General features: G+C 39.2%; 1 protein-coding gene and 1 long non-coding RNA gene across 2 annotated transcripts; both read left to right on the top strand.

The window, feature by feature from the left end:
- The first annotated feature begins 26,782 nt into the window (after nucleotides 1-26,782).
- Nucleotides 26,783-46,401, top strand: LOC142518726 (ATP-dependent Clp protease proteolytic subunit-related protein 4, chloroplastic-like). The gene is made up of 7 exons (XM_075621538.1): nucleotides 26,783-27,073; nucleotides 44,265-44,468; nucleotides 44,807-44,862; nucleotides 45,017-45,143; nucleotides 45,330-45,407; nucleotides 45,725-45,838; nucleotides 45,917-46,401. The coding sequence occupies exons 1-7, from the start codon at nucleotides 26,855-26,857 to the stop codon at nucleotides 45,986-45,988; spliced, it is 870 nt and encodes a 289-aa protein (XP_075477653.1). The 5' UTR covers nucleotides 26,783-26,854; the 3' UTR covers nucleotides 45,989-46,401.
- LOC142518727 (uncharacterized) lies at nucleotides 28,290-41,527 on the top strand. The gene is made up of 3 exons (XR_012813631.1): nucleotides 28,290-28,427; nucleotides 28,469-28,600; nucleotides 41,513-41,527. It is a non-coding gene; the product is annotated as an uncharacterized LOC142518727 (long non-coding RNA).
- Nucleotides 46,402-72,089: the final 25,688 nt, after the last annotated feature.

The raw sequence follows: 72,089 nt of genomic DNA, 5'->3' as shown, positions 1-72,089 counted from the left end.
GGTTGAAACCGTGATTTCTTGGCCAAGACCGACGTCAGTGCCCGAAATTCGCAGTTTCACGGGTTTAGCGGGATATTACCGTCGTTTTATTAAAGATTTCTCAAGCATAGCTAAACCAATTTCTCAGCTGACTCAGAAGAATGCTCCATTTGTTTGGTCTGAAGAATGCGAGACCAGTTTTCTGGAGTTGAAAAAGAGATTGACTAGTGCTCCGGTGTTGACTATTCCATCCGGTACTGGTGATTTTGTGGTTTATTGCGACGCTTCTCACAGAGGGGTGGGATGTGTTCTGATGCAGCGAGGGCATGTTATTGCTTATGCCTCAAGACAACTTAAACCACATGAGACCCGTTATCCGATTCACGATTTGGAATTGGCAGCCATTGTCTTTGCATTAAAGATATGGCGACACTATCTTTACGGTGAGAAATTCGAGATATATTCTGATCATAAAAGTTTGAAATATCTGTTTTCACAGTCTGAGTTGAATATGAGGCAACGAAGATGGCTTGATTTACTTAAAGACTTTGATTGTGAAATCAAATACTATCCAGGAAAGTCTAATGCAGCAGCTGATGCACTAAGTCGAAAGATACGTTCTTTATCCTTGTCGACGATCGGTGTTTCAAATTTGATAGAAGACTGCTGTTTGTCTGGATTAGCATTTGAAACAGATTATAGACCTATGAGACTGTATACGGTGCAAGTGGAACCCGAGCTGATTTTAAGGATTAAGGCAGCTCAGAAAGTTGATCAGAATGTACAGAAATCAGTATCGATGATCAGAACAGGACATCGATCGAAATATCAGGTACGTGATAATGTATTGTATGTAAATAATCGGTTGGTTGTGCCGAATGTTTCAGAGTTAAGACGACAAATATTGTCAGAAGCGCACAACAGTCGATTTAGTATTCATCCTGGTGGCAGGAAGATGTATAATGATTTGAAAATACAGTTCTGGTGGAAACAAATGAAGACTGATATTGCAGAATTTGTGTCCAAATGTCTGAATTGCTAGCAGGTGAAAGCAGAGAGAAAGAAACCAGGAGGTTTATTACAGAGTTTGTCCATTCCTGAATGAAAATGGGATCACATTTCCATGGATTTTGTGACGCAGCTACCGCGTTCCTCCCGAGGTTGTGATGCGATTTGGGTCGTGATTGACAGATTGACCAAATCTGCATGTTTTATTCCGTACAAGATGACGTACAGATTTGACCAGATGGCAGAGATCTATGTCAGAGAAGTGGTCAGATTGCACGGAGTGCCGAAGTCAATTGTATCAGACCGTGATCCTCGATTTACTTCGCACTTCTGGCAGAGTTTGCAGCAGGCTCTCGGTACGAAGTTACATCTGAGTACCGCATATCATCCACAGACTGACGGACAGTCAGAGCGAACTATCCAGACACTGGAGGATATGCTGAGAGCAGTAGTGCTTGATTTTAGCACTAATTGGCAAAATGCATTACCACTTTGTGAGTTTTCGTACAACAACAGCTATCAGACAAGTATTGAGATGGCACCATTCGAAGCGTTGTATGGAAAGAAGTGTCGATCCCCTCTTTATTGGGATGATATCTCTGAGGTTCCTGAGATCGGACCTGGCATGATCAGAGATATGACTGAAAAAGTGAAGCTAATTCAAAAGAGAATGAAGGCAGCCAAGACAGACAAGCCAATTATGCAAATGTCCGACGACGACCATTGGTATTTGAGGCTGGTGACTGAGTATTTTTGAAAATTTCACCGTTCAGGGGACTTGTCAGATTTGGCAAGAAAGGGAAACTATCTCCATGATATATTGGGCCGTACGAGATTTTGAGAAGATAGGAGCTCGTGCCTATCGACTAGCTTTAATTGCCTTCAATATATGGGATACAGGACGATTTTCATGTATCGTTATTAAGGAAATACCTTCCTGATGCTTCACATGCTATTCAGCCAGACGAGACCGAACTGGATGAGACGTTGAGCTATGTTGAAAAACCGATTCAGATTATTGATCGTAAAGAAAAACAGCTCAAACCGAAGACCATTCCACTTGTGAAAGTTCAATGGACTCGTCATGGCACTGAAGAAGCAACCTGGGAAACTGAATCAGATATGAGACAAGAATTCCCTGAGTTGTTTCGATAATGTAAACTTTTTAGACCGTTTCTGTATATACTCCCTATTGATATAATTGAATGCATGTGATTTCGAGGACGAAATCCTATCTTAGGGGGGGAGAAATGTAATGCCCGAGATTTTATACCGTGTTAAATTACGATTATTGATTTTTAATCGAGATAATTATGAAAGGGCTAACCGAGACACGGAATGAGATCGCGTGTGAAAATTTATGTGCGAGGACAGTAGCATCGGCGCACATGCGCGACCGGATGCGCGCACATGCGCCAAACAGGCAGAAGACCTCGCGCATATGCGCGGAAGATGTCGCGCATATGCGCGAAGCCTATGCGAGGAACTCCAGAGAGTCTCGCGCATATGCGCGGTGATGAGTCGCGCATATGCGCGAGGCGATGTGCAGGATACGCGCGGAGACCGAGTGTCTCGCGCATATGCGCCGATTGGGGTCGCGCATATGCGTGAGACGTGCGCTATAAACATTGAGCCACTCGTCCTTGTGCATGTTACGTGTATATATATATATATATACATTCAACTCTTTCCTCAGAAGAAAGAAGAAACGAAAGTTTGGGGGGGAATTGCTCGTTGACTTCAGAATTTGATTTGCGATCAATCCGTCTGTCCAAATTTGAATCCGAGTACGGCACCGTGTTCCTAGCAACGACAGCTACAACAGGACAATAGTTTAGTTACGTTTTGTTAAGATTTGAAATTATTCTATGTCCAGAATCCGATACGATTCATATATAGTGTTCATGACATAGTAGACATCATAGAATCGAAGTCAGATTAAGAAACAGATTGATTATGGAATTGTTAGGAATTTCAGAGTTAAATTGATTGAGATGTGATGTCAGATTTGTACGGTGGTTGATTATAAATTATTGGAATTAGTAGATACTGGTGTGGTATCACCGGTATCGCAGAATTATACTGTTGTACCATCAAAATTTAATAAGACAGAGATGTCTTGATTTGAATAGAATATTGATACAGTATATTGATATTGTCATTGTCAGATTGAACATTGACAGACTTTGAGTCGAGACTTCGATTGTATCAGAGCGACAGCAAGAAATGTATAAATAAATGTTGATTCGGGATTGCACAACTCGAGTTAGGTTTGACTTGAGTTTCCCAAAATCACATACTTTACGTTATTGTATTGATATTTGCAGATTATCATATTGATATGTTTAGTTTATTGAATTATAGCAGAGCCAGAGTTTGAGTCTAGGGCAGATCAGCCTAGCTAGGGCAGAACCGCCGAGTCTTTGTCAGAACCGCGTAGACTCTAGACTTACGATGTACCGATGAGCTTAGATGTAGATCGACGTCTATTGTAGACATTCGATACAGCATACCAAAGTCTAAATTAGATCGGGATCCCTAGATTAGAAATAAGTTGAGATAAGATAATAAGTCATTGACTTAAATACAGATTCGTATTGGTGCATGTAGTCAGATTGGATACATGTTTTAATGATTGTTTTTGCTTTTGTATATGTTTTATATGATTGCATTGATACATTGTTTATACTGGGATATTTATATCTCACCGGAGTTATCCGGCTGTTGTCTTGTCTGTATGTGTGCATGGCAACAAGTGGGACAGGTTCAGGGTTACAGAGGTGAAGAAAGATCGAGTTAGAGTGGAGACTACGGACTTGGACTAGAGTTAGGGTTTAAACACTTGTTATATAGTTGTTAAACCTTAGTTGAGACTGATTGTATATAGTGCAAGATTTGTACTTTTAATACTGACGTGTATGTTAAGATGTATGCCATTACGTTCCGCATTTAAAAAAAAAAAATTTAGACCCTGTTTATTATAATTTATTAAATTAGTCCCAATGACGATTAATATGATGATTAGCGTCCGGGTCCCCACATAACGTGCGACACAATAAACATGTGACAATTTAAAATAATGTTGAAAAGTCTTGTCCTTTTTATTGCTTTAAAAGTACTAGAAAATTTTTTTTTATTAAATAGTTGTTTTTAATTAATTAAAATATGGGTGAGGCTTTTTATTATTTTTGAAAATAAGAGGTTTTGAGGTGATTTTATACGCCGGGACGTAAATTTTATCGGTGTTGGTTTTTCAAATAAAATATGAGCTTTTTGGCAACACGACTAATAAATTCACAAACTCATTTTTAACAAAACTATTTTAAAATTTTAATTAAATCCTAATTAATACTATTGGGCCTAATTGGTAGGCTTATTAGGCCTAAGCCTTGATTAGTAAATTAATTAGTATATAATATATTAAAACATACCCTTAACCTCACACAATCACACGCCACTTTCTGAATTTTCTTCCCAAACTTCCTCCAAATACACGAAACCATGCACACACATATCAATTGAAGAAAAAATCGTAAGCTTCAAGGGTTGGCAAGCCTTGGTCCTCCGCGTCATCGTTCTTCATCGTCAACGTTTATTCGTGCGTTTAAAACGCAAAGGCACGCCTTAATCTCCTTTTTCTCATCTTTCACACCATATTATTTGTTTGATACATGATTGCATGAAAAACATGATACAACTTTTATATTTTCGTTTTTATGGCTTTACATGCACAAAACTAGTGTTTTCATCTTTTAAAACTCCTCATAATGATGCACAAAGGGGCTGCCATGGTAGGGGTACTTGAAGAGATGTTTTTCCACGTGTTTAAGGGTCCCTAAGTGTATGTTTAAGGGCTGAAAAAAAATAGAGAAGAAATAAAAACGAAAATAGACTCCTTAAGGGAAAGGACTCTTCGACTAGGAGTCTTTGAGGGTCACGGCTGCTAGCTGCGGTTAGAGAGGGTCCAGTAGACTTAAGTGGGCTGCATAGGAGGGATGGGTAGAGGCTGACATGGTGGGTAAGGGCTGGAGGCGAAGCTAACCTAGGTTCGAATCATATTAGGACTAGGACTCTTGTGCAGAAAAATTCAGTAGCTTCCTAGGCTTGTTCAAAGGACTTAATGGGTTGGAATTTGGTTGTATATGGTTTAGTTAGGTGTTATTAAGCTTTGGTCCAAGTTTGGTAAGTTTTTGTTAAGTTTCGAGTTCATACGAGTCAAAACCGGGAAGTACGTCTAAGTTTAAAAACGAAACGATGAATTTAACGAAAAGCCTAGTTTTAAGCTTCATAAAATTATGGAAAATTATATTTAAGCTTGAATAATTATTAAAAGTCTAAGTTTTTAATTTGGAAATTTTATATTAAGGTTTGGTTTAACTCTGGATTAAAATGCAGTAATACGTCTTATTTAAAGATTAATTTAAAAGTTCTCGATTTATGCTAAATAAAAATATGATAAAAATTCATGTAAGTTAAATAATTATTTGGAACATGTTAGAGTCAATGAATTCAAGAAAATGTCAAAAACGAAAAATTTTACGTCTAGGGGTAAAACGGTCTTTTGACACCTAAAATTAGTAAACGTCATGGCAGTGCCCTAAATGCTGTTTTTATGATATTACGATTATTTTTAAATGTTTATAATGTATCCATGATTAAATTATGATTTTTAAAATGTCTATTTGATTTTTATGATTTATGAAAGACATTTAAAATACATGTTGCATGCTTGGTTTCAAAATGAAAAATGCAAATATTATTCACGATTTTTCTAAAGTAATGTGAATGAAAAATATTGAAGGAAGTGAAGTGGTTGTGACTAATTCGTTAATGATGGTGACGTCGTGAGGGTGATGGTCCCAGTGGGAGCCCGACGATCGTGTTTCCATTATTGCGAATATGAGATTATGAGGATATGAGGTTTGAGGTAAGAATGGGAATGTCGTGAGGGGAGAAGGCCCAATAGGGAGCTCATTTATGGGAGAAGGCCCCAGAGGGAGCCCCGACGATCGTATTTCTATCGATCATGATAGACCAAGGCTCAGCTGACCGGTGAGAGTGTCGCTGATGTCCCCGCCGCCCAGTACTGTGGTTATATGTAGATGGATCCATCGATTTTCATGTCATGTTGAGGAAAGTCACAATTAACGATCTGAATTCAACAAAAGGAAAAGGAAAATGTTCATGATCATGTTAAAAGCTTTTATGTCATGTCATGTTGAGGAAAAAAAAGGAAATGTTAAGGTTTATGTTATGCATGTCATGAAAATGTTTATACTTAAAGTTGACGCATCATTATGAAAATGTTTCTATTTAAAGTTCAGGCATCATAAAAGATTTACGAAAATTTTCATGTTTGAAGTTTATGCATCTTCATGAAAACGATATTTTAAGTACAAATATTTTCACTGTTATATGTTGACTGTATTACGTATTACTTGCTATAAAGATGATGGTGTGTTGAGTCTTTAGACTCACTAGGTGTGATGGATGCAGGTGAAGTTGAGGGTGAGCTTGATGGATGATTTGACTGGACTGAAGGCGCACACAACCCGAGGACCAGCGCTTCTACTTTTTCCGCAGTATGGTTATTTAGTATGGGCTATACTTTTCAAATTTATTGCTTTTTAGGTTTTGTAACATGCGACGATTTCATTTTTATGATCTTTTCACTTGATTTTTAAAATGCTAGTTGGATGATGTTTTATTTTAAAGGGTAAAATATTTAATAAAAATATTTTCATGAGGTTTATGTATATGGCCGAAAAATGAGTGTTTTTTAAAAAAAAAATTTCTAGTACTTTTAAAGCAATAAAAAAGGCAGACGTTTCAGTTGGTATCAGAGCAATGGTTCTGTAAAGGGTTGTGCCACCATCAGCGTCGGAAAGATCAGTCGTCAAGCCTCAATTTGTATGTTTACATGCATTATATGATTTTATGATATTACCTGCATAAATACATGAATTAAATGTTTACGTCACATGTTTAGTAGCTTCACGATAATATATGTTCTATATGCTCTGAATTTTTATACGTGTTACGATATGAAATAAGAAATTATTTGATTTTAACGCATGTTGGTTTTGTGGTGGGATTGGACGATGTTGATTTTTGGGTTTTAGAATTGACGTTCTACTTTTTGGGCTATAAGTTAATCGAGAATATTATGAATGCTTTGGGACACGTAGATTCTCTAAGAAAATATTTATGATTCATGGTTACTAGTCGAATTAATTTTTGGGAATTAGACGTAAGTATTAATTATTCGAGGATTACAACGACTTTGGGAGTAAGAAAATGTATAAATTGGGATTTTAAGTTTTGATGAAAGGTAAGATTGATTATGAGAATTGATTTTTGGGTAAATAAGTTTAAAATTATCGAAATTATGTTATGGGAAACTCGTAGCAGGAAATTAAGAATGCCAAGAACTTATGGGTTAATCGTAAGATTTTCGAAATTAAGAACCAATTAGGATGATTTTTGAGGTAATTAAGAATTTATTTTGCAAATATTAAGGAATTTGGGAACAAGTTTAGCAATAAGCGAGAATTGAATGGGTTAAATGATAAAAATTTTCGATGATTTAGATTTTTAATAATATTTGGACCTTGGGATATCTTGGTTATAGTATTATAAGGAATGTTGTTCATGGGTTTTTAAGGATGAAACAATATTAGGCTTGAAAAAATCTAAGCGTTAGCGGATGCGTTTGGGATTTAAGGTTGAAATATGACAAGTTGATGAATATTTTGGGTATAAAATAAAGAAAATAATATACGATAAGTATGGTCGTCCATCTTTTGATATTGGAAATTTTAAGAAAAATTGAAATTCGAGGTTATAATAGTAACAACACTAAGTCATTTGGGTCTTTTTAAGTTGCGATTTGAAAATAAGGATTTAGAAGGAAAATTTAATTGGGATTAAGGAGACGTAAGGACATTCTAGAACTTAAGTTTGATCAGGGTAGCGCAGCGGAAGCGTGGATTTTTGGGATACTAGAACTAAGACTAAACTTCAGGTTATTAAGGATAAGCGAATTTCGAGGACGAAATTCAATTTAAGGGGGGGAGATTGTAACGCCCCGAAAATTTAAAGGTCCACGCAAACCACATGCATGCAATTATTAAATTTTCTTGTATTTTAATTAAATGTTTTAATTGCCTTAATTAATTATGTTGTGCATAATTGCATGTTCAAAATATATTTTTCTACATTGTTGCATTAAAATGTATTTTTAAAAAGGTTATTCGAGTTGCGATCGAGGAACGGAGACCAAGGGCTGAAAAGTATAAAATGTTTTTTTATTAAATAGTTGTTTTTAATTAATTAAAATATGGGTGAGGCTTGTTATTATTTTTGAAAATAAGAGGTTTTGAGGTGATTTTATACGCCGGGACGTAAATTTTATCGATGTTGGTTTTTCAAATAAAATACGAGCTTTTTGGCAACCCGATTAATAAATTCACAAACTCATTTTTAACAAAACTATTTTAAAATTTTAATTAAATCCTAATTAATACTATTGGGCCTAATTGGTAGGCTTATTAGGCCTAAGCCTTGATTAGTAAATTAATTAGTATATAATATATTAAAACCTACCCTTAACCTCACACAATCACACGCCACTTTCTGAATTTTCTTCCCAAACTTCCTCCAAATACACGAAACCATGCACACACATATCAATTGAAGAAAAAATCGTAAGCTTCAAGGGTTGGCAAGCCTTGGTCCTCCGCGTCATCGTTCTTCATCGTCAACGTTTATTCGTTCGTTTAAAACGCAAAGGCACGCCTTAATCTCCTTTTTCTCATCTTTCACACTATATTATTTGTTTGATACATGATTGCATGAAAAACATGATACAACTTTTATATTTTCTTTTTTATGGCTATACATGCACAAAACTAGTGTTTTCATCTTTTAAAACTCCTCATAATGATGCACAAAGGGGCTGCCATGGTAGGGGTACTTGAAGAGATGTTTTTCCACATGTTTAAGGGTCCCTAGGTGTATGTTTAAGGGCTGAAAAAAAATAGGGAAGAAATAAAAACGAAAATAGACTCCTTAAGGGAAAGGACTCTTCGACTAGGAGTCTTTGAGGGTCACGGCTGCTAGCTGCGGTTAGAGAGGGTCCAGTAGACTTAATTGGGCTGCATAGGAGGGATGGGTAGAGGCTGGACATGGTGGGTAAGGGCTGGAGGCGAAGCTAGCCTAGGTTCGAATCATATTAGGACTAGGACTCTTGTGCAGAAAAATTCAGTAGCTTCCTAGGCTTGTTCAAAGGACTTAATGGTTTGGAATTTGGTTGTATATGGTTTAGTTAGGTGTTATTAAGCTTTGGTTTAAGTTTGGTAAGTTTTTGTTAAGTTTCAAGTTCATACGAGTCAAAACCGGGAAGTACGTCTAAGTTTAAAAACGAAACGATGAATTTAACGAAAAGCCTAGTTTTAAGCTTCATAAAATTATGGAAAATTATATTTAAGCTTGAATAATTATTAAAAGTCTAAGTTTTTAATTAGGATATTTTATATTAAGGTTTGGTTTAATTCGGGATTAAAACGCAGTAATACGTCTTATTTAAAGATTAATTTAAAAGTCCTCGATTTACGCAAAATAAAAATATGATAAAAATTCATGTAGGTTAAATAATTATTTGGGACATGTTAGAGTCAATGAATTCAAGAAAATGTCAAAAACGAAAAATTTTACGTCTAGGGGTAAAACGGTCTTTTTTGACACCTCAAATTAGTAAACATCATGGCAGTGCCCTAAATGATGTTTTTATGATATTATGATTATTTTTAAATGTTTATGATGTATCCATGATTAAATTATGATTTTTAAAATGTCTATTTGATTTTTATGATTTATAGAAGACATTTAAAATACATGTTGCATGCTTGATTTCAAAATGAAAAATGCAAATATTATTCACGATTTTTCTAAAGTGATGTGAATGAAAAATGTTGAAGGAAGTGAAGTGGTTGTGACTAATTCGTTAATGATGGCGACGTCGTGAGGGTGATGGTCCCAGTGGGAGCCCGACGATCGTGTTTCCATTATTGCGAATATGAGGTTATGAGGATATGAGGTTTGAGGTAAGAATGGGAATGTCGGGAGGGGAGAAGGCCCCAGAGGGAGCTCATTTATGGGAGAAGGCCCCAGAGGGAGCCCCGACGATCGTATTTCTATTCGATCATGATAGGCCAAGGCTCAGTTGACCGGTGAGAGTGTCGCTGATGTCCCCGCCGCCCAGTACTGTGGTTATATGTAGATGGATCCATCGATTTTCATGTCATGTTGAGGAAAGTCACAATTAACGATCTGAATTCAACAAAAGAAAAAGGAAAATGTTCATGATCATGTTAAAAGCTTTTATGTCATGTCATGTTGAGGAAAAAAAAGGAAATGTTAAGATTTATGTTATGCATGTCATGAAAATGTTTATACTTAAAGTTGACGCATCATTATGAAAATGTTTTTATTTAAAGTTCATGCATCATAAAAGATTTACGAAAATTTTCATGTTTGAAGTTTATGCATCTTCATGAAAACGATATTTTAAGTACAAATATTTTCACTGTTATATGTTGACTGTATTACGTATTACTTGCTATAAAGATGATGGTGTGTTGAATCTTTAGACTCACTAGGTGTGATGGATGCAGATGAAGTTGAGGGTGAGCTTGACGGATGATTTGACTGGACTGAAGGCGCACACAACCTGAGGACCAGCGCTTCTACTTTTTCCGCAGTATGGTTTATGACTCATGATTTATGTTAAAGATTTTAAGACTATTTATTTAGGATTTGAGAGATTTTTGAGAGGTTTAGTATGGGCTATACTTTTCAAATTTATTGCTTTTTAGGTTTTGTAACATGCGACGATTTCATTTTTATGACATTTTCACTTGATTTTTAAAATGCTAGTTGGATGATGTTTTATTTAAAGGGTAAAATATTTTATAAAAATATTTTCATGAGGTTTATGTATATGGCCGAAAATTGAGTGTTTAAAAAAAAATTCTAGTACTTTTAAAGCAATAAAAAGGGCAGACGTTTCAAATGTAAATCGTAAATCATGCATGGTTAAAAATTATTTTAAAAATTAAATAAATAATTTTAACCCTTTAATAAATGCAAGGGTTTACGTGTACTTATTTTGAGCTCTACATAAAATAATTCGTTAAAATCAGAGTAAATGAGTTCAACATGCATGAAAATCCTTAAAACTTAAGCGGTCCTAGGGTTAGTCATCCGCCCAGTCCAAGCCATCTCACTGGTCTCCGCCTCTCGTCTACTCAAACTCGTCCTCACATTCAACGATCAAGTCTAGTGAGTCTAAAGACTCAACATGTATAAACTGAGAATAGCAAGTAGTACATAATAAAGTCACATGCGTTTTAAAGTAGCACATACATATTTGAACTTTGAACATACTTACATAAACATAGACTTACCATGAATTCATAAACATTTTCATAAACGTGCTTTCATCGTACATATTTAAACATGCATAATCATCATCATTTTGCGTAGAGATATGTTTCCAAGCAAGTGACCCATACATATTGCGCCTGATCAGACTAAACCATAGTATTGGGCTGGCAGGGATGTCCACTGCCACATACATAAGATCCCCGGTCATGCTTTATCGGGTAGATTGGTCTCTGGTCATGCTTTACCGCGTCCCAATCATGATCAAAACCTGGTCATGCTTTACCAGGGTGGAGAGGTCCCCGAACACATTCTCCGGTTTCCAAACCCGTTCATAATTAGTCACAAGACAATTTGCATAGCTCAAAAACATAAACATTTTCTTTTGCGTGTCGAACATACTTATATAGCGTTGAGGGCTTTGTTGGATCCCACTTGGACGACTACTGCACATACTAAAACATTTTTTTAAAAAAAATTCTAGAATGCCTGGCGCTCGGGCTGAAATATCTTATCGCTCGAGCGCCGCCCGTCCAGAAGGCCTGGCGCTCGGGCAGTAAGATCTTACCGCTCGGACGCCGCTCAGTTCCAACGAAGCTTGTAACTCGAAAATCCTCAAGAAGAACACATTTTCGACACAGTTTGAGCAGCCACACGAAAAAAATCATAACTCACTCGACTCTTGTCCGAAAATTACGAATTTACTATCGAATCGAAGATATCCAAAAGTAATACGTTTTATATGTTGAAAATTTTCCAGAAAACTTACCAAAAATTCTTAGGATTTTAAATAACAGCAGACTCAGTTTTGAGATCTAAAATTTTGATCCAAAATCGTTTTAAATATTTTTGCTCAAACGTTTGCATAAAATGCACAGATTTTTATATACAATAAGCATCAAAATGTTTACTATGAAAAAATCGATGCCAAAACGAAAGATTATACATGCCTTTGCGTCTAAACGCTCGAAGATAACGAATATTGACGCGGTGGATTACGGGAGATGACAGGGAGACACTTGCTACACGATTCTTGCTCGAAAAAGGGACATAAATATCCAAAAATTTTCAAGGGGAAGGGTGGCTGCTGAAGGAACTCAAGAACACTAGCTATTCTCCAAAATCTGCAACGTGTGTGTTGTGTGTGTACGTGAGTGTGGTTTAATTTAGGTGAAAATTGTGCTTAATTAGTTAATTAAAGGGCTAAAGACAAGTTTAGTTAAATAATTAGGGATAAAAATAATATTAATCTAATTATTTAATCTTAATCAAAGATTTAACAAAATAGTTAAATACCAAATTTTCAAGATTAAAATCTTCCTATATTCAAATTAATATTTTTGAAAAGTTTAAAATCTTAAAATCACTTAATAAATTAAGTTAAACTTTAAAATGCTTAATTCCATAAATTATTTAAAATATTAATTTTCTTGAATTGAAATAAAATACCACATTTTCATAAATCATCTAAAAGTTGTCGGTCTCTTTTCCCGATCCCGTATGGAATATTCTCTTGAAACATAAAACTCAATAAAACATTTTAACGTGCTTCAAATAAACATTTAATAATTTTAAAAAAATAATGAAAAATCATAAATCATGCATCGTTAAAAATTAATTTAAAATTAAATAAATAATTTAACAATTTAATAAATGCATGGTTTTATGTGTACTGATTTTGGGTTCTAGAATTCCTCCCCCACTTAAATAAATATCTTCCTCAAAATTAAATCTTACGAAACAACTCCGGGTAGCGACTTAACATATCTGCTTCGGCCTCCAAAGTGTCCTCCTCCAATAATTGATTCAGCCACTGGACTTTAACCAACTTGGTCGCTTTGTTCCGAAGCCTCCGCTCCTGTCTATCTTATCTAGAATTCGGACATCTTTTTCATCATATGATAGATCTGGAGCAAGTTGCAATGGCTCGTAACTCAAAACATACAAAAGATTCGCCATATACTTCCTCAGCGTAAAAACATGGAATACATTGTGTACTATGGCCAGATTCGGTGGTAGAGCTACACGATAAGCAAGTGTCCCAACTCTGTCAAGAATTTTGAATGGTCCAATGAATCTCGGACTCAACTTGCCTCTCTTCCCAAACATCATAACACCCTTCACGGGTGCTATCTTCACGAATACGTGATCTCCTACGGCAAATTCGAGATCCCTTCTCCTCTTGTCAACATAACTCTTTTTGCAACTCTGGGCGGTCTTCATCCTGTCTCAGATCTTGACCACCACGTCTGTAGTCTGCTGAACAATCTCTGGGTCAAGTTATGATCTCTCACCTACCTCGTCCCAATGAATCGGCGATCTTCACTTCCTTCCATACAGTGCTTCGTAGGGAGCCATACCTATAGATGATTGAAAACTATTGTTCTAGGTGAACTCCACCAGGGGTAGTTTCGATTCCCAATTCCCATGGAAATCGATCACACAAGCTCACAACAAATTTTCCAATATCTGAATCACTCGCTCAGACTGGCCATCTGGCTGAGGGTAAAATGCCGTACTGAATAGCAACTTCGTCCCCATAGCTAAATGTAAACTCTTCCAAAAGGACGATGTAAATCTCGGGCCCCTGTCAGACACAATAGAAACTGGGATCCCGTGCAATCAGACTATGTCCCGGATATATAGCTCTGCATACGGTGTCATGGAGAAAGTCGTCTTCACCGGTAAGAAGTGTGTCGATTTAGTAAGTCGATCCACTATAACCCAAATGGCATTAGATAATCTGACTGACCTCTGCAATCCAACAACAAAATCCATGGTGATATTCTCCCATTTCTACTTGGGAATAGGGAGTGGCTTAATCATCCATGTTGGCCTCTGATGCTCTTCTTTCACTTGCAGACAAGTGAGACATTCAGATACAAATCAGTGAACGTCCCGTTCCATCCCTGGCCACCAATACAGCATCTGTAACTCCTTGTACATCTTGGTACCCCTTGGATGGATAGAATACGAAGATGTATGTGTCTCTGTCAAAATATCTTCTCTGATCGAAACAACACTAGGTACCCACATCCTTCCTTTGTACCTCACAATACCATCGAACACTGCGTAGAGTACACTACTCTTGGCTTCATCCTTCAGTCTCCTTTTCTGTAACTATTCATCCAAAGGCTAACCTCTATGGATTCGGTCTAGTAAGGATGATAGGACTGTCAGATTAGACAAGTTGGGAGCTTTGCCCTTAGGATAAACTTCTAGGCCAAACCTCTGAATCTCTGACTGAAAAGATCTCTGCGCTGACAGCTGTGCTACGACTGCTACTCTCCTACTCAAAGCATCTGGCACAACATTAGCTTTCTCCGGATGGTAGCAAATTTCATAATCATAGTCTTTTACTAACTCCAACCATCGTCTTTGTCTCATATTCAACTCTTTTTGCGTGAAGAATTACTTGAGACTCTTGTGATCAGTGAATATCTGGCATTAAATATTGTCTCCATATCCTCAACGCAAAGACAACGGCAGCTAACTCGAGGTTATGAGTCGGGTAGTTCTTCTCATGCACTTTCAATTGTCTGGAGGCATATGCTATAACCCGACCATGCTGCATCAATACTGTGCCTAAACCGATCTTAGAGTGTATAACACAAAATTACCTTGCCCTGATGGCATGGATAAAACTGGCGTTGTGATAAAAGCTTGCTTCAAAGTATCGAAGCTTTTCTGACACTCGTCACTCCATACAAATTTAGCATTTTTCTTAGTCAATGAAGTGAGTGATACCGCAATCGAATTTCATGTAGTAGCCTGCCAAGCCTAGGAAACTACGGATCTCTGACGCGTTCTTCGGCTCAACCCATTCTCTTACTGCGGCCACTTTAGCTGGATCCACCTCAATGCCATTGCTAGATATAATATTTCCCAAAATGCTAATTTCTCCAACAAGAATTCACACTTACTGAATTTCGCAAACAACTTGCGACTCTTTAAGACTTGCAAAACTGTACCCAAATGCTGACTGTGTTCCTCATGGCTCTTCGAGTAAATAAGAATGTCGTCAATGAATACTATGACAAACTGATCTAGGAAAGGCTGAAATACTCTATTTATTAGGTCAATAAAAATCGTTGGAGCATTCGTCAGTCCAAATGGCATTACTAAGTACTTGTAGTGCCCATATCTAGTTCTAAAAGTTGTCTTATGAACATCTGCGTCTTGTACCTTAAGTTGATGATACCTAGAACGTAGATCTATCTTAAAGAACACTTTAGCTCCCTGCAACTGAACAAATAAGTCATCGATCCTTGGTAATGGGTATTTGTTCTTGATCGTTACTTTGTTCAATTCTCGGTAATCAATACACAACCTCATGCTCCCATCTTTCTTCTTTACGAAGAGTACTGGTGCACCCCATGGTGAGAAACTAGGGCGGATGAATTCTTTGTCTATGAGCTCCTGAATTTGCTGCTTGAGCTCTAACATCTCTTCTTGAGCCAAACGGTACAGTGCCTTAGAGATTGGCACAGTTCATGGCACAAGGTCAATGGAGACCTCCACCTCTCTCTATGGTAGAACGCCTATGACGTCGTATGGGAAAACGTCAGGAAAATCTCTTACAACTGGTACATCAGATTTCGACAGGGTGGGTGCGTCAGGTGTTGAAATAATACTGGCCAAGAATGCGTGACATCCCTTATACATAAGTCCCTGATCCTGCATGCAAGAGATCATGCGAGGGAAACTTCTCCACCTGTCTGGCTCAAAAAGAAATTGCTCCATGCCCAACGATCTTACCAACACCGATCTTTTTTGAAAATCAATTAGAACTCTGATCTTCATCAGCCAGTCCATCCCCAAGATAATATCAAACTCTGGCATTGGAAACACAATCGGATCGGCGTAAACTAGGTGGCCTTGTAGTTCAAGATCGATATCTCTGACCACGCTAGTAACTGATAACTCCTCCCCAGATGGGACTATCACGGAGTAGTTCACGTCGAGTCCAATGGACTTGACATCCAAATAATAAGCGAACGTTTATGAGATAAAAGTGTGAGTGGCCCCGGAATCTAACAAGGCCTTCGTGGCTACTATCTTTATAAAGATATTTCCTGAAGAACGTTTGCACAACATATAAAACTATACCCCAAATTAATAATCTTAGCGTCATGCATAGTTGGAAATTTATATCCAATGTCTCCAAAACACGAAAACAACATACTAATATCCCCAAGCAAAATTCGAATCATGCATGACCAAAAATAAATATTGTACTGAATTAAATACGTTACCAGTCAGTAGGGCATGTCTGGGTTCGCCTCCTCGGCATGCATGGCAAACACTCTCCCCTGAGTTGGCTGCCTCCACTGTGGGCAGTCCTTCAGTATGTGATCACTGGCTCTACACTTGAAGCATTTGCCCGAGTCCCATGAACATTGTCCCATATTTTGGCAGTTGCATTTCAGGCACACTAGATACTCACCAGGCTTTTGAGAAGCCTTCCCTTGCGGTATAGGACATTTGGCCTTTCCGTTGTCCTTGAAACGGCCTCTTTCCCTACTGTCCCTCGAAAGGCCTCTAGAATTGTTGCTGCTGCTAGGGCGCCTGATAGGGCCTCTTTCCCTGCCTTTCATTCTCAATGTCTTTCTGGTCCTGCTCGGCCGCCAAGGCTCTAGATATAACAATGGCATAAGTGGTAGGACCAGCAACTCTAACATGATGACGCAAGATCGGCCGTAAACAGTCAATAAAATGCCGCAGTTTCTCCCGAACATCATTCGCAATCAGGGACACGAAGTGACACCCAATCTCAAACTTCTTCAAAAAATCTGCTACGCTTTTGTCTCCCTGTCTCCCTGTCGCAACGTCACAAAATCTGCCACGCAATTGTCTCAGTGAAGTACTTAGAGTAGAAGACCTCCTTAAAACCATCTCAAGACAGAGTCTGCAAATCCACTGACAGGGACTCGCTCTCCCACCATAATCTAGCATCCCTCGTCAACAGAAAAGTGGCACATCTGACCCTGTCTGCATTCTGTAGCTCCATAAAATCGAATATCACTTCGATGGACTTAATTCATCCCTCAGCTATCATCGGGTCAGTAATCCCCGAGAACTCCTTCGGATCCATTCTCCTGAATCTCTCATACACTGCCTCTGGCCTGGGCCTCGCCCCCATATCTACTCCAGCATTTTTCCCCGCAAACTATGCGAAGAATTGAGCCGTCCCTTCAGGCATATGTGCCTGCATATCTGGCGGTGGGCGAAGGGGAGTAGCCCTCCCTCCATCCTGAGCCTCTCTATCCTCTTCTCCTGCTCCACGTGCAATCATACGTCTAGGAGGCATACTGTTCCAAAATTTACCCAATATGTAAACCATCATGCAAGGGCATAATATACATATCATAAGGTGCACTTAAATCAAGTTTAAACATGTACATGTTGAACTCATGACTTTGAGGCTTACTGCATGAAAGAATTTTAAAACTTTAAAACTTACATACTTGAGGTGTGACTTCGTGAGATTCTCACAACTGGCAGTAGGCATAACTCTTTATGAGAACACCGCTCTGATACCAACTGTAACATACCGTACTTTTGAACATACTTAAAATTTGCGGAAAATAATAATTTTTCTTAAATAAGTAATTCTCCTCCAAAATGCCATAAAAAATAAAATTCTTGAACAAATATTTGAAGTGTAAACGAACTTGCAACAAGTACTTGTTTAAAATGACATAAAGTAATTCGTTTAAATCAGAGTAAATGAGTTCAACATGCATGAAAATCCTTAAAACTTAAGCGGTCCTCAGGTTAGTCATATGCCCAATTCGAGCCATCTCACTGGTCTCCGCCTCTCGTCTTCTCAAACTCGTCCTCACCTGCATCGATCAAGTCTAGTGAGTCTAAAGATTCAATATGTATAAATTAAGAATAGCAAGAAGTACATAATAAAGCCACATGCATTTTAAATTAGCACATACATATTTAAACATTGAACATACTTACATAAACATAGATGTGCCATCAATTCATAAACATTTTCATAAACGTGCTAGCATCGCACATAATTAAACATGCATAATCATCATCATTTTGCGTAGAGTTATGTTTCAAAGCAAGTGACCTATACATATTGCTCCTGATCAGACTAAACCACAGTACTGGACTGGCAGGTATGTCCACTACCACATACATAAGATTCCCGGTCATTATTTACCGGGTGGATTGGTCCCTGGTCATTCTTTAACGCTTCCCAATCCTGATCAAAACCCGGTTATGCTTTACCGGGGTGGAAAGGTCCCCAAACACGTTCTCCGGCTTCCAAACCCGTTCATAATTAGTCACAATGCAATTGACATACCTCAAAAACATAAACATTTTCTTTTGCACATCGAATATACTTATATAGCATTGAGGGCTTCGTTGGATTCCACTTGGACGACTACTGCACATGCTAAAAAACAAGGAGTTTTCATCGCCCGTTCGTCCTTCTTCGCACCCCATGCCAACTATCGTATATTCGAGCGTTCTAAAACGCAAAGGCACGTTTCTAAATTCCTTTAACGCATCATTCAAATTTTATTATGCTTGTTTTATTTATTTTTGCATGAAAAATATTGAAGCATGAACCGTTTAACGGTAGAACAAATATTTTTAAGGTTTTGACGATTTTAAGCTTGTTCGAAAAGCGTTATGATTTTCAAGGGATTGGCTGCCAACATAGGATGTTTAATGGGTGGAACATGGAAAATTTAAGGTGGAAACGAGGGCTGGAGTTGAGCTTGGCTGGGAATAATAACATAGGGTTTTCTTGGCTTCACGATTGGAAGATGGCACGACTAGGAAGGATGGTGCACCGGGGCTCGGCCAGGGCTGGTCAGGGGCTCGATGTGGGTCGTGGTTCAGGGTTAGGAAGAGTCATAACAGGGCTAGGACTCATGGAAGGCATCTAGGGAAGAGTTGACAAGGGGTAGGACTCTTCCCCATGAATACGGTTGGTGAGCTGCGGCTGGGTTGGGGCTGGCTAGGCTGGTCCAGTAGGGTCTAGGGTATGTGGCTAGGGGTCATTGTAGGGCCTAGTGCAGCTGTGGTCCATGGTGGCTCGAAGGGAGAAGGACCGCGACAAGGAGGAGTCTTGCGCGTAAGCCTCATGCGTGGACTGGGGCTGGGGTGCTGGTCCAAGAGGGTTCGACGAGGGTTTAGGAGGGCTAGGGTCTTGTTTGGGCCAAGGTGGCTTAGCCATGGCTCGTGGAAATTGGGCCGTGGCTCAAGGGGAGTGCTAGGGTTCGGTTGAAGGGTTAGGAGAAGAAAGGGTTCGAACCAAGGTCCATGGGGGTCAATTTATGGCTCACGAGGGTAGTTTAGGTATGAAAATGCTATGATTAAAGTTTGAGATTAAAATATTTAAGTTAGAATTAATTTAGAATTAAAAAGCTTCACAGTTTAGTAAATCAAAAATTAAATCAAAAAGCCCGAGTTTGCTTCAAACAAAAATATTAGAAGTCGAATTTAAGCTTAAATAATTATTTGGAATAGTCTCGAGCCAATAAAAGTGAATAGAAAAAAGTCAAAATCGGGAATTTTAGGGTCCAAGGGTATAACAGTCGTTTTACACCTGAGTAGTACAAAAAAGGTTGGCAGTATCCCGAAGAATCATAACGCATGCTAAATGATATTATAAAACTTTTATGATGAAAATATGAGATTTTATGATTTATGATAAAACTGTGCAATTTTTACTATTAAAATGCTATTTTTCGAATGTGGAAAGGACACAATATTTTATGAATAAAAAGAAAAGGAAAAATATTTTGAAGGATGTGAATTGAGTGTGACAAAAAAGATATGATATATGATTTATTAGAATATCGTGAGGGAAAAGACACCAGATGGAGCCCGTTTATGGGAGAAGGCCCTCAGCTTAGACGAGGCCACCCTAGGAACATGACCAGCCCGAGGACTCACCCCTGGACCAACCCTAGACCAACCCTCAGCCCCCAAACGTGCGCGCCACTCGAACTCCCAAAAGCGTACATGGCCGCGCCCCATTCGAAAAACCATCAACCCTAACACGAGCCGCCTCCTTCCTAGCCGAGACCAGCTGGTTAAGGGCCTTTCCTAGCCTCGGTTGTACCCTCCTGGAACGCCCCTCAGCATGGTGCAGCCCCCACACAGCCGAGCCTCCTCTATTAATCCACAAACACGCATCGAACCCCAACTGATTTGAACAAAAGGCTTCGGCCTTCACCCAAAATCGAGCATACCTAGGCTCCCCTTATCTAGTCACCTTAAACACAACACTCTCACCATAAAAAAAAAAACCAGAAGTCGGCAGCCCCTTGCAAAAAGGATCATAAAAACGTTAGTAGAAAGCATGAGAATGCATAAAACGTGCCAAATCGTTACAAAAACAAAGCTATGCAATAGATCACGAGTTTTATATGCACATACATATTCATCAGCATATAACTTGAGTGATGAGTAAAGGAATGATACAAAGCATGCCTTAGCGTTTATAAGATCGAAAGCTTAAAGATACGAGCGTAGGATGAACACCGGAGAAGCGAAGAATGTTTTCTCGAAAGAACCAAGCTATGACCGAACTTTGCAGCAACATTTGGACCTTGGTTTGATCAAAGCACGAATTTCACCATACAGCACCTCAGGATTCCTGGTAAGAAATCATGGTGAAATAGAAAGGAACAAACAGATTAGTTATTAATTATCAAGAAATTAATAAGATTCTGGAGTTTGATGGGTATTTTATACCTAGTAGAGAACATCTAATCAGTTGCATACGCAACGCAAAGATATTCTTGAAATTCGATTGTAAGTCTGGGTTTTACCAGATTCGGATGCACGAAGAAAGCAAGAAATTCACAGCTTTCTCTACACCACAGAGACACTATATTTGGGAAGTATTACCAATGATATTGGCTAATTCACCCCAAATATTTCAAAGAAAAATGGATAATCTATTTAAAGATTATTTAAGTTTATGTTTGTCTATATTGATGATGTGTTAATTGCATCTAAAAATATGGAGGAACATATTAAACATTTAGAGATTTTCTTTGATGTTTGCAAAAAAGAAGGACTGGTTCTATCAGAAAAGAAGGCAGTCATTGCCACAAGAAAGATTGAATTCCTCCAAATAAAATTCGATGAGTCAGGAATAATTTTGCAGGATCATATAGTAGAAAAAGTGAAAAATGTTCCAAATGAATTAAAAGAAAAGAAACAACTTCAAAGGTTTCTATGAGTTGTTAATTTTACTGGGATGTTTATTAAAATCCTAGCAAAACACAGAAAAGTGTTTAGTCCATTACTGAAAAAAGATGCAAAATTTATATGTACAGAAGAACACACACAGGGACTTAGCCAATTAAAAGAGATTTGTAAAAATATTCCAAAAATGGCTATTCCTCAGGATGAAGATGATCTGGTGTTGTATACAGATGCCAATGATCATTGGTGGGCGGCAGTTTTAATCAAACTCACACCAGAAGGAGAACAGTCATGCCGATATTGCAATGGACTATTCTCAGATGTAGAAGCCATAAGATGTCATATCAACGAAAATGAATTCTATACAGTAAAAAGAGATTTTGAAAAATGCCATTATTTTTACTCGCAAAAAAATTTACTTTAAAAAATGATAATACACATGTGAAAGCTTTCTTAAGGAATAAAATTGAGTCTAAACCTGAGAAGGCCAGATTATTAAGATGGCAAGCACTATGTCAGAATTATATTTTTGATATTGTGGTATAATTAAATCTCATGAAATATTCTTACAGATATTTTAACAAGATATGGACAGCGGTGATATTCGATGTCAGCATCAAGATGCAGAGGCATTTGAGGGAACACCTTGAAATGCTTCAAAACGAGTTGAACAAGCTGGTCTTAAACGCAGAAGTTGCGGGAAGACTACAACAAGCCGATAAGATAATTGTCTCTGATCGAATCACATGATTTTTACAGACTTATACTCAGTTATGGTCTGTAATGCAAAGGCATATCCTCCAAGGCATTGAGAAGCCACTGGTTTCCCAAATGGAGAGTTTCGAGTACTGAACTCTATACCTAGAGCAGGGGATTCAAATACCCCCAGCACAAGTCTTAAGTCGGGACCATCTCCAGATGAGTCGGCCGAAACAAAAATTGAGACTCCAGATCCTTATCTCGAGTCCTCAAGTCAACCCTTCACCTCGGGGATTGAAGAGGGAAATATCAACCTTAGACCTAATACTGACAAGGGTAAATCTAAGGTTGATGCTAATGAAGCTACAATTTCTCTATTACAGGTGTACCAACAAAATTGGGAGAAATTGAAACCCGAAGTAGGCATTAACCCAGCTACTATCAGGGTTGATGTTGCAGGAAAATATCCTAGGGTATGGATGAAACCAAATTCATATCCAAATGAGGTCAAATCTTGGTATGAATTCGGGGTTCTTGCCTCAGTTTATAACACATCACCAAGCTTTCCAGAAATTTCAGGTCTACCAAAATGGATCCAGGATGCTGTTCATGAAACTTGGCAAATAATGATTATTTGTCCAGAGAAGATATTCTGGAGTTATACTTTTTCAGTACAGCACCAGAACCAGCAGGAAAAGGCTCTCACGAAGCCTTTCATTTTATCAAGTTAAGGAGGCCAAATACAAATGTTCAAAAATTTATCAAGGATCCTCCGTCAGAAGAAACATCTATAGTTGTTTCAATTACTGAAGAAGATATTTCCTCCAGAAAAGTATGGGGTTTATGGGTCTATCTAATTGAGATGGACAAAGTCAAGTTTTCGTTTAAATTTTATCATAATTCGGTAACAGATCATTCTTGTTAAATACTATGACAGAAAAAACCACAAGTTTTGCAGAAGATCTATTTGAAAAGAAAAGAAATCTTTTGTGGAATAGAAAGTTGCCGAGGAGTAAAGAAACTCGTCGGAAATTCTGCAATATGGCTCATATAGGAAGATGGTCAGAACAAATCTGAGCAGAATGCCCGAATCAAAAAGAGCCAGAATTCGGCAAGGGTTCCGGACCTCGGTCACACAGGAAGCATCTTGCAGAAACATGACCAAGTGGTGAAGGACCACAATCATGTTTTCCTCGGGGACATCAAAAGTTTAAGATTACTCGACAAAAATAAGTGGACATGTGAATACCATCACATTTTCTTGGGGATTACAAAAGCTAAAAGATTCTCCGACAGGAGCTAGTGGGCATCTGATAAACCTACTAAATGACCAAGAAAAGTTGGACCCAAAACAACTATAAATAAAGAATAAATGAGAACAAGAAAATCACAAGATTCAAACAAAAATTTAGAACCAAAGAAAAATGTATGATACATATTTTAATTTTTCTAAAAGACGGATTAAAGCAATAAGAAAGTAGTTGATGAATTTTAAAGATCTCTACAATTTGTTAAAAGAAGAAAAGAACGATTTCTCAGCTGATGTAATACAAATGCATATCTACTGGTTATGCTACAAGATAAGATCTGAAGAACGAGCTATTTCTAGATAATGATCTAGAAAAGAGACAAATCAAGAAAAGGTGGAGGGACCGTTCAACCACCCACTCAAGAGATAATGCCAAACACAGCTGGATGACAATAAAGAAAAGCTATGGCAAGAATTTGAAGTCCGAAAATCAAATCCGAAGGGCTTCTATAAATAAGAAGGCAGAAGAAAGATGAAGGCATCACTCAACCTCTTCGTTTTTCTTCAAAACAATTTGTAATATTCTTTTTCAAGTTTATGAGTGTTGTAAGTTCAACTACTATTAGTAGCTCAACAAGTTTCTCCTCCTCTATAGGTGGTTACTATGTAATAATAGTTTGTATGTTTGAATAAAAGAACCAAGGCTTTTGCCCCTCTCATGTATTAGTTTCAAATTAAACTATTTTACTATACACCCTGAGGTAGGAAACGAAATAGGGTTGTGCTAGGTGCTGTTGAAGGAATCTACGTCAGGAACCATCTGTTGCGACTGCGTGGTTAGGCTGTGAGGATCAGTCTGTAAAACCCGGTGGATATAACCCGACGGCATTTAGGTCAAAGAGATAAATTGAAGGATCGTTTGCGGAGCATCTTGAGGTGTTTCAAACAAAATATTCTCCAAGAGTTGCAATAGCTCGTGTTCTAAGAATGTATACACCGATAAATTAGATCGAGTTTATAATTAAAACCAAGCGAAAAACACTCGAAATAATCATTCGTTAAGAAACATTGATATAGTTTATATATCCTGTGTAATTGAATAACTGAAAAGGATAGATTAATTTTTGCATTCATTAGTTCAGTTATGGTGACAACTGAACTGACGAATACTCTAACTGATCCAAACAGTTTAAAAACAACAGTTAATCAGATAAATACACAAGATATGTTTATGGATGTTTGGAGACTTCAACTGCTCCTACGTCACTCCTTCTACCTCATCGGGGAGGATGCACTTGAAGACTTTGATTTATACAACTACTTGTACAAACCCATTCAGCTTATAGGACTTACCTACTGCCTAACTAAACTCCTAGACTAGACTGAACCTTCCAGCCAATACTTCTTTAACGTCTATGTGAGAAAGACTACATACACAAGTTTTACGTCATTGTGCAAGACAGTATTTGAGTGGTGGTGTGTGTGTTTGTGAGAAATGATCTCTGAAAACTACCCGAAGTTGTTCTCACACACTGAGGGAAAAAGGCTTATTATCTAAGCTGATATATATTTGAAGTGTTCCCTCAACTGGGCTGATTGCTTCTCTCTTGCAAGCTAATATGCAATGTGCGTGCCTTTTGTTCTTCACACACTTGTGAACTCTTTTTCTCATTCTCATCATGTTTATTGGTCTTCACTGATCTTCTATTTATTGACGGGAAGATTATTCGTACAGTAAGACTCAGTGATTGTATCCGTTGCAGTTTGAATTTGTTCCCCCAAATAGATATCTGGAACATTTGGCTTTAAGCGCTGCTGCAACGTCTCTTATTGTACCTGATCGTACAAAAGCTTTTGTACCTTTGTGCACAACTGGAATAAGATTGTCGTATCTGCAAACTGGTTCGCTCCTAACTGATGTTCTGAACTGGTCTTGAATTGGTGAGGTGAAATCAGTTGACTCGTCAGCTGAACTGATTTCACTGATTCAGTTGAACTGGTCAGTTGGACTTTTCATCAGTTGAACACTTCATCAGCTGGCCGGGCTTCTGAAGGTCTTCTGTTGAACCACTTATCAACTGGACAATCAGTTGAACTACTCTTGATACTTTAGTTGAACTTGTTCAGTTCGATCAATCGGTTGACACTTTCAGTTTGCGTCTCGATAGCTTCAGTTTAAGCTTGGTAACTGATCAGTTTGAAGCCTGATCAGTTTCAGTTTCTGGCACTAGGTAAACTCATTAGAAACAAACAAAACAAGTTTTGTTAACATCAAAATCAAGATTGCGAACATGAAATGTTCCAACAAAAATAGTTCAATTTATTATACGGAAGCATGATAGGCATATATATATAAAGTCATTTGAGAATGATATATAGGCTGGAAACCTTGCGTATCTGCATGTCTTGGGGCTATATGCCTTCAAGAACATGCTCGATAGGTATAAAAATACCAAGTACCAAAATAAAAAAAAAAGATGTTTTTGAAAATTTTAGAAAATCGGAGGTTTAAAACAAAGAAATAAAAAGATGAAGAACAAGGAGAAAGTTGAGAAGCATATATATAAAGTCATTTGAGAATGATATATAGGCTGGAAACTTTGCGTAGCTGCATGTCTTGGGGCTATATGCCTTCAAGAACATGCTCAGGTATAAAAATACCACGTACCAAAATAAAAAAAAAGATGTTTTTGAAAATTTTAGAAAATTGGAGGGTTAAAACATAGAAATAAAAAGATGAAGAACAAGGAGAAAGTTGAGAAGCATATATATATAAAGTCATTTGAGAATGATATATGAGCTGAAAACATTGCGTAGCTGCATGTCTTGGGGCTATATGCCTTCAAGAACATGCTCGATATGTATAAAAATACTACGTACCAAAAAAAAAAAGATGTTTTTGAAAATTTCAGAAAATTGGAGGGTTAAAACAAAGAAATAAAAAGACAAAAACAAGGAGAAAGTTGAGAACGAAAATAAAGGGTGAATGCAAGTTTGTCCATTTAAAATCAGCCGACTATTACGTATGATTAGAAGTTTCGATCTTCGTACATATATTAACATCTATATTTCCAAAATAATTTTTCACTAAATAATTTAAAATTAGCTGACTATTATGCATGATTAGACGCATCGATCTTGGTACATATATCAACATCTATATTTCCAAAACCCAACAACCCGAATTCATTTTCCAACCCCATATTATCAAGAAATGGATCCACAGTCCAACAACCCGATCCCATTTCATCCTAAAACCTTTCGGCCTCTTCGGCGGGATCCATGGCTTCTCACGTTTTGCCCACAGCCGGAATCACCCTTAGCATGAGCCCACTTCTAGCATCTTCATACTCTTCTTTTAAACCTTCTCTTTGCACCAATTTTATATCTCCAATCGTGGGTGGCTGGGTCTCGGGTGACTTTTCGGGTAAAAAAATCTATTCCGCTTCACTCAAACCTTTTTCCTCAATCTCTTGTGGCAAAAGGGGTGTCGTCACAATGGTATGTATGGTTTTGCTATGGAGAGTTGTGCTTGTATTTTGATTGGTGAAATGGGGCTTTGTTGGATGATTTTAAAGAAATGATCTTTTTGGACACTTCGTTGATTAGTTATGAGAAAGATGTTCTGTTGCTTGTGAAATGATGATGTATGTGCTGTGATTGACGCTGTGATTTCTACTTACTACTTGTTTTGAGGCAGTGAAACTGTGAAAATGTTATTATCCTGATGATTGTTTCCATAAGAGGACATCTCATTGTGTCATTAAGATTCATTTTTTACACTAAATTATGGTGGTATATTTTTTACTTTCGTGTAATGTATAATTGGCCACCATTGGTGTTTGAGTTTATGGCAAATAGAGATGATGAGAAGAGGAAATAAATGTCATGTGGCAGATTTTTATGGCATTATTTGGAATTAAGGACCTTTGTTTTGAGTTCAGGTAAGGAAAAATATTGTGTTCCTTACTGTTGAGAGAGAATTTGTCGCTGTCAGCTGTAGCGCCTTTACCCGAGCCACTACTAAATGCACTAATAAACATGCAACATTAAACTTAATAACAATAATTAAACAGCTGAACCAAATACTTAATCATCTTACAACCCAAACGAAAATAGAACAATAACAACAGTCTCAAACATTAATACAATCATATCGAAAACATAATTCTGAACGAGAAAACAATAAACCATATAAAACCTCCACTGGATCACCATCGAAAACCCAACTGTTCTAGCTATTATCATGGTCGTCCGTACCGTCCAACCTAAGACCTGCCCCGTGGAATGGGGCGTCCAAGATGAAAACAAGGACGTGAGCGACAGTCGCCCAATACGAGAATATACGAGTATACAAACTGATATGATGCTTGCGAAAAGCAATATGCTCGGATATCAAGGACCAAGTCAAGAATCTCATGCTCAGTCTAGAAGCGCCTGAGTGTGTAGTCTCTGATCTGCCCTAGGCATGTTTTGACTCAGACACTCATCATCAAGACGCGGACCTACAATGACTAAGTCATCAGAGCCCGCGGGTCTCGTCAGACATTGTAGCTCTCGATGCCCCATCGTCCACAATACAGAATAGGGCTGAGCGGCCCCAACAAACGAGGTATATCTCGAAAGATATCAGGCTCAACATGATATGTCATGCATAATATGCCAAAGCAGTAAAACATATATCATGCAACGGATGAATATGCAGCATATAAGTGTATATACTACGCTTGGATATCTCAGTCAGTAAATCACGTATCTCACTAAAACAATTTGACAGAAAGCTCTGAACCTAGACAATACCAACATAATGAAATCACTATCAAACCAGATCCTGAATTACTAAACATACTACAAAGTTCTCCCTAATGATCCTTAAATCACTATTTAAGGCTTTAGGATTATACCTGCGTCCGTCGTCAGCCCGCTGATGTTGTCTCGATCTCAGTTCACCAACCCCTCCTCGAGTCGACACTAGCTCCAAAACTTCCCGACACCAAAGTGCCCTAGAAACTGGCTAGAAAACCTAAGGTATATTGCTAGACTCTTTCTGAAGAATGTGGTGTAGGAAACAAAAGAAATCAGCTTTTATTTATAGGCTGCATTCGGACTAGTTTAGAAAATTCGAATCAATCTTATCTGTCACGTGTCAGAATCTCATTTGTCTAGTTGGATTTCTTGGGATAATGTGATCTGAAGTAGATCGAGTTGTCCATTTTATATTCAGTGGATCCCAACAGCTTGATCCCAAATTATTAATTCCTTAATAATACTTAATTAACAACTCTTTAATTATCTCTTAATTTGTACTTCATTCAAAATAAGGATTCAGGTCATTACATCTTCCCATCCTTACAAAGATTTCGTCCTCGAAATCAGAACTGAAGTACAATACAACTGAATCAATATAATTCATGATTACAAAGATACAACTCAAAACAAATGTGGATACTCTGAGCGCATCCGACTCACTAACTTCTAAGTCGCTTCTGCAGTACCTTGGCTTTGGCATTGCACTAGAACAAGTGGAATGGTCTTTTTTTGAGCTTTTTCTCTTTCCTACCCAGAATTAAAAGCGGCTGCTCGACATAAGTCAAGTCTTCTTCATGTTGAACATCTGTTGGACCAAGAACGTGGGATTCATCTGCTACATACCGTCGTAACAACGATACATGAAAGACATTATGAATGATGGACAGGTACGGCGGTAAAGCCAATCGATACGCCAAATTTCCAACACATTCCAAGATCTCGAAAGCTCCGATGAATCTTGTGGCTAATTTTCCCTAGAGTCCAAATCTCATCACCCTGCGGAATGGTGAAACTTTAAGGAAAACTTTTTCCCCTGACTGAAACTGTAGAGGTCTACGCTTAGTATTCGTGTAACTCGATTGACAATCTTGTGTAGTTTTAATTCTCTTCTTAATCAATTCCACTTGGTCAATCGCTTGTTGCGCTAATTCAGGTCCTTGTACTTGTCGTTCTCCTACTTCGTCCCAAAACAATGGAGTACGAAAACGTCTACCATATAATGCTTCGAACGGAGCGATACCAATGCTGCTGTGGTAGCTATTGTTAAATGCAAACTTCACAAGTTGCAGATGATCATGCCATGCTGGTCCAAAATCCAGAGCACAAGCACGCAACATGTCCTCGAGTGTCTGAATAATCCTCTCAGACTGACCATCGGTCTCTGGATGATAGGTAGTACTCAGACTCAATGTGGTTCCCAACGCTTTTTGAAAACTTCCCCAGAATCTTGAGGTAAAGCGTGGGTCTCTGTCACTGACTATACTTGTTGGCACACCGTGATATTTAAAAATCTCTTGGATGTATAGTCTTGCCATGCGATGGAAACTCTATTCCCGGCTATACGGAATGAAATGTGTTGACTTAGTCAGTCAGTCCACAACAACCCAAATGGCATCACAAATTTTAGAAGACAACGACAAGTGGTGACAAAATCCATCGTCACATGCTCTCACTTATACTCAGGGATAGGAAGATTCTGAAGTAATCTTCCTGGTCATCGATGTTCAGCTTTCACTTGCTGACAAACCAAACACTTGACTACAAACTGGTAAACACTTTCTTCATACCTTTCCACCAAAATCTGGTCTTCAATTCCGTGTACATTTTCATGCTTCCAGGGTGGATACTCAACTTACTCCTATGGGCTTGAGATAAAATCTCGTCTCTTAATTTAGAATCTTCTGGAACTACGATTCTTCCTGACAGACACAAGGTTCCATCTGTTTGGAACGCAAAGCCAGATGTGTTGTCTCCGTTAGCTAATCTTGCTAACGTTTTTCACTTTCGGATCAGAAAACTGAGCTTCTCTGATTTTGGCATACAATGTCGGTTAAGATAAAATGTTCGTTACTCGAATGTGTTCCATTCCTTTCTTAGACGGAAGTGAAATCCCGGAGAACAACAATCTTGGATTACACTTGATATGAAACTTGTCTGAAGTGCAGATCATCTCATTTTGTGACTAAGAACATCTGCTATAAGATTCACTGATCCTGGATGATACTTGATTTCGCAATTATAATCCTTTAAAAAATCAATCCATCTTCTTTGGCGCATATTCAACCCTGCTTGAGTGAAGATATACTTCAAACTCTTGTGATCTATAAAAATCTCAAATCTCTCTCCATAGAGATAATGTCGCCAGATCTTCAAAGCAAACACAATCGCTGCCAATTCCAGATCATGAACTGGATAATTCTCTTCATTTTTCTTCAACTGTCTGGATGCAAATGCAATCACATGACAATTCTGGGTTAAAACACACCCAAGTCTTTGAACTGATGCATCAGTGTACACAATGTACCCTCCTGATCCAGATGGTAGAGCTAAAACTGATGCAGTTGTCAAACGTTGACGCAGTTCGTTGAAACTATTTTCACAATCATGTGTCCATTCAAACTGCACATTCTTACACGTTAGATGTGTCAATGGTTTGGAAATCTGAGAAAATCCTGAGATGAATCTCCGGTAATAACCTGCCAAACCTAGAAAACTTCTTATCTCTTGAGTTGATTCCGGTCGTGCCCAACTCAACACTGCTTCGATTTTGCTAGGATCCACTGATATCTCATCTTTGCATATAACAGGTCCCAAGAAGACAACTCTGTCGAGCCAAAATTCGTGCTTGTTCAACTTAGCATACAGTTGATGATTCCTTAAGGTTAGCAACACAATCCTTAAATGTTGTGCATGCTCTTTAAGGCTACGAGAGTATACCAGTATGTCATCAATAAAGACAATGACAAACTTGTCAAGATACTCCTGGAATACTCGGTTCATCAAATACATAAATACTGCTGGAGCATTCGTTAAACCAAACGACATCACTAGAAACTCGTAATGTCAATACCTTGTTCGAAATGCAGTCTTAGGGATATCACGTTCATGAACTCGAAGTTGATGATATCCAAACCGTAGATCGATCTTCAAGTACACTGAAGTCCCTTGCAGCTGATCAAACAATCATCGATCCATGGTAACAGATATTTATTCTTGACTGTTACTCGGTTCAACTGTCGATAATCTATGTAAAGTCGCATAGACCCATCCTTCTTTTTAACGAACAACACTGTTCCAAGGAGACACACTGGTTCTAATGTACCCCTTGTCAAGAAGATTTTGTAACTGTTGTTTCAACTCTTTCATCTCCGTTGGTGCCAATCTATAAGGCGCTCTTGAGATAGGTGCGGTTGCTGGTACCAACTCTATCTCCATTTCCATTTCCCTCTCCGAAAGAAATCCAGGAATTTCATCGGGGAAAACATCAGGAAATTCATCGACAACTGGAATTTTCTTCACGTCGATTACATCCTTTGATACGTCAACAACATAAATGAGGTATCCTTATCCTCTTTTCGCTAAAGCCCGTTGTGCCTTTACATCAGACATTACTGGCATTGGAGGTCGAGCTCTCTCATCGAAGAAGAACCAATTCTCGTTTCCTTCTGGACGAAACTGAACGAGACGTCGATAACAATCTACAGTCGCTCTATACTTAGTCAATAGGTCGATTCACATAATACAATCGAAATCTTCCATAGCCAATATCATCAAATTGGTATTTTCCTTCAAACTCTAACAAACAGTCTACTACAAGTCGCTTAGCTAAAACCTTTTGTCCCATCGGTGTAGACACCGACATCAAAACATCCAATGACACGTAGGGTAAATTATGCTTCTTAACAAACATTGATGCTATGAATGAATGCGATGCCTCAGTGTCAATTAATACATATACAAGAATACCACAAAAAAGAAAATTACCTGCAATGACTCTCTCGTTTTGCTGCTTAGCTTGTTCTTGGTCTAGGGCAAACACTTGTCCCTGAACAAGTGGGCGTTGCTTAGATCCTTGTGATATTCCACCACGACGAGAACCTTGAGCTGGAAAACCTTTCTGTTGCACAGTGGCCTCAGACTGTTTTCCACTGTAAAACCCTGTCATAGAACCTCCGCCTCCACTCTGATTCTCTTAGGGCAATCTATCTTCATGTGACCAAAACCACCACAATTTAAACAAGCACCTGTTGATGTGAATCTTTGTACGAACGAATAGCAAACACGATTAAAATCAAATCGCGCCCTCAATTCACTGACGAACAAAGAATCGTTGTTGTCCCGATCTTTTGAATCAAGCGTGTGTGTTGTGATTTTCACCTCTAAACTATGAAAAGTCTAGCAACAAATAATCACGAGATAAACATCCGAGATTATAACGAACCTTCGAAGAACAAGTCGACGACAATCCGCACAAGCACGATCGACAAACGCCACAAAGTTAAAAACTTTGATAAGTTTGATTTTTGAATAACAAAGCGAAGCTTTGAAAAGTTTGAGAGAAAACTCTAAACTTTGATAAAATATCAAATAATAAATCTGAAAAGTTCTCCAAAATTTTGTGCAACATATGTTTATATCAAAAGATAACAAAAAAAATCTAGTTGCCATAATAATTAAAACTCTAACTAGGAAACTAGGATTCTTCCCGAAACTGACTCGCGCTCGGGCGGTAGAATATTACCGCTCGAGCGCCAAGGCTTCTGTACTACTCGCGCTCGGACAGTAAGTATGGCGCTCGGGCGGTAATATTTGACCGCTCGAGCGCCGATGCTGCTGGACTCAACTTCATCTATCACTTGAATAATGTTCTTGTGACTTCCAAACTCACTTCCATGCATCAAAAACCCTCCAGCACTTTGCACCTTGCTTGTAAGACCTTCTTCATTGCTCATAAGTCCGTGCAACGCTTCCTTGAACTTCTTCAATCGTCCCCTCGTGATTGGTCCCTCCGGCAACTCCAAAGGGTCCCATGCTTTCCTTGGCGCCTGACCATCCGTGTTCGCATCATCCTCCCCTTCTTGAAAAGGATTTGTCCTCAAATCCAGCTCGTCACCTACATCAAACAACGACAAGTCACTAACATTAAAAGTAGAACTCACGTTATACTCACCTGGTAGGTCGAGTTTGTAGGCATTGTCATTGATCCTGTCAAGGACTTGAAATGGTCCATCGCCCCTAGGTAATAGCTTTGAACGTCTCTTCTCGGGGAACCTTTCCTTCCTCAAGTGTAACCACACCCAATCTCCCTTCTCAAATACCACCTTCTTTTTTTCCTTGTTGGCTTGCTTGGCATTTTTCTCATTCTTCTTTTCAACATTGGCCTTGACCTTTTCATGCAAACCCCTAACAAATTCAGCTTTCTTTTTGCCATCCATATTTAACCTTTCACTCACAGGTAAAGACATCAAATCCAACGGAGTGAAAGGATTAAAACCATAAACAATCTCAAATGGCGAATAATGTGTAGTTGAATGCATGCAACGATTATACACAAACTCAACAAATGGTAAACAATCTTCCCAATTCTTTAAGTTCTTTTTAAGAATAGCACGCAAAAGTGTTCCTAAAGTTCTATTGACAACTTCAGTTTGTCCATCCGTTTGAGGATGACATGTAGTAGAAAACAACAATTTTGTGCCAAGTTTAGCCCACAACGTCTTCCAAAAGTAACTCAAGAATTTAACATCGCGATCGGAAACAATAGTCCTAGGCATGCCATGCAACCTAACGACTTCTCTAAAGAATAGGTCCGCAATGTGAGATGCATCATCAGTTTTGTGACAAGCAATAAAATGTGCCATCTTAGAAAACCTATCCACAACAACAAATATAGAATCCCTCCCCTTCTTTGTCCTAGGCAACCCCAAAACAAAGTCCATAGAAATATCAACCCAAGGTTCACTAGGGACGGGAAGTGGCGTATACAAGCCATGTGGTTGTGTTTTAGATTTAGCTTGCCTACAAGTAATGCACTTATCACAAACACGCTCAACGTCACGATTCATGTGTGGCCAATAGAAATATTCATGCAATGCACTTAAAGTTTTAGCCACACCAAAATGTCCCATTAAGCCACCCACATGCGCCTCCCTCACAAGTAGCTCACGAATGGATGATTTAGGGATGCACAACCTATATTCTCTAAACAAGAAACCATGATGCAAATAAAATTTATCATGTGGACCATGCATACAAGTTTCAAACAAACTCTTAAAGTCCTCATCTAGCACATACAATTCCTTCACATGCTCAAACCCCAAAACTTTTGACTCCAAGGTAGAGATTAGTACGTACCTTCGTGACAGTGCGTCGGCCACTACATTTTCCTTACCTTGCTTGTACTTGATGATGTAGGGAAATGTCTCTATGAACGCCACCCACTTGGCATGCCGCTTGTTCAGCTTTTGTTGCCCCTTAAGGTGCTTTAGGGATTCATGATCCGTATGAATCACAAACTCCTTAGGCCTCAAGTAGTGCTGCCACGTCTCTAGGGTCCTCACAAGTGCGTAGAACTCCTTATCATACGTGGGATAGTTCAGCGCTGCTCCATTGAGCTTCTCACTAAAGTATGCCACCGGCCGCCCTCCTTGCATCAACACTCCACCAATACCTACACCTGAAGCATCACATTCAATTTCAAAAGTATTAGCAAAATCAGGTAAAACAAGTAAAGGAGCATTAATTATTTTTTGCTTGATAATATTAAAGGACTTCTCTTGCTCCTCGCCCCAATGAAATGGAACGTTCTTCTTGATCACTGCCGTCATTGGTGCGGCCAACGTGCTAAAATCTTTTACAAACCTCCTATAGAAGCTTGCAAGACCATGAAAACTTCGGACTTGACCAACAGTAGTAGGCGTTGGCCAATCTCGAATAGCACTTACCTTGTCTTCATCAACTTGTATCCCTTGTGAGCTTACCACAAAACCAAGAAAGACAAGTTTGTTTGTACAAAAATCACACTTCTTTAAGTTAGCATACAAATTTTCAGCCCTTAATGTGATTAGTACAAATCTCAAGTGATTAACATGCTCATCCAAGTCCTTGCTATACACTAGAATATCATCAAAGTAAACAACAACAAACTTCCCTATGTATGCACGCAAGACATGGTTCATTAACCTCATAAAGGTGCTAGGAGCGTTAGTTAAGCCAAAAGGCATGACCATCCACTCATATAACCCGTATTTGGTTTTAAAAGCAGTTTTCCACTCATCACCTTCTCTCATCCTAATTTGGTGATAACCACTCTTCAAATCAATTTTGCTAAAGATACAAGCACCATGCAATTCATCTAACATATCATCTAGCCTAGGTATGGGATGCCTATACTTAATGGTTATGTTATTGATTGCCCTACAATCTACACACATACGCCATGAGCCATCTTTCTTAGGAACTAATAAAACAGGTACCGCACAAGGTGACATGGACTCACGCACAAAACCCCTATCTAACAACTCACTTACCTGCCGTTGAAGCTCCTTCGTCTCCTCCGGATTGCTCCTCTAAGCTGGACGATTTGGCAATGCACTCCCGGGCACCAAATCAATTTGGTGTTCAATCCCCCTCAAAGGCGGTAGTCCTTGAGGTAGCTCCTCCGGAAATATATCATCAAATTCCTGCAATAGTGAAATAACAATGCTCGGAAGGGAACCGGCTATATCACTTGTGTTAAAGAGGATCTCTTTATAAAGAATCAACACAAGTGGTTCATGTGTGTGCAACAAGTGTTTCAACTCACTTTTTTGGGCCATATATGATTTCTTTTTGGCCTCTTTCCTCTCATTTTCTTTCCTCTCTTTTTCTTTCCTCTCATTTTTCTTTTGTATGGCTATCTCACTCTTTTTATCACTCTTTTTTTCAGCCATCTCATTTTTGTTTTCAAAGGCCATATCACTTTTTAGTTCACTCTTTTTTTCGGCCTCATCTCTCTTCTTTTTTTTTAAATGGTCCTCCAACACTTGCTTTGGGGACAAAGGAAGTAATACAATGGTTTCCTTCTTCAATACAAAGGAGTACTTATTCTTGTATCCATCATGTGCCACCCGCCTATCATATTGCCAAGGTCTACCCAACAAGATATGACATGCATGCATGGGTACCACATCACACAAAACCTCATCCACATACTTCCCAATAGAAAAAGGCACTAGCACTTATTTTGTTACCTTCACTTCCGCACAATCATTCAACCATTGAAGCCTATATGGTCGAGGGTGTTTTAGTGTAGGTAAACCCAATTTCTCCACCATTTCAACACTAGCCACATTAGTACAACTCCCCCCATCTATGATTAAGTTGCAAACCCTTTGATTCACAAAACACCTATTATGGAACAAGTTCTCTCTTTGGTTAGTCTCCTCCTCCTTGACTTGGGCACTCATGATACGCCTAGTCACTAGTGCTTCACCTATAACCGCCTCATATCCCTCATTAGGATCCTCTAACGCAGGCATCTCATCATCGTCACTCTCACTTTGGGACTCATATTCACCATAGTCATTTAAGATCATCACCCTTTTATTAGGACATTCACTAGAAATATGCCCTAACCCTTGACACCTAAAACATTTAACATCTCTAGATCGATTAGAAGGAGTTTCAGATTTACCTTGTACTCCTTGCTTAGGCGCCTCTGGTTTGGTCTCAAATTTGGGCTTGGTCACCACCTTATTCTCCTCACGCTTCACCGCATTTGATCTCCAAGAAGATGATGAACCCTCAGTTTGATTGGTGCGGCCAACTCCACGCCTTTTGAGTTGTTGCTCCACTTTTATGGCCATTTGCACCATCTCGTCTAGATCCAAGTAGTGCCGGAGCTCCACTTGATCTTGAATTTCCCTGTTCAAACCACAAAGAAAACGAGCCATGGTCGCCTCACTATCCTCCTCAATATTTGCCCTAATCATGACTACCTCCATCTCCTTATAGTAGTCCTCGACACTCTTCAACCTTTGCCTCAAAGTTTGTAACCTCTTAAACATCTCCCTATAGTAGTGATTGGGCACAAACCTTTTCCTCGTGACCCTCTTCATCTCATCCCAAGATTCAATAGGTCTCTCATTATACCTCCTTCTAGTGGTCACTAGTTGATCCCACCAAATGAGAGCATAATCTAAGAATTCCACCACCGCCAACCTCACCTTCTTTTGTTCGGAGTAGTGGTGACACTCAAACACAAACTCTACCCTCTTTTCCCACTCTAAATACGCCTCCGGGTTAGATTTCCCATGGAACGATGGAATTTTCATCTTAATGCTACCCATGTTACCATCTTCCCTATCCCCATCATATCCTACCCCGTACGGCTCCTCTTTTTCCTCTACCGTATCCTCTACCTCTTCCATTCCTACCCCAATTTTCATTTTGACTCTCCTCATCTCCACCCAAGTCATACTCCTCATCCTCTCTACTCAAATCCTCAGGTTTAGACTTACTCCCACTAACACCAACCTCAAGCTTATCCAACCTTTCATGTAACGACTCCATTTGGGTCGACATCATCCTACTAAAATGCCCAAATAACGCCTCCATTTGAACCTTAGACAACCCCGGGTTCGAACTATCTCCTACCTCCCTCTCCATCTAATTTCAAACTTGTACCTGCAAGAAAACGTTAGTACAAACAAAATAATCCTCACCCAAATGCTCACGGTCACTCCAAAGAAATTCACTGGTCTTTTCTCACAATTTTTTTTTTTTTTTTGCTCACAACAAATACTCACTAATCACTCCAAAGAAAATTCACTCACACTCAAGTTATGTCACTCAAGTTCGAGAGTCCTCTCAAGGTGCTCAAGCTTTGTATTTGAATTTATCAAACAATCAAGTTTAAGCTTGTGAACAAATGTGATCGACTCACTTGGACTGCGTAGAGAAGTAATTTGAAGATCAATAATAATAATTTTTTTTTTTGACTGTGTGAGGCAAGTGTGTATGACTCACAAAAAGGAATAGAACAAAATATCAAAAAGAAATAATTGTGGATTTTCGGAATTTTGTTTTTTTTTTTTTTGCTGAGTACTACTCGAAAATCCCAAAAAAAAAGACACCAACAAATTTCGAGAATCGCAGATTCACGAAAAAATCTACGAAGAACGATAGACCAAAACAGATCTGAAAACAAACGAAGAAATAATACAGATCTGCAAATTTAACAACAAGATAACTTGCTTGAATTTCAATGAACCTAAGCTCTGATACCAAATGATGTGAATCTTTGTACGAACGAATAGCAAACACGATTAAAATCAAATCGCGTCCTCAATTCACTGACGAACAAAGAATCGTTGTTGTCCCGATCTTTTGAATCAAGCGTGTGTGTTGTGATTTTCACCTCTAAACTATGAAAAGTCTAGCAACAAATAATCACGAGATAAACATCCGAGATTATAACGAACCTTCGAAGAACAAGTCGACGACAATTCGCACAAGCACGATCGACAAACGCCACAAAGTTAAAAACTTTGATAAGTTTGATTTTTGAATAACAAAGCGAAGCTTTGAAAAGTTTGAGAGAAAACTCTAAACTTTGATAAAATATCAAATAATGAATCTGAAAAGTTCTCCAAAATTTTGTGCAACATATGTTTATATCAAAAGATAACAAAAAAAATCTAGTTGCCATAATAATTAAAACTCTAACTAGGAAACTAGGATTCTTCCCGAAACTGACTCGCGCTCGGGCGGTAGAATATTACCGCTCGAGCGCCAAGGCTCCTGTACTACTCGCGCTCGGACAGTAAGTATGGCGCTCGGGCGGTAATATTTGACCGCTCGGGCGCCGATGCTGCTGGACTCAACTTCATCTATCACTTGAATAATGTTCTTGTGACTTCCAAACTCACTTCCATGCATCAAAAACCCTCCAGCACTTTGCACCTCGCTTGTAAGACATTCTTCATTGCTCATAAGTCCGTGCAACACTTCCTTGAACTTCTTCAATCGTCCCCTCGTGATTGGTCCCTCCGGCAACTCCAAAGGGTCCCATGCTTTCCTTGGCGCCTGACCATCCGTGTTCGCATCACCTGTTACTCTTCGACAATTCTCCGTCTGGTGATTGACTCCGTAGTGGCCACATTGCAGCTTTTTCCTACCAAAGCTGTGCACCCCTCTAGAACCGGAAGAAGAAGAAGAAAAAGATACAGACTTCTTGAAAGACCGACCTCTCGGTTCCAACGAACTAGAACTTTTGCTAGCTTGCATAGCCTTCCTCCTAGCAATACTAATCTCGGCTTGACGACAACGATTCACTAATCCTTTGTACGAAGTAGGATCGTCACAGATAGAAACCCGATCAAACCATTAAAAAAGTGAGGATATTTTGCTGCAGAATTCTCACTGATGTGAGGAGCGTACGGAACAGGTCCGTAAAACGCTTTTAGTAATTCTCAATGCTCGAATCTCCTTGCTTGATGGTCAACAGTTCCATCTCCTTCGCCTGACGAAGAGCTGGCGGAAAGTAATGATTGATGAAGGCCTGACAGAAATGTTCCCAAAGAATCGGCCCATGATGCTGAACTAGAATTGCAGAAACAAGTTTCCACCATTTCCAAGCTTTTCTTTGGATCATGAAATCGGCTACCTCCATTTTCTCATCCTCATCATAGTGCAGCACTCGAAAACACTGCTCCATTATATCGACTCAAGCTTCAGCAATATCAGAATTTTCATCTCCGGTCAACGGTGGAGTTCCAATCATCATGAAATCCATAATGTTGACACGGTTTTTACATCTCCTTTTATCATGATCTCGGTGACGCCTTCCGTCACAATCTCTACGACGATGTTCTCGGCCAGCCTCATCGTCGCCATAACGGCCATGTCCCACACTTCCGTGACTGCTTCCATATCTTGACATCTGAAAGGAACCAAAATCAATCTCTAAATCCTCAAAACAGAATTACTAATGTCCCAAAAATCTTTGCATGCTCTGATACCACCATATGTAGCGCCTTTACCCGAACCACTACTAAATAGACTAATACACATGGAACATTAAACTTAATAACAACAATTAAACAGCGGAACCAAATACTTAATCATCTTACAACCCAAATGAAAACAGAATAATAACAGCAGTCTTAAACATTAATACAACCATATCGAAAACATAATTCTGAACGAGAAAACGATTCATTTATTTGCATCAAGCTTTCGAGGGGCTCATTCAAAACTTACTCGAACTATTATTCAAAAGAAAATAAGAGCTTTAGTTTCGTCTCATCGGGATAGGGATAAGCAAAAGAGAAATTTTCGTCGAACCATATAAAACCTCTACTGGATCACCACCGAAAACCCAACTGCTCTAGCCACTATCCTGGTCGTCCGAACCGTCCAACCTATGACCTGTCCCGTGGAATGGGGTGTCCAAGATGAAATCAAAGACGTGAGCGACAATCGCCCAATACGAGAATGTACGAGTATACGAACAGATATGATGAATGCGAAATGCAATATGCTCGGGGATCAAGTCAAGAATCTCATGCTCAGTCTAGAGGCGCCTGAGTGTGTAGTCTCTGATCTGCCCTAGGCATGTTTTGGCTCACACACTCATCATCAAGACGTGGGCCTACAATGTCTAAGTCATCAGATCCCGCGGTTCCCGTCGGACACTGTAGCTCTCGATGCCCTATCGTTCACAATACAGAATAGGGCTGAGCGGCCCCAACAAACGAGGTATATCTCAAAAGATATCAGGCTCAACATGATATGTCATGCATAATATGCCAAAGCAGTAAAACATGTATCATGCAACAGATAAATATGCAACATATAAGTGTGTATACTACGCTTGGATATCTCAGTCAGTACATCACGTACCTCACTAAAACAATCTGACAGAAAGCTCTAAACCTATACAATAACAACATAATGAAATCACTTTCAAACCAGATCCTTTAATGATCCTTAAATCACTATTTAAGGCTTTAGGATTATACCTGCGTCCGTCGTCAGCCCGCTGATGATGTCTCGATCTCAGTTCACCGACCCCTCCTTGAGTCGACATTAGCTCCGAAACTTTCCGACACCAAAGTGCTCTTGAATCTGGCTAGAAAACCTGATAAGGTATATGGTTAGAACTCTCTCTGAAGAATGCGGTGTATGAAACAAAAGCTGATTATGGGCTGCATTCGGAGTAGTTCGAAAAATCCGAATAAATTTTATCCGCCACATGTCAGAATCTCATTTGTCTAGTTGGATTTCTCGGGATAATGTAATTTGAAGTAAATCGGGTTGTCTATTTTAAATTCGGTGGATCCCAACAGCTTGATCCCGAATTATCAATTCCTAAATAATATTTAATTAACAATTTTTTAATTATCTCTTAATTTGTACCTTCATTCAAAATAAGGATTCAGGTCGTTACGTCCAGCACTGCTAAGTAAATACCTAAAAATAACAAAACAAAAAAATTGTAGCACCCTTATCCAAGCCATTACTAAAGAGACTAATTAGCATGGATGATCAAAACTAATAACAACAATTAAACAGCAACAACCAAATTACTTTATCATATTATAACCCAAACGAAACAGAGCAATAGTTTCAGTCTTAATCGTTAATACAATAATTTCAAATTCATAATCTAGCACGAGAATACGAGAAATCAAATTAAACTTCTATTGGATCACCACCGAAAGCCCAACTACTCTATACCACTGCCCTAGCCGTCCGAACCGTCCAACTTAAGAGACCTGCCCTATGGAATGGGGTGTCGAAGATGAAAAAAGATCGTGAACGACAATCGCCCAATACGAGAATGTACAAGTATGCAAACCAATATGATGCATGTGAAATGCATATGCTTGAATATCAAGAATCAAGTCAAGAATCTCATGCTTAGTCCAGAGGTGCCTGAGTGTGTAGTCTCTCTGATCTGTCATAGGCATTTTTTGTCTCTCACACTCATCATCAAGACGTGAACCTAAAATGTCCAGAGTCATCTGAGCCCGCGGCTCCCGTGGACACTGTAGCTCACGATACCCAACCGTCCACAATACAGAACATGACTGAGCCGCCCAAACAAACGAGGTATATCTCAAAAGATATCAGACCCTACCTTATATGTCATGCATAATATGTTAAAACAATAAAACATGTATCATGCAACAGATAACTATGAAGCATATAAGTGTTTATACTACGCTTGGATATCTCAGTCAGTATATTACGTACCTCACTAAAACAATCTTACAGAAAGTCTACTCGTCTAAACTTAGACAATACCAACATACTGAATCACTATCATGCCTGATACAAAATCATTAAACATGCTTCAAAGTTCGTCCTAACGATCTTTAAATCACTATTTAAAGCTTTAGGATTATACTTGTGTTTGTCATCAGCAGGCTGAGGACGTCTCGATTTGCGTGTCCCGGTTCACCAACCTCTCCGAAGCTTCTCGACACTAGCTCCGAAGCTTCTCGACACTAAACTGCCCTAGACACTGGCTAAAAACCTAAGATAGATATAGACTAGAACTCGACCGAGAAGATGAGAGAAAGCAGGGTAGGAAACAAATGAAATCAACTCCTATTTATAGGCTGTATCCGGACTAGTTCAGAAGATCTGAACTCAATCTTATCTAGCACGTGTCATAATCTCATTCGTCAGTTGGATTTCTCGAAATAATACAATTTGAAGTAGATTGGGTGATCTATTTTAAACTCGGTGGATTCCAACATGTTGATCTTCAATTAATCAATGTCTTAATAATGCTTAATTAACAATTATTTAAATATGTCTTAATTAGTATTTTATTAAAATAAGGATTTAGGTCATTACAAGAAAAAACGAAACTATGCATCGCCTTGGAAAAAATGTTATGTGCATGTGTCACCAAAATTGCTCATACTTGTATTTTGAACTCATTATCTTATTTTGTGCTGCTGCTTATGAGATAAGTGTTTACTTTGCATAGACAAGGGAATCTCTGAAGTTTCTTGTGTGATTATATGCTACTTTTTTCAGGATGCGAGTAGTGGCTTCAAAGCATGTTAGATTGTTTTCTTTGGTGTGTCAAAGAAATTATTCCAAAATGCACTCGTCATTTGTTCGTTTTAAAAAATACACAACTCGAACTATATATTATCTATGTAGCACGGACACTCTTAATTTTTTTTTTGAAGTATCGAACACAAATACGATACATGGATACGCGTGTTAGATACGGCAAAATCCGTGTCGTTGACTTTTTGTATGTTTGATCAGTTGGATATGTTTTGAACACGGTTAGGATACGTCATGGACACGGCATAGATACGTTTCATTATAAAAATAATTTGAATTCTTTTAGCTTTATATTTTTAAATCACTGCACTGAAGCTGTACATTGTGTTTATTTACATAAATATGTATGTATATTTCTAGAATATATTTATATATATATATATCTACAATTTTTAATACTAAATATATATATATAATATTTATATATATTTTAATAATCGTAGTATCCTAGCCGTATCGTGTCTTATATTTTCAAAATTTGCAGTATCACCGTATCTATTTCATCTTCGATACGATACCCGAACTCGTATCCATGCAACATAGTATATTATCCATTGTCAATATTGTATAATAAGCATAAGAGGTACTGAAATCAAAATCGTAAATAAGATATTTTAGTTAATTTTGCATAGTAAATACTTAAATCGATTTTATAATTAGTTATTAAATATGTTTTAACCAAATTACATTATTCTAAAAAATAAAATTATTTTCATGCACATTGCTTGTGATTTCCTCTCTATTATTAATAGAGCTAGTGCCAGTCTTGCTTATTATCTCATTTGTGGTTGCCTCCAATTTGTTATAGGTTATTCCCTTCTCTAGGGGAAGTGCTTGGGAGCAAGCTCCACCAGATTTGGCATCGTACTTGTACAAGAATCGGATTGTCTACTTGGGAATGTCTTTGGTTCCATCTGTCACTGAATTGATACTTGCAGAATTCCTTTACCTGCAGTACGAAGATGAGGAAAAACCAATTTACCTTTATATAAATTCGACTGGGACAACCAAGGTTAGACAATGCTTTTTTCTTTTTATTTTCCCTTTTGGGAGAATCATTTAGTTTCTCAACAAAAGGGTAACATCATTTTGATGACTTTACCTAACAAAGTCCCCTATCTTTGCAAATGAACCCTGATACATTGACAATTCAAATCTTATCTGTCTACTATGTTGCATTATTTTTGGATAAATGTTTTCAGAATAATCACCATAGCAGTGCCATCAAGAGATTAATCATGTCACTTGCAGGAGCACATTTCATTGCCATGCATTATTTGCCTAAGAAATTGTCTGCATGTATATGCTAGTATCTATTCATGTTTATACTATAGTTTGTACATTTTTCAGGGTGGGGAGAAGTTGGGCTATGAGACAGAAGCTTTTGCAGTATATGATGTTATGAGGTTATAAATCTTTCCCTTATATTTTAAAATCGCAGACACAATTCTGATCTTGAATTCTTAAAGGTATTCCAAAATTTGAATGAATATGTTAACTTGTCTTGGGTTCGCTACCTCGGTTTCTGTACATGATTTCAAAATTGTAAAATCTCTATAGGTATGTGAAGCCACCGATTTTTACACTGTGTGTTGGCAATGCTTGGGGAGAAGCAGCTTTGCTATTGGCTGCTGGTGCTAAGGGGAATCGTTCTGCCTTACCATCCTCAACAATCATGATAAAACAGGTCGCTTTAAGGCACATTTACTTTTTGTTCGTAAACCCAAATATAGGGATTTCTCATCTGGCTTAGTTTCCAAATAACTGGTCTAGTTTAAGAATGATGCTAAAAAATCATCTTTTCTTTTCTTCTTTTATTTTTCTACGTTATGTTGTTTTGACACTAATACAGGACACCTGTGTAATTTTACAGCCAATTGCCAGATTTCAGGGTCAAGCCACTGATGTAGAGGTCATGAGGAAAGAGATTAGAAATGTGAAGGCGGAGTTGGTAAGCTTTTGACAATCATATTTGGCAATTGTGTCACTCATTTTGGCCCCCTGACAAAACCGAAAAGAAGATTTTGCTTATGTTTCTCTTATACACGTGGGATTCTATACCGTGTGTGAAATTTATTGTCTGAAATATTTTTTTGATTCGGTTGTATGTTGGAAACTGTTTATCACCTTTATTTTTTGAACATTTAGCTATAGACTGGCCAATTTCTCGGATCCACTTTTCTGTCACTGAAACAAGAAACCAACACAGTACCTATATTTGCATTGGAACCTACCTATACTTTTCAATTTCATGTTTGATTTTGAAAGGTTAAGCTCTATGCAAAACACATTGGAAAATCACCGGAGCAGATTGAAGAAGACATAAGGCGTCCAAAATATTTCAGTCCGAGTGAGGCCGTGGAATATGGGATCATAGACAAGGTAGTCCACTCCGAATTGTGGAATATTTTGCTTAGCCCTGAAATATCACAATCTTACACTTCCTCCTATTATTTGTAGGTTCTGTACAATGAAAGGGGTGATGAAGATAGAGGAGTTATGTCCGACCTCAAGAAGGCACAACTTATTTAATGTTGTCGAAGTGCTTTATTCTGTAACAACAATAGGAGTGAGATAGTGATTATCCACACATCGATTACCATGTATACTTGCGATTAACGAGTTGGCATATATGTTTTTGAGAAACCAATGATAGAATTGTGCAGATAAAGAATTCAGTTTCGACTGGCAATTCATCAAGAAAGAATGGAGTATTGCTCTTGCCTAGAAAATGCTTAAACTTCTTTATTCTGTATCCAATTCTTGAAAGTTTCAAGAGGGCTACTAATAAAATCAAGTGTCTATCTAGAGTTGCCACTCTTTTACTTAAGAGTGAGGAAATGATGGATGTATGTTGTTGGAATGTATGGGGAGCAATCACCTCACCTCATGTTGTTCCGTTATATGAAACAAATTATCGAATTTGATGCCATGTTTGTTGTACATTTAAGCATTCTGATTATTATCTGTAGTTCATTGTAGGCTAATAGTCGCGGAATTACATTTATTGCAAGGGATCTTCGTTGTTTACTAATCTAGGTCTGAGAAGTGGTTTTAAAACCAATGGTTTTGATTTCAGAACCAACGTTTCGGTGTTAGAGGAAAGTAGAACTATAACCATCATGGCCAGTTCTATTTTCATTTCCAAGGGTTCTATTTTCGTTAAGGTTATGCGTCATGTAACTTTTGTTAAGTAGTTGTGCGCTTTATTTATTTATCAAAGTTATACTTGCTAAACATTCTGTATATCATTTTATCAGAGGAAAGGAATTAAAATATGACTCGAACATTGTTTATAACAATTTAGATTGTTATGCATAGTTGAAAAATGGATATACGATTTTGGTTTTGGTTTCACATTGTTCTGGTCATGCAATTCGTATCCATTTTTTTTTTATCCTGCGACCATATATACATCTAACGGAGGGACTAGGTGGGTTTATGGTTTTTTAACCCACCTAATCCCATGTTTGGTAGGATTATTATTTAACCAAGTCAATCCCTCCTATAAATGATTAGATTATATTAACTGGATTAAAATAATCACTCTTCACCTCCTAAGATTATTTATCCAACTCTTAATCCATCATATTTTTTCAATTTTACCATTCTCCTGTATCCAAACTCACCACCATTGACCGCCCACTGGCCGCCGCCGTCGCCGCCAACTCCCGGCCGACCTTCGGCTGACTGCCGCCAGCCGAACGCTGCCGACTGCCGGCCGACCATGAGAAATTTTGTCAATTCATCAAAAGATTCTTAATTATCTCATTCTTAACAATCATACCAAACATAATATTATTTTATCATTATATATTATATTTCTACTTTAATCATTCTTTTTATCATTTTTATTTTAATCATTTCATAATTTTATCCTCTAACCAAACGTAGCATAAAGATACTCACAATCGGTTTGGATTAGCTTGGTTTAGTTTATTTTTATCCAAATTCTAAACCAAACAATTCTTTTTAATGTTTGGTTGATTTAAAATCAATCCAAACCGTAATTAACTGAAAATTGGTTCAAATCATGCGGTTTGATTTGGTTTAGTTTAGTTCAGTTTCTAAACACCATTATGTTTAGGGCCACAAAAATTGAAGTCCTTAAAAATCATTTGCAACGACAAACAACATTGATATGCTCCGAGTCCCAGCAAAACAGTACTAAATAAATATATATAGTCTGCTCATCATCTCCCCGGGTCAATGAGAAACCTGGATTGTTTGTCAATGGGCTTACAATTCATAGTTCAAACATGGTTGATAACTATTGAAATACATGTTGGAATTTTCGGTCCACACAGATAATAATTATAGATAAAAAATAATTAGATTGAGGCGTGATGGAGCACTGGACAAAGATTATTTTCGTTTCCTCGTAGGCAATACCTCGATGCAACATCTGTTGGAGTAGGTGCTCAACGAACCAACTTGTGTCTTGAGCTTTATTGACTCTTATGTAAAAAAATATGTAGTTTAATAATATTTTTTAGTTTTATCCAATTATAACATTTACTTTATCTATATACCTATGCAAACTGCATAGATAAAGTGCTTGAATATGCTGTAAGTTCCACGAGGTCTGCGAGTGTAGTGAATTATCATTAAGAAGTGTATTGTATATTCTAAATATGTTCCTAGTCGATTCAGCCACCTAAAACAAGAATAAAGGTTGCTCGAACTTGAGACTAACATATATGATGTAAACACCACGTTTCATTGGTAAGGGCATGAAGATTTTCCAAGGGCATGAAGATTTTCATACATACATAAGAGTGCTCATTTGATGAGGCATTGAACAAACCACCCCCAGACTTTCCAAGTGGTTATCATTTATCGAGTTGATTAGATCGCAGTTATGACTGTACACCGTTAATATTTTGACATGAGACAACATGAAGGCTCTACATACTATCATGCACTATGATGCTTTTATCAACTATATTGAGGGTCATCAGGTGACGAGGTTGGGTGTAGTTTCAAAATACATAGGAACCGATGTATTCTAGTCAGAGATTCACAACTCGCTTATGGGTAAAGATATCATATGTGATATGATGAGTTAATAATGCAATGAATATTTGACCAGAGTAAGACATGAGCTTTAGGGAAGGTGGTTCTCTAGTTTCATATCCGATGTCATTATTATTACTCAAAGATACATTACATTGTTATCGAATTCATTTGGAACTCTCGATCTACCAATGACTGCATATTCGATCAAGATATATGAGTTGAAAAGATTGTACTTGTAGAACCCGTTAAATCAGGCTACGTAAGCCGTGCATAATTTCTAGTATTTAAATTAAAAAAATGACGATTTCTTTATTATTTAAAGCATTTTTAAAGTTGTTAGTCATGATTATTTATTTTAAATCGCATAAGTTTAGTTTTATCTTTTCAGTTAAATAAGGAGGCTGGACTGGAGTGGGAGTTTTGAGATAAAATTTAATATTTAGAAAACATTCCTAGAATTTATTTAAGATAAATAATAAGTTAATTTAATGTAAAAAAATGTTTAAAGAAAGTTTAAGAATTTAATTAATTAATTAGAAGATAAGTAGTAAATGAATTTCTTTAGGTTCAATAATTAATTTAAAAGCCTAAAATGAAATATGTGACCAATTGAGATAAGTTAATCTAGACTTATTTTATTTAAGAAATTGTAACTTAACATGTTAGTGAATTTAATTTAAAAATTAGCCATGCATGCAAGATAATGCCTATCCTAAATTAATTTATTTATTCACTAAAATACTTAATGGGTATATAAAACTTTAAAGATTTAAAATACAAGATTTAAGTAATATTTCACCTCATTTATTTAAAAGATTTTCGGTCACCCCTTTGTAGAAGATTTGAATTTAGTTGACAACTCACAAACTTTGATTCTTTCCATATCCATCCTTGGTAGATAATCCCTTCATTTTTAATAAATAATAATTAATGATTTAAGCAATATTTTCCCTTCATATTTTTGTAAGAATCGGCCACTCCTTGTTGAATTTAAAAATATTTGGCAACTCTCCATCTTTAATTCATTTCCTTATCTTTTCTTGGGAGATAATTCCATCACCTTTTAATCTTCAATAATTAATTAAGAAATTTCCTACCCATATTTGATTGATGAAAATCGATCATCCAACTCTCTCACTCCCTCAATCAAATCTTTTCCCTTATCTCTCAAACAACTAGGATATCAAGATTCATTTTACCATTCAAATTTTCATTTATCTTGTAGACTTCCCTTCATTTCTTCTAGCCTTCTCTCCCTCTCCATTATTTCGAAATTTCAGTCTCCTTCAGCACTGAAAAATCGTGAGAGGCTAGGGTAATAATAAGAAAAGAAAACAAGAAAGAAAACAAGAGAAGCAACTCCGTCTCCTACGCGCCGTGTCGTCGTAATCGATTTGTTTTTGTTTCAAACAAATCTAAGGCATGTTTATACCATTCTTTTACTCTTCAATCAAGTCATATTATTATTTTAAACACTTCATGTGCATAATTTTAAAGGAAAAAACCGAAATATTGTCAAACCATTTTCGAAAAGGTAGTGCAGAATTTCTTGGCTTCACCCTATGCCTCACGGTTTTTGCTGTTTTTGTTGATTTACAGGTTGGCTTGATTTCCAGGGGCTCAAGGCTGCTTTTAGACATGTTAAAGGGTGTGTTAGGAAGGGATTAGTCCATGAGTTTCAGCCCCTTCCCCCTCCAGCCGCGCGTTGGGACAGCAACTCCCATAGTGCAGTTTTTGTGTTTCGATTTCTTGTTTTTCTTGTCTAAGGTGAAGATTCTGATCTTGGCTGCCCTAGGGGCTGTAGCCATGGTTAGAATCCCTCTTTGTCATGTCTAGGACATGACCAAGTCGGCCTTTCATGGCTTTGTTCATGGTCCTATCAGTTTTAAAAACAAACAAGAACAGCCCCCATTGGTTTCGGTTTTCTGATTTTCGTGTGTGTGAGTTTTGTTTCGGTTCAAGGGTGTTGTGTGGATCTTGGTTGGCTTCTAGCCCTTAGCCACGGTTCACACAATACCTCATGATGTCTAGATCATGCCATGGTCAATCAAATGGTCACTGAAATGGTCCATGACAGCCGAACAATCGCAGCAGCCCACGCATGAAGGTGTGCTCTCGGGTGGAATCACTTGGCTTGTTTTGGTTGTGGTTTGGATTGTGGCTGGCCTAGGGCCTTTAGCCATGGTCCAAGCCCACCCTTAGGATGTTGAGAAGAGGTTCTAGTCGGTGGTTCAAGCCCCAATGGCCATTAGCCTCGCAAACAACGCAAAGAAATGCAAGCGCCGCTGCTTTTTTTTTTTTGTGACAACAAGTTGTGCTTCGGTTCAGAGGTGTGTTTCGAAATCAAATAGGAAGCTTATAAAGGAGTTTATGAGCTGATTATATAGGATGGAAGAAATTGAAGTTTGCATGGTTGCTAAATAAGGAAGGAGAGTGAAACTGCCTGTTTTGTGAAGGAGTTCACTAAAACTGGCAGCTGCCAAATATGGTAACTGCCATATATGGTAAGTTCCAAATTTGGTATATGAAAATTTTGATTTTTGAAATTTTCATTTTACATTATTTGAACAAGATTTGTATCCTTGGTACATCGTCGTTCTCGAATCGTCGTTCGGGTTATAATGAGTTCGAAATAATTTTTTTTTTAGTGAATTTAGAATTTACTAAATGATTGTGCTAGTAGTGGTGACTACTAACATGCACAAATTCCCATAAATATTCTAGATGAATCTAGAATTAAATTAACCAAGGAGTAAGTTAATAAATTAAATAATGGTTATTTAATTTAATATACATATATATGTATATATTTTATATGGTGATATAAAATATGTGTATATTATATTATTATATAATGCATTATTTAAAGTTAATAAATACATTATATATTAATTATGTGGGAGTTTAAATATAATGAAATTATTAGAGTTCTTGTGAGAGATGGACTCCTAATGATATTAGGAGTCTCATTCAATAAATACACCATTAGGGCTCATTAATTGATGATGAAATTTTTTTCACACAAAACACATGAAAAATTCCTTCTTTTCTCCCTTGAAACCGACGGCCGACCTCATGAAATTTGGTGGAAAATTTTGGCCACAAAAGCAAATGAGATTTGCTTAATTGTTGATTAAAAATCAATAGTTAATTAATGATTAATAATCAATTAGCACAAGATCCATGATTTAGAATCATGGAAGTCTCGGCCACTTGCAAAGTTTCAAGGAAAATATTCGGCCTTTTGGTTTCTTCCGCCGTTTCGCCGTTTCGTCTCCGGATTTTAGAAATTCGGAGGCTACAGTCTCAACGCACAAATCGCTTGCGATTTCTAGTGCAATCCAAACGAGGAAGATAGTCTTCGATCTTGGACCTGATTAGATGATAAAAAAAAGAGAGTTTTTCGTAGGGATTTATAAGAAGGACTATCTCCGCCTAAAAATCGGAATAGTTTGGAGTCCAAGAGTTAAGAACGCAAAGGTATAATTCATAGAACGCCCTATGAATGTTTTTGAACACACGACGCCCTAGCAAAAAAATTTTTAACTTCCGCTGCGTCTTGGACGCGAGAATACGATGTCCCAATAGTGGTATCAGAGCCGGTAATTCTCAATCGTGTGTTTTAATTAAATTGTGTTGAGTTTATTATTTCTAACCGCGTAAGAATTTTTATGAAAAACGCCTCTAAAAATTATTTTTTGAAAAATCTGTTTTTGAAAAAAAAAAAATTATTTTTTGGGGTATGCCCGGAGCTGTTCCGGGTAGACGCGCGCACAGCGGCCGGGCGTCGTGCGCACAGCGCGCGCGCGGCCTGCCCGCAACGCGTGTACGGCGCTGCACGGCGGGCGTGCAGTCGGGCCGTGGGCGGGCGGCGCAGGCGGGTTCCAGGGAACGTCACGGGCACCGCGCTAGATCGAGGGCTTGAATTGTCGGGCCCAGGGACGATTTTCTGATTTTTAAAAATTTTAGGTTAAATTGATATTTTGTGAAAATACGGACGATTTTACCCCTACAATAATATTGATAAAATCAATTTCTTACAAAATAAATAATTAAAATATGATTTTAATTATTTATGGTGAAATGTGTTTTACAAAAAATTTAATTATTTGAAATTAGATAAATGTGTTTATTTAATTTGATAATTATGGCGGTTAGTGATAATTTACGAGATACACGATTTATTGATAATATGTGATATTAAGGAATTTATATAATATATGATATTATATTTTAAAAGGATGATCGAGAGCCATGACCATTGTGCTAGGTGTATGTTAGGATATTTTACATGTTTCAATTTTGTTTTTTTTTAAAATTAAAAGTGAACCTGGTTTATGGTCCGTTCTCACCCCCTAAATTTGTATCCCAATGTGCCATGAATATTTAATGTAAATATTAGAATTAGTGGGAGATCAAGATTTGAAAACGGTGGGACCGATCCTCGGAAGGTGTTTTGAAGATCGAAGACATGTAAAATATTGGAAACTTATGTAATATTGCATTTGCATCCCTACATTTACCTAGGTTATGGACATGGATCCATATGTGGCTCGTACGGATCAATTTGTAGAACTCGTTAAATCAGATTGCGTATAAGCCATTCATAATTACTATTATTTAAATTACAATGATTTTTATGCATGAGGGTTTAAATTCATTCTTTTTAAATTTGTTGAGTTATGATTATTGATTTTACGCAGAGGTTTAGTTTAACTTTTTAGTTAAATAAGCGAGGCTGGACTGGAGTTGGAGTATTGAGATAAAATTTAATAATAAGAAAATGTTCCTAGATTTAATTTAAGCCAAGGAATAATTTATTTTAATGTAAAAAAATGTTTAAGAATTTATTTAATTAATTGGAGTTAAGTTAGTAAATAAGTTCTTTTATGTCCAATACTTAATTAAAAGCCTAAATTAAAATGTGCAACCAATTGTGATAAATTAATCTAAGCCTATTTTATTCAAGAAAATATTACCCTAACATGTTAGTAAATTTAATTTAAGAATTAGCCATGCATGCAAGAAAATTACTATCCTAAATTAAATTATTAATTCTCTAAAATATATTATGGGTGTTTTAAAAAACTTTAAGGACTTAAAATACAAAATTTAAAACAATATTTCTACCTTATAAATCCTAGTAAATTTCGGCCCTTAGAGTCAATGCATGTATGTTGACAACTCTCCATTTTTAACTATCCTTCCATAACCCTTCATAGTATATTATTTCACTCACATTTAAATCACCAATAATTAGAGATTTTAGCACTATTATGCACCTAATCTAGCCCACCAATCCCCCAATTCTCGAGCAACAAAGAAGGGAAAAGAATCATTCCCTTTGTCATTCCATGTCCTCAATTGAAACTTCCCTCCAAAGCATTTTTGACTCCTTTATTTCCTAGTAGCCTTCCCTTCATTCCATAACATCATTCTCCCTCACTCTCATTCGAAATTAAGAGATGATCAGCTGCTAAAAATCGTTAGTTGCACTAGGAAAAACAAGAGAGAAAACATGAAAGAAAGGAACTCCGTCTCCACCGCGTCGTGTCGTCGTATAGTTTTTTTTCTTTTCAAACAAATTTCCAGGCATGTTTATACTTTTCTTTGCTCTTCAATCAAGTCCTATAGGTATTTGAAAACATCAAATGTCCATGATTTTTATAGCAAAACCGAAATTATGACATTAACTTTCTGAAAAATTATGTACATTATTTTTGGTTCTCATTTGTGCCTCACGGTTTTGATGGTTTTGTGGTTTCAAGAGGTTGGCTTGACTCCAGGCACCCAAGGCTGCATCTAGGCATGTACTAGGGTGGGTTAGGATCATGTTGGTCCATTAGTTTAAGCCCCCCAACTCGCTGGATTCAAGACTTGACAGCAACTCCACCATAGTTGCAAGTTGAGTCTTGAAATTTCTGGTTTTGATTGTTCAAGGAGGTTCGAATCTTGGTTTGCTTTTGGGCCTGTAACCATGGTTAGAACCCTTCCTTAGCATTTCTAAGACGTGACCAAGATGACCTTTCATGGCTTGGTTCATGGTCCCATTGGTTTTTAAAACAAACAAGACAAATGCCCCTTCGGTTTTCAATTTTCTGATTTTTGTTGTGAGTTGGTTTTCGATTTTGAGGAAGCTGGGTGGATCTTGTTTGGCTTCTAGCCCTTAGCCATGGTTCACACAATACCTCATGATGTCTAGATCAAGCCATGATCGATCATATGGCCATTGGAATGAGACAAGACAGCAAGATGAAGAAAGACGTCCCACGCGTGCAGGATGAGTTCTCGGTTGGGGCGTGGGGTTGTCTTGGGTGGTTGCTTGGATTGTGGTTGGCCTAGGGTCCTTAGCCATGGTCCAAGCCACCCCCTAGGACGTTGGGAAGAGGCTCTGGTTGGTGGTTCAAGCCCCAATGGCCAATAGCTTCGTAAACAAAGCGATGCAAGCACAAGTGCCGCGACTGTAATTGGACAGCAGCTTTGCTGCGGTTCAGAGGTATCGTGCGAGTTCTTGGTTGGCTTTTAGCCCATGGCCTTGAACTGGACAGTACCTCATTGAGTTAGGAAGTTCATGTTTTTGGCCGTTCATGATTTGGTTAAGTTTAGAGGTCGTACGAGAATTTACGGTGCAATGTGCCAAAGTGACTCTCGAAGGAGCGTTTCACGATTTTGGCCTCCATTCACTATTTTCGTGTATTACAGCCCTATGGTTATGTTTTTCAGTACTTTAGGAGTATTTTAATCATGGTTAAATGATATTTCAATGTTGGTTCGGGTTGGTACGAAGCCATGGTTGAATACTAAGTTTGTTAGGCGTAATTGTCTCGTTTCTAGTTCGATTAAGAAGTGTTGGTCAAGTTAAAATTATTTGCATGTTTCTCATGTTAGAATTAGGTTGCAGCGAGCCTGAGAACGATCCAACTCATTCGGTAAACAGGGTTATAATTATATTACGTGCCTAAAATATAAAATGTTTATTTTTGAGATATATGTGATGTCTTGTGGCTACCTTACGCTTATGAATTGCTTCACCTGGTGACCTACGACCGGTTTACGATTACGTATAGGTACGGATATCCAGTTCAAGGGCTGTGATGATCTCTACCGCCCAGTATACTGTGGTTTAGTCTAATCAGACGTGTATGTTATGTTATGTTATGTTATGGGCCACCTGCGTAGAACATTATCTCTACAGAAAATTACGATATGATATGTTAGGACAGATCTCTATCGAGCAATCTTTTATGTATGATTTTCAGATATGCACGTAATTATAATTATCGATGACATGATCTTTTTACCTTACGCTTTACGATACGATATTTTTATGTTACGCAAAATTTTATGATATATTTACTTGTTATTCACGATATATGCATGCTGAGTCTTTAGACTCACTAGACTTGATTGTTGTAGGTACTGATGAGGTCGAGACTGAGGGCGAGGACCAGTGAACGAGCTTGGGTCAGCAGTAGTAGGAACCCGGTGACCTCATGTTTCAGTCTATTCACTATTTTATGTTCAAACTCAGTTTTACTTTGACGAATTATTTTTAAGTTGTGGTTGGAAAACAATATTTTCTTCCGCTGTTACATTAAACATTAAATCTTTTTATCAGTTTATTTTATGAATGAGGCATGTTATTTATTTAAAAAGAAAAGTTTTACGTTTACGCGTTTCGTTTAAAGCATGAAATACTTTAACAGCATGTTTTCATGAAATGATTTATGTCAAGATTATGATTATGCAGTATTTTTTTAAATTTAAAGGAATAATGGAATTATGCATGTTGGTTACGTATGGATTATATGTATGGAACAGTATGCCTCCTAGACGCATTCCTGAGCGCATGAGAGATGATGAGCATCGTCATGAGGACGGTGAGGATCATAGACAGGAGAGAGATTTACCTCCGCCCCCTCCACCGGACATGAACGCCCAGATGCTAGCCGGAATGACGCAGTTCTTCGCGCAGTTTGCGGGGAATAATGCTGGGGTAGCCAGGCAGACGGGGCCTGAGGCTACCTATGAGCGGTTCATGAAGATGAGACTTAAGGAGTTCTCAGGGACGACAGATCCTATGATTGCCGAGGGTTGGATTAAGTCCCTCGAGGTTATTTTCGAGTTCATGGAGCTTGGAGACGAGGATAGGGTTCGTTGTGCGACCTATCTGTTTGGAGGAGACGCTCGCTTGTGGTGGGAAGGAGCATCCGTAGCCTTGAATTTGGATACTCTGAGCTGGACGCGCTTTAGAGAGGTATTCTACTCCAAATATTTTACTGACGAGGTGCGTTCCAGGTTGACCAGGGAGTTCATGACCCTGAGGCAAGGAGACATGACTGTTACGGAGTTCATCCGTAAGGTTGAGAGGGGTTGCCATTTTGTACCCCTGATTGCAAATGATGCTGGAGCCAAGTTGAGGCAGTTTATGGATGGTCTGCGGCCGATCTTGCGCCGTGATGTTAAGGTGGCTGGCCCTACTACTTATGATGTCGCTATCTCCAGAGCTCTAGCTGCAGAGCAGGATCTGAATGATATTGAGAGAGACCGTCAGGGCAAGCGACCAGTCCAAGCACCGCACCGCCCTCCCCATCAGCAGCATCAGAGTAAGAGGCCTTTCCACGGCCCATCCAGAAACAAAGGACAGCAGCAGCAGGGACGTGTAGTCCCGAGGGCCACAGATTATCCAGTCTGTGCTAAGTGCATACCTCGTCACGCTGGAGCTTGTATGTATGGCTCAGGAAAGTGCTACAAGTGTGGTAGTCCTGACAACCTACTGAAGAATTGCCCTCAGTGGATTCTGCCTACCCAAGGCAAAGTTTTTTCCCTTCATGCAGCGGAGACGAACCCGGAGACTATGCTCTTGACAGGTATCTTAAAGCTTTAAGTTTATATTTGAAAGTTATTGTTTCGAGGGTTTGGGTTAAGATTTTGAACATAGAATTGATGATAGAATTGCATGTTCTAATCAGTGTTAATTCGGGAATTTAGGTTAGAAGAACTTTGACCTTCGCATATCTATAAGTTAGTTCTTGTAATTATTGGGTTCAGCTTGATGTTCCAACCTTTCAGGGAGAATTTTTATAGCCGGTTCAGCTACGAATGCCTTGATAGATTCAAGGGCTACTCATTCATTCATTTCGGAGACCTTTGCGAATTTTCTCCAGATCAAGACCATTGGGCTAGATGTAGCGTATTCAGTAGTGTTGCCCTCTAGAGAGGAGCTAGCCGCTACTAATGTGATCCGAGACATAGACCTTGAGCTTCATGGTAATCTTGTTTATGCGGATCTTATCGTATTGCCGATGCCAGAGTTTGACATCATTCTGGAGATGGACTGGCTATTAAGGAACAGAGTTTTGATTGACTTCCAGAGGAGATCTGTCCTAGTCCGACCTCTTGGGAGAGAGTAGTTCTTATTCGAACCAGACAGGTACTTTCCTTTACCGCGTATAATACCTTGTGTCCAGGCTAGGAAGCTCATGCGCAAAGGGTGTCGTGCGTTTTTAGCGACTTTTGTATCTATCCCCGAGACACCCAGTCAGTCAGCCTTCGATGTCCCAATTGTTAGGGACTTTGTAGACGTGTTTCCTGATGACGTCTCTGGTATGCCACCTGTGCGGAAAGTGGAGTTTTCTATTGATCTTATGCCATGTACCGCATCGATATCGAAAGCGCCGTACCGATTAGCACCGACAGAGATGGCAGAACTCAAGAAGCAGATTCAGGAACTTCTTGACAAGGAGTTCATTCGCCCGAGTTTTTCACCATGGGGCGGCGCGCCAGTCTTATTCGTGAAGAAGAAGGATGGTTCGATGAGGCTCTGCATTGATTACCGGGAATTGAACAGGGTTACAGTGAAGAACAAATACCCACTTCCGAGGATTGAGGATTTATTTGATCAGCTGCAGGGAGCTTCAGTATTCTCAAAGATTGATCTGCGTTCTGGTTATCACCAGTCGAAGGTGAAGGATGACGATGTTCTCAAGACTGCTTTTAGGACTCGTTATGGCCACTTCGAGTTCCTTGTGATGCCGTTCGGTTTGACGAATGCGCCAGCGATCTTCATGGATCTCATGAATCGTGTATTTCAGCCGTATCTTGATCAGTTTGTGATAGTATTCATAGACGACATTTTCGTCTACTCAAAGAATCAAGAGGATCACAGCAGGCATCTGACCGCAGTTTTGCAGACCTTACAGAAGCACCAACTATTCGCGAAGTTCAGTAAGTGTGAGTTCTGGTTAAAGAAGGTGGCGTTCTTAGGCCACATCGTTTCTAGCAGCGGTATCGAGGTAGACCCAGCGAAAGTTGCAGCAGTCAGAGATTGGGTTGTACAGCAAAATGCATCAGAGATCCAAAGTTTCCTTAGGCTAGCAGGATATTATCGGAAGTTTATTCAGGGATTCTCCTCTATCGCAGTTCCACTCACGTCGTTGACGAAGAATAATGCGAAATTTGTGTGGAGCGATGAGTGTCAGAGGAGCTTCGATACTTTGAAGCAAGCTCTTATCTTAGCACCAGTATTGGCCATGCCGTCAGGGCCCGGAGACTTTGTCTTGTACACCAATGCTTCGAATGTAGGTCGAGGCGCAGTATTGATGCAGCATGGGAATGTGATAGCATATGCTTCTTGTCAGTTGAAAATCCATGAGAAGAATTACCCTACCCACGATCTAGAGTTGGCAGCCGTAGTATTTTCCTTGAAGATTTGGAGGCATTATTTGTTCGGAGAGAAGTGCCAGATCTTTAACCGACCATAAGAGCTTCAAGTACTTCTTTACGCAGAAAGAGCTGAATATGCGTTAGAGGCGTTGGTTGGAGTTAGTTAAGGAATATGACTGTGACATTAGCTCTAGAACCCGTAAATCAGTAGACGTATAAGCCATGCATAATTCTAGATTTTTAAAATTTAGTTGACTTCATCGCATGATTATTTTAAATGCATTTGTTTGAAGTTAATTATTTTATTATTTCATTGCAGTGGTTTGATTTTTATCATTTCAGTTATTTCAGTGAGGCCGGACTGGAGTTGGAGTTTTGTGATAGAATTTAGGATTTGAGAAATATTTCCAGAAGTTAATTTAGCTAGCAAGTAAGTTAATTTAAGTTAATAAGAAGATTTGGGGATTTATTTATGCAACTTGAGGTGAGTAGAAAATAAGCTCATTTGAGTTACTTAATTAAGGATTTATTCAATAAATTACTTAAGGGATTAGTGAGGCTTTTTAGAGTTATTAATCTAGTAAATAAACAACACTCCACATTCATTTTATTAGTAGATTTCGGCCACCCCTTTGTTACTAGAGGATTCAATTGCCAACTCATCAACTTTGACCATTTCTTTGCATGTAATTAGTAGGATAAATCTAGGATTTTTGGGAGCACCATGTAATTAATTAGTGGACATATCGTAGTCTAGAAACAAGAGAGAATTTGGCCACTTACATTCTAGAACCATCCCACATATCATTTGATAGCAACAACCATTCAAAATTCAAAATTTAGGAGACTTAGTCTTGATATGATCCTATTATTGTGCACCCTTCTCCTCACCTTCATAACCATCACTCCCCCTCCACCACCGCCGAAAATAAGACCCCTTTTCAGAGGTAAAAGTCGTGAGGCATAGCTAGAAAAAAAAAAAGAGAGAGAGAAAATCGAGAGCCAAGAAAGTAGAGAAGCAAGCCACTCAGTCTCCTACGCGCCGTCTCGTCTCTTCTTTTCGTTTCTATTTCAAACGATAATCAAGGATTGCTTTCAAACCTCAATCAAGTCATATTATCAATTATTTTTCAGTACATGATCATGTTTTATCATGCAAAAACCGAAATACATCATAGAATTTTCAGAAAATAATGCATGCAGATTTCGGCCCTTTCATGACAAGCTTCACGTTTTTCTGAGTTTTGTTGTTTCAGGTGATTGGTTCGATTCCGGGCTTCCAAGGCGACATCTATACACGTAATAGGATGCATTAGGATCAGATTTTTCCGTTCGTTCAAGCCCCTGGTTGCAGGAAATTCAGAAATGGACAGCAACCTCTCATTTGGTCCATTATGAGTTTCGAAATTCAGTTTTGATGGCAAGGAGGAAGGATCTGATCTTGGCTGCCCCAAGGGCCTATAGCCATGGTTAGATCACTCCCCTAGCATGTCTAAGACGTGATTAAGTTGCCCTTTTGGTGGCTTGGTCCATGGCTTATCGGTTTTAATAAAAACATCACAACAGCCCCATGTCCCTTCGGCCCCTTCAAATTTCAGCATATGCATTTCGGTTTTGGGTTTCTTGGTATGGATCTTGTTTGGCTTATGACCCATAGCCACGGTTCATACCATGCTCTTAGATGTCTAGATCGTGCCATGGTCAATCAAATGGCCACTGGAACGATGCAAGACATCGATCAAAGCAAAACACTACACACGCATGCACGTTGGTTCTCGGTTGGAGTTTCGGTTGAGTTATGGTGTGACGCGGATTGTGGCTGGCCTAGGGTCCTTAGCCATGGTTCAAATCACTCCTTTGGATGTTGGTAAGAGTCTCTAGTCGGTGGTTCACGCCTCCAATGGCCGGTAGTCTTGAAAACAACACAAGTTACGCAATGGTACAGTTGCTGAATTTTACAGCAAGTTGCTGTGTCGGTTTGGTGGCTCGTTCGAGTTCTCGGTTGGCTTTTAGCCTATGACCTTGGACTGGACAGTGACCCTTTGAGTTGGGAAGGTCATGTTTTTGACCGTTTTTGATTCGGATCATTTTTGAGGTCGTACGAGAATTTACGGTGCGATGTGCCAAATTGACTCTCGAAAGAGCGTTTCGTGTTTTGGCCTCCATTCCACCTAGATTTCGACCCTATCATTTTAAAAGCATTATTTTATGATTTTTCAGCGTATTTTAATCATGACTATACGTCGGTTCGGTGTCGGTTCAGGTTGGCTCGGAGTCATGATTAAATGCGAAGTCATTAGGCGTCGTAGTCGCATCTTTTGAACTAAATTGCGTAGTTGGTCAAGTTTAAGCTATTGCATATTTTTCATGGCACAGTTAGGTTGCAGCGAGCCTGGGGACGATCCAATCCAATCCAGTTGGTAAAATTACGGGACATTTTCATTATGCCAGTTAATTATTTTACATGCATTAAATAGAAAATGATTATTTTTGAGATTTATGTGATATGGCTTGTGGTTCATTCACTATGTGGGAGTATTATACGGTCGCCAGTGACCGCTCAATTCAGTTTGGTACCCACCCGTCGCCAGTGACCGGCCAGCTCAGTTTAGTTTCAGACTCCCCGGTAGCCAGTTACCGATCAGTTCAGCTTAGTGCAGTGGCCACAGGCGTAAAACATAATCTCAACAGAAAATTTTACCAGTTATTTCAGTACAGGCTCCAAGGAGCAAACATTTTTTTTTTTACTGTGATTATCAGTTCAGTTATGCACGTTTTATAATTGCTCAGTACAGATTATTTTCAGCATGCCTCAGGACAGGATATGTTATCTCATGCATATTTTAATTCAGATTTTTACTCGTTACCTGCGATATATGCATGCTGAGTCTTTAGGCTCACTAGACTTGATTTTTGTAGGTACTGATGAGGCCAGGGCCGAGGGCAGGGACCAGTGAGCCAGCTTGGGTCAGCAGTAGTGGCACCCGAGGACCTCAGAGCAGCAGTTGTTATTTTATTCCGCAAACATTTTATTAGTCGTTGGATATTTTTAAATTGTGATTTTTGGCAAACTTTATTTTCTTCCGCTGCAATATTTTGAAATATTGAACTTGATTCACTAGTGATTTTATGAATGAGGCCATTTAAGTTCTTTTAAAAAGAAAATTTTTAATTTTCCGCAAATTTTCAAGCAAGAAGTTTTAGGGTTTTTACAATTGGTATCAGAGCGGTGGTTCTGTATAGGGTTTCAATACTACTGACCGCGAGAAGCTCACGAAGCCACATCTTCGGTCTATAAGTTTTTCAAGTTCAGCATTTTGTTCAGCATTTTAGTTAAAGCATGAATTATTTTGACAGCATGCTTTCGTGAAATAGTTTCGACCAGATTTTCAGTAATTCAGTGTTCATTTAAAATAAATTATGGAATTACGCATGTTAGTTACGTATGGGTTATGTTGGAACAGTATGCCCCCTAGACGCATTTTAGAGCGCAACAGAGAGGAGGAGCCTCGCTGAGAAGACAGGGAGGAGCGTAGACCGGAGGGAGACCTACCACCTCCTCCACCACCCCCACCGGACATGAGTGCCCAGATGTTAGCTGGGATGGCACAGTTCTTCGCACAGTTTGCGGGGGACAATGCCGCAGCCGTAGCCACAGCCGCAGCCAGGCCGACAGGGCCCGAGGCTGTTTATGAGCGATTCATGAAGATGCGCCCGAAGGAATTCTCTGGGACATCTGACCCCATGGTTGCCGAGGGATGGATCAAATCCCTCGAGGTTATCTTCGAGTTTATGGAGCTGGGAGACGCAGACCGAGTCCGATGTGCCACCTACCTGTTCACTGGAGACGCCCGCTTATGGTGGGAAGGAGCTTCGGTAGCCTTGACTTTGGCTACACTTTCATGGACCCGCTTTACGGAAGTTTTCTACTCCAAGTATTTTGCTGAGGAGGTTCGCACCAGGCTGACCACCGAGTTCATGAGTCTGAGGCAGGGGGATATGACGGTTACGGAGTTCATCCGTAAGTTCGAGAGGGGCTGTCACTTTGTGCCCCTGATCGCGAATGATGCCAGAGCCAAGCTGATGCACTTCCTGGTGGGTTTACGGCCGATCTTGCGCCGGGATGTTAGGGTATCTTACCCTGCTACTTATGAGATTGCCGTCTCCAAGGCCTTAGCCGCAGAGCAGGATCTGCGGGATATCGAGAGGGATCGCCAGGGCAAGCGCCCAGTCCAGGCACCGCACCGCCCTCCTCCTCATCAGCATCAGCAGCAGAATAAGAGTCCTTTTCATGGACCGCCCAGGAACCGAGGCCAGCAGCAGCAGCAGTAGCAGCAGCGGGGACGCCCAGCCCCGAGGACTCAGGAGCACCCCGTCTGTCCCAGGTGCTCACGTCGCCATCCTGGAGCATGCATGGCTGGCTCAGGAAAGTGTTTTAAGTGCGGCAGTCCAGACCACATGTTGCTGCAGTGCCCTCAGAAGAATCTGCCTACTCAGGGCAGTGTTTTTGCTCTCCATGCCGCGGAAAGCAACCCTGAGACTATGTTGTTGACAGATACCATTAAACTTGAAGTTATTATTTGAATTTTCGTGCTTTGGGCATAAGGATTAAGATTGAACTTAGAACTGTGATAGGATTGCATGCTCTACACAGTAGTATTTTGGAGATTTAAGTTAGAAGAACTTTGACCATTGCATGTCTATAAGTTTAGTTCTTGTAACTACTGATTCAACTTAGAGCTCCGCTCTTTCAGGGAGAATTTTTATATCTGGTTCCGCTACCAAGGCCTTGATAGATTTAGGGGCCACTCACTCGTTTATTTCGGAGGTCTTTGCAAACTTTCTCAAGATCCAGACCATTGGGCTAGATACAGCCTTTTCAGCAGTGTTGCCGTCAGGCGAGGAGACGGCATCTACCAACGTTATCCGAGATATAGACCTTGAGTTGCACGGTAAACTTGTTTATGCGGATCTGATTGTGCTACCGATGCCAGAATTTGACATCATCCTAGGGATGGACTGGCTATTGAAGAACATAGTGTTGATAGACTTCCAGCGGAGATCTGTTCTTGTCCGACCGCCTGGAATGGAGCAGTTCTTATTTGAGCCGGACATGTACTTTCCTTTACCGCGCATTATTCCTTATGTTCAGGCTAGGAAACTCATGCATAGAGGGTGTCGGGCATTTCTAGCGACCTTTTTATCTGTCCCCGAGGAACCCAGCCAGTCAGCCTCAGATGTTCCGATTGTCAGAGATTTCTTAGACGTTTTTCCCGAAGACGTCTCTGGTATGCCACCCGAGAGAGAGGTGGAGTTTTCCATTGAGCTTATGCCAGGTACGGTTCCGATATCCAAAGCGCCGTACCGATTAGCACCGACAGAGATGGCAGAGCTTAAGAAGCAGATTCAGGAACTTCTCGACAAGGAGTTCATTCGCCCGAGCTTTTCTCCATGGGGCGCGCCGGTCTTATTTGTGAAAAAGAAGGATGGCTCGATGAGGCTTTGCATTGACTATCGGGAGTTGAACTGGATTACGGTGAAGAATAAATACCCACTTCCGAGGATTGAGGATCTGTTTGACCAGTTGCAGGGAGCTTCGATTTTCTCCAAGATAGATCTGCGTTCCGGTTATCACCAGTTGAGGGTGAGAGATGCTGATATATCGAAGACTGCTTTTAGGACTCGTTATGGCCACTACGAGTTCTTTGTGATGCCGTTCGGACTGACGAATGCGCCAGCGATCTTCATGGATCTCATGAATCGCGTATTTCAGCCATACCTCGACCAGTTTGTGAGAGTGTTCATAGATGACATTCTCGTCTACTCCAAGAGTCGGGAGGAGCACAGCAGACATCTGACCACAGTGTTGCAGACATTGCAGAAGCACAAATTATTCGCAAAGTTCAGTAAATGCGAATTCTGGTTAGAGAAGGTGGCGTTCTTATGCCACATTGTATCCAGCAGTGGTATTGAGGTTGACCCAGCAAAAGTTGCAGCAGTCAGAGATTGGGTTGTGCCTCAGAATGCATCCGAGATCCGCAGTTTTCTTGGGTTGGCAGGATATTACAGGAAGTTCATTCAGGGATTCTCATCCATTGCCGTTCCACTCACAGCACTGACCAAGAAAAATGTGAAATTTGTGTGGAGCGAGGAGTGTCAGAAGAGCTTCGATACTTTGAAGCAAGCTCTTATCTCAGCACCCGTTTTGGCTGTACCGTCAGGATCTGGTGAGTTTGTCCTTTATACCGATGCTTCGAAGCTTGGTTTAGGTGCAGTTTTGATGCAGCATGGGAGAGTGATAGCGTATGCTTCTCGACAGCTGAAAATCCACGAGAAGAACTACCCCACCCATGATCTGGAGTTAGTTGGCCGCCGTAGTTTTTGCTTTGAAGATTTGGAGGCACTATCTGTATGGAGAGAAGTGTCAGATCTTTACCGACCACAAAAGCCTCAAGTATTTCTTTACGCAGAAGGAGCTGAACATGCGTCAGAGGCGTTGGTTGGAGCTTGTGAAAGACTACGATTGTGACATTAGCTACCACCCGGGTAAAGCTATTGTAGTTGCGGATGCTTTGAGCAGGAAAGTCGCAGTGATGGCTCACTTGACGATTCAGAAACCTCTTCAGATTGAGATGCAGAGGTTTGATCTTGAGACTTACCCTCGAGGTAGAGTTCCTCGTCTATCTACCTTGACCATTCAGTCTTCCCTTTTGGACCGTATTCGCAGTGGTCAGGCCGCAGATGAGCAGTTGGCACAGTGGAAGAAGAGAGATGAAGCCAAGGGCAGTGTTTTGTATTCAGTCAGCGACGGTATTGTGAGATACCGAGACAGGATATGGGTTCCTAGCAGTGATTCTATCCGAGCAGACATCTTATCAGAGGCCCATACGTCCCCGTACTCCATTCACCCTGGGAGTACGAAGATGTACAAAGATCTGCAGCTATTGTATTGTTGGCCAGGGATGAAGAAGGACATCAGGCGTTTTGTATCCGAGTGCCTGACTTGCCAGTTAGTGAAGGCCGAGCATCAGAGACCAGCAGGTTTGCTCAAGCCTCTTCCTATTCCCGAGTGGAAGTAGGAGAACATTACCATGGATTTTGTGACCGGTTTGCCGAAGTCAGTTAGAGGATCGAATGCCATCTGTGTGATTGTAGATCGTCTTACCAAATCAGCGCACTTCTTGCCTATTAAGACGACTTTCACCATGGTTCAGTATGCAGAGCTGTATATCCGAGAGATAGTCCGACTCCATGGTATTCCAGTTTCTATCGTATCTGACAGAGATCCCAGATTTACTTCCTCGTTTTGGAAGAGTTTGCATTCGACTATGGGTACGAAGTTGCTATTTAGCACAGCTTTCCATCCGCAGACAGATGGGCAGTCGGAGCGAGTTATTCAGATTTTGGAGGATCTTATTCTCTCTTGCGTCATCGATTTCTCAGGGAGTTGGGAGACGAACTTGCCACTGGTTGAGTTCACCTATAACAACAGTTTCCAGTCGTCTATAGGTATGGCTCCATATGAAGCACTGTATGGCCGCAAGTGTAGATCTCCTGTTCATTGCGATGAGGTAGGAGAGATAGCAGAGTTGGGTCCAGAGATTGTCCAGCAGGCAGCAGAGGTAGTAGTCAAGATCCGTGATAGGATGAGGACTGCTCAGAGCCGACAGAAGAGTTATGCCGATCGGCGGAGGAGAGAGTTAGAGTTTGCAGTGGGCGATCATGTCTTTGTGAAAGTGGCACCTATGAAGGGTGTCATGAGATTTGGCAAGAAAGGGAAGCTCAGTCCGAGATTCATTGGACCCTTTGAGATCCTTGACAGAGTTGGGACGCTAGCTTATCGTGTTGCTCTTCCGCCGAATCTGGCCGGAGTACACAATGTGTTCCACGTCTCCATGCTGAGGAAGTATATGGCAAATCCTTCGCATGTGCTGAATTTCGAGCCGTTGCAGCTTACTCCGAACTTGTTTTATGAGGAGAGACCAGTGCAGATCCTAGACCGGCAGGAGAAGAAACTTCGGAACAAGTTGGTTAAGCGAGTCAAAGTCAAATGGCTCAACCATTCAGAGGAGGAAGCTACGTGGGAGTCTGAGCCGGAGATGAGAGATCGATACCCCGAGTTATTCGGTAAGTTCTAATTTCGATGACGAAATTTATTTTAAGGAGGGAAGGATTGTAGAACCCGTAAATCAGTAGACGTATAAGCCATGCATAATTCTAGATTTTTAAAATTTAGTTGACTTCATCGCATGATTATTTTAAATGCATTTGTTTGAAGTTAATTATTTTATTATTTCATTGCAGTGGTTTGATTTTTATCATTTCAGTTATTTCAGTGAGGCCGGACTGGAGTTGGAGTTTTGAGATAGAATTTAGGATTTGAGAAATATTTCCAGAAGTTAATTTAGCTAGCAAGTAAGTTAATTTAAGTTAATAAGGAGATTTGGGGATTTATTTATGCAACTTGAGGTGAGTAGAAAATAAGCTCATTTGAGTTACTTAATTAAGGATTTATTCAATAAATTACTTAAGAGATTAGTGAGGCTTTTTAGAGTTATTAATCTAGTAAATAAACAACACTCCACATTCATTTTATTAGTAGATTTCGGCCACCCCTTGGTTACTAGAGGATTCAATTGCCAACTCATCAACTTTGACCATTTCTTTGCATGTAATTAGTAGGATAAATCTAGGATTTTTGGGAGCACCATGTAATTAATTAGTGGACATATCCTAGTCTAGAAACAAGAGAGAATTTGGCCACTTACATTCTAGAACCATCCCACATATCATTTGATAGCAACAACCATTCAAAATTCAAAATTTAGGAGACTTAGTCTTGATATGATCCTATTATTGTGCACCCTTCTCCTCACCTTCATAACCATCACTCCCCCTCCACCACCACCGAAAATAAGACCCCTTTTCAGAGGTAAAAGTTGTGAGGCATAGCTAGAAAAAAAAAAAAAAAAGAGAGAAAATCGAGAGCCAAGAAAGGTAGAGAAGCAAGCCACTCCGTCTCCTCCGCGCCGTCTCGTCTCTTCTTTTCGTTTCAATTTCAAACGATAATCAAGGCATGTCTAGATTGCTTTCAAACCTCAATCAAGTCATATTATCAATTATTTTTCAGTACATGATCATGTTTTATCATGAAAAAACCGAATTACATCATAGAATTTTCAGAAAATAATGCATGCAGATTTCGGCCCTTTCATGACAAGCTTCACGTTTTTCTGAGTTTTGTTGTTTCAGGTGATTGGTTCGATTCCAGGCTCCCAAGACGACATATATACACGTAATAGGATGCATTAGAATCAGATTTGTCCGTTCGTTCAAGCCCCTGGTTGCTGGAAATTCAGAAATGGACAGCAACCTCTCATTTGGTCCATTATGAGTTTCGAAATTCAGTTTTGATGGCAAGGAGGAAGGATCTGATCTTGGCTGCTCCAAGGGCCTATAGCCATGGTTAGATCACTCCCCTAGCATGTCTAAGACGTGACTAAGTCTCCCTTTTGGTGGCTTGGTCCATGGCTCATCGGTTTTAATAAAAACATCACAACAGCCCCATGTCCCTTCGGCCCCTTCAAATTTCAGCATATGCATTTCGGTTTTGGGTTGCTTGGTATGGATCTTGGTTGGCCTATGGCCCATAGCCACGGTTCATTCCATGCTTTTAGATGTCTAGATCGTGCCATGGTCAATAAAATGGCCACTGGAACGACGCAAGACATCGATCAAAGCAAAACACTACACACGCATGCACGTTAGTTCTCGGTTGGAGTTTCGGTTCAGTTATGGTGTGACACGGATTGTGGCTGGCCTAGGGCCCTTAGCCATGGTTCAAATCACTCCTTGGGATGTTGGTAAGAGTCTCTGGTCGGTGGTTCACGCCTCCAATGGCCGGTAGTCTCGAAAACAACACAAGTTACGCAATGGTACAGTTGCTGGAATTTTACAGCAAGTTGCTGTGTCAGTTCGGTGGCTCGTTCGAGTTCTTGGTTGGCTTTTAGCCTATGGCCTTGGACTGGACAGTGCCCCTTTGAGTTGGGAAGGTCATGTTTTCGACCATCGTGATTCGGATCATTTTTGAGGTCGTACGAGAATTTACGGTGCGATGTGCCAAATTGACTCTCGAAAGAGCGTTTCGTGTTTTGGCCTCCATTCCACCTAGATTTCGACCCTATCATTTTAGGAGCATTATTTTATGATTTTTCAGCGTATTTTAATCATGACTATATGTCGATTCGGTGTCGGTTCAGGTTGGCTCGGAGTCATGATTAAATGAGAAGTCATTAGGCATCATAGTCGCATCTTTTGAACGTAAATTGCGTAGTTGGTCATGTTTAAGCTATTGCATATTTTTCATAGCACAGTTAGGTTGCAGCGAGCCTGGGGACGAACCAATCCAATCCAGTTGGTAAAATTACGGAACATTTTCATTATGCCAGTTAATTATTTTACGTGCATTAAATAGAAAATGATTATTTTTTAGATTTATGCGATATGGCTTGTGGTTCATTCACTATGTGGGAGTATTATACGGTCGCCAGTGACCACTCGGTTCAGTTTGGTACCACCCGGTCGCCAGTGACCGGCCAGCTCAGTACAATTTCAGACTCCCCGGTAGCCAGTTACCGATCAGTTCAGCTTAGTGCAGTGGCCACAGGCGTAAAACATAATCTCAACAGAAAATTTTACCAGTTATTTCAGTAAAGGCTCCAAGGAGCAAACATTTTTTTTTTACTGTGATTATCAGTTCAGTTATGCACGTATTATAATTGTTTAGTACAGATTATTTTCAGCATGCCTCAGGACAGGATATGTTATGCCATGCATATTTTAATTCAGATTTTTACTCGTTACCTGCGATATATGCATGCTGAGTCTTTAGGCTCACTAGACTTGATTGTTGTAGGTACTGATGAGGCCAGGGCCGAGGGCGGGGACCAGTGAGCCAACTTGGGTCGGCAGTAGTGGCACCCGAGGACCTCAGAGCAGCACTTGTTATTTTATTCCGCAAACATTTTATCAGTCGTTGGATATTTTTAAATTGTGATTTTTGGCAAACTTTATTTTCTTCCGCTGCAATATTTTGAAATATTGAACTTGATTCACCAGTGATTTTATGAATGAGGCCATTTAAGTTCTTTTAAAAAGAAAATTTTTAATTTTCCGCAAATTTTCAAGCAAGAAGTTTTAGGGTCTTTACATTAGCTACCACCCTGTCAATGCTAATGTAGTTGCGGATGCATTGAGCAGGAAAATCGCAGTGATGGCTCATTTGGTGATTTCGAGACCCCTTCAGTTTGAGATGCAGAGGTTTGATCTAGAGACATATCCTCGAGGTAGAGTTCCCCGTCTATCTACTTTGACGATTCAGTGTTCTCTTGTAGACCATATTCGCAGTGGACAGTCAGCAGATGAGCAGTTGGCAAAGTGGAAGCAGAGAGATGAGGCCAAGGGCAGTATCTTGTATACAGTTAGCGACGGCATTGTGAGATATCGAGACAGAATGTGGGTTCCTAGCAGTGATTCTATTCAAGCAGATATTTTATCCGAGGCCCACAAGTCGCCGTACTCTATTCATCCTGGGAGTACGAAGATGTACAAAGATCTGCAGTTGTTGTATTGGTGGCCCGGAATGAAGAAGGATATCAGACGTTTTGTATCCGAGTGTCTGACGTGTCAGCTAGTGAAAGCGGAACATCAGAGACCAGCAGGTATGCTCAAGCTTCTTCTTATTCCTGAGTGAAAGTGGGAGAATATTACCATGGACTTCGTTGTCGGTCTGCCGAAGTCAGTCAGAGGATCAAATGCTATCTGGGTGATTATTGATCGTCTTACCAAGTCAGCGCACTTCTTGCCTATTAAAACGACCTTCACCATGATTCAGTATGCAGAGTTGTATATCCGAGAGATAGTCAGACTTCATGGTATTCCCGTTTCTATAGTGTCTGACCGAGATCCTAAATTCACTTCCTCATTTTTGAAGAGTTTGCATTCGGCTATGGGTACGAAGTTGTTGTTTAGTACAGCTTTCCACCCACAGGCAGATGGGCAGTCAGAGAGATTTATCCAGATTTTGGAGGATCTTCTCCGTGCATGTGTCATCGATTTCTCGGGAAGTTGGGAGTCGAAGTTGCCATTGGTAGAGTTCACCTATAACAACAGTTTTCAGTCGTCTATAGGTATGGCTCCGTATGAAGCATTGTACGCTTGTAAGTGCAGATCCCCTATTCATTGGGATGAAGTAGGTGAGAGAGCAGAATATGGTCCGGAGATTATTCAGCAGACTGCCGATATAGTAGTCAAAATCCGTGATAGGATGAGGACTGCTCAGAGTCGACAGAAGAGTTATGCGTATCAGAGGAGGAGAGATCTTGAGTTTCTCGTTGGCGACCATGTTTTCGTGAAGATAGCACCTATGAAAGTTGTCATGCGGTTTGGGAAGAAAGGAAAGCTTAGTCCGAGATTCATCGGACCATTTGAGATCCTCGACAGGGTTGGGACAATAGCTTATCGTGTTGCTCTTCCGCCGAATCTGGCCGGAGTACACAATGTGTTCCACGTCTCTATGCTGAGGAAGTATATGGCGAATCCTTCGCATGTCTTGAACTTTGAACCGTTGCAGCTCACTTCGAACCTGTCTTATGAAGAAAGACCAGTGCAAATCTTAGGCAGATAGGAGAAGAAGCTTCGGAACAAACTGGTGAAGCTTTAAATTAAAATGATTTTTATGCATGAGGGTTTAAATTCATTCTTTTTAAATTTGGTGAGTTATGATTATTTATTTTACGCAGAGGTTTAGTTTTATCTTTTCAGTTAAATAAGCGAGGCCGGACTGGAGTTGGAGTATTGAGAAAAAATTTAATAATAAGAAAATGTTCCTAGATTTAATTTAAGCCAATGAATAATTTATTTTAATGTAAAAGAATGTTTAAGGATTTAT

Source organism: Primulina tabacum, chromosome 11, assembly GCF_025594145.1.
Source record: "Primulina tabacum isolate GXHZ01 chromosome 11, ASM2559414v2, whole genome shotgun sequence".
In the NCBI taxonomy this organism is placed as follows: Eukaryota; Viridiplantae; Streptophyta; class Magnoliopsida; order Lamiales; family Gesneriaceae; genus Primulina; species Primulina tabacum.
The sequence above is the reverse complement of the archived record's forward strand: the minus strand, read 5'-3'. Positions and strand labels throughout refer to the sequence as shown.

What these genes read in the sequence shown, in the direction of transcription:
- LOC142518726 (XM_075621538.1), top strand. Translation starts at nt 26,855, where the DNA reads ATGGCTTCTCACGTTTTGCCCACAGCCGGAATCACCCTTAGCATGAGC. An exon ending in ATTCGACTGGGACAACCAAG is followed by an intron (nt 44,469 to 44,806) that starts GTTAGACAATGC and finishes TACATTTTTCAG; the next exon opens with GGTGGGGAGAAGTTGGGCTA. An exon ending in CAACAATCATGATAAAACAG is followed by an intron (nt 45,144 to 45,329) that starts GTCGCTTTAAGG and finishes GTAATTTTACAG; the next exon opens with CCAATTGCCAGATTTCAGGG.